Genomic DNA, 72,089 nt, shown 5'->3' on the forward strand with positions numbered 1-72,089 from the left:
GTACTATTTGATGATAAAGGCTCATGGGTCCCCCAAAATAAAGTTTAAAAAATGGCTGTGACTAGATCCACCTCAGCTTTATTAGGGTTTGCCCAGCGCTTGGGAGGTAGGCCTATAGAGCCATTCTTAAGATATATACATGAAAATGTCTGGCCATTGCGGCATATGGTTCTTCCATATGGGGTTTTAAACAACAGTCGAGTGTGCAGATAGCTGAAAACAGATTTCTGCGCAGTCTTCTGTCTGTACCTCAATCAACATCTACCTTTGCTATTCACCAGGTACTGGGGCAGGGTTATGTCTCGGATACCTTGAGTTTAGCTCCTTTATTCTGTTGGCTTAAAACCTGGCTCAATCCAGAATTATCTTTGAGCCATCTGATCTTGCGAGATAGTGTCAAACTGGACAAAGCTAACATCAAGTGGTTGTCATATGTTAATTATATGTTCTTTAAAATAGGCTGACCAGAACTATTTGAAACCCCCAAAAGGATCTGTAAGGAAGATGTGAAATGGGTCAAAATGAATTTCCTGAATACATTAATGATGGAACGGGAAGATAAGGAGCTACAGAAACCTTCAGCTAGGGCCTATTTTTTGTCTAAAACCACCTTGTTAATTGAACCCTATCTGAAAACTGTGACTAAGCCTTTTCATCGCTGGCTCCTGACTAGGTTCCACTTTAATCTGATTCACTTCTCGTTGGGTGATCTTCTGGGGTGGTGTAAACCAGAGGAAGCGGCTCCTTGTCGTTGTGACAATTTTTCTGTACAGGACACTTTACATTTTATGATGTTCTGTGATTATTATAATGATATTCGGAGGAAGTTTTTAATCCCTTTGTTGACTGGAAAGGGCTTTTTACAAGTTAGACTGGCGTTACTTTCTCTTCAAATGCTGAGTAATCCCTGGGAGATTTTCAATGTTGCTTGTTTTCTTGTTGCTGCTGTTCGAATCAAGAAAAAAAGATGTCCTAGCTTAAACAGTGTATACATTTTATTGCTATTGTAATGGAACTGTTTTTATAACTTTGAGATACTCGGCTCTTTTTTTAACAGATTCAAAATCACTGTATTATACAGATCGCCCAATTGTTTTTATGGGATGTGTATTTTGTATTTTGTCTTTTGTACTTTTATGATTTTAAATAATCGAATAAAGTGGATTGATTGATTGATTGATACTGTGTTATGTATTGTACTAAAGATTAATATTAGTTTTGGAGGGTTTTCATTATTATAGAATAGATAAGGTTTTGTTTATTTCACAGTAGGATTGAGGAGTTACTCTTTGAGGATTTCTCATCTGTTTTTGTGTTTGAACCATTCTTCTTTAAATTTGGAATTGTGGGTATTCTACTGGCAATGTGCATGGGGATGTTCTGGTCTAGCTCCCTCAAAACCGAGTAATAGGTTTTATTGAAGGGGGCTGCAGTGTCTTTCTTTGCTGAATACTTTCTCTTTCTTCAATCTCCAATGCAGAGGCAGAGTAGTTTTGTTCTGTGGATTTTTCCACTATCTCAACAAGCGTAACCGTTCTGCCTTTGCATTGGGATGAAAAATATTCAACACACTGCCAAAACCCCTGGGATCAGTTAGCCTATCCTTACAAGAAATGTAGCCTTCATATTTTAAATGTCCATTACCACATTGTGATTTAATAATATTTAGTTGTCTTCCATTTTCCATTTTCAATGCTCTGCAGAAGAAACAGAAAAAAAAATGACTCTGATCTTATAATGTTTAATATTGTTTTCTTCTTTTTGAATGGTCATCCTGAGAAATAAAAAATTTTTAAGGTTAATTGTACTGTTTAAACTGAGGAAAATAAGTCTATGCTAGTTTCCTATTCTCGAAAAAGAATATGGTGAATCTTGTACTTTTATATTATAAGTAAAAAAATTACCTTTTTTATTTGTTCCTTGAAACTTTGTTTAGGGTTGTTGCTTGTTGTGGCACAGGTGTTGATATCTGTTGTGGTCTTTCTTTTTTGTTGTGTATCTAAGATTGAAAAGACTGATTTCCATGTGTTTCTGAATTGTTTTTGATTACTTAATTGTTTTAATTGTTTACCTTCTTTTAGTGCTTTTCTTTTAGTAAAGTTTGATGATTTGAGATTTTTTTTTGGCTTATACAATAGTTCCTCTTTTTGAAGTTTTGTTTTTCTGATCTACAAAAATCTTCCCTGAGGTGGCACTTGACGGGGTTCTAATAGTAAATGTGCCCCACAGCCACTGTTGAGCACCTTCCCTGAGGTAATACTTGCTGGAGTTAGAATAGTAAATATGCCCCCAACCACTATCCAGCATGTTCCCTACGGTAACAATTGGTGGAGTAGGAATGGTAAATCTGGCCCCAGCCACTGTCCAGCACCTTCCCTGAGGTAACAGTGGTATAGGAATAGTATGTCTACATCCTCCAGAAACCCTCCAGCCACTTAAAACTTTATAACCTGGGTTCCAGGTCCACATGCCGCTGGGGCACTCCGGTTTAAGGTGCACATCCATTACAATGTAGAGGACTTTTCTGTTCCAATATGTTATTTTGCCATTGTGCTGTTTGTTCTTTTTTTGCTCCTAGCAGTCAACAATAAAGATTAATGTGCACAGTATGCCGCTTACTTGTCTTGCCTTATATTAGTAAATATTTTGGAACTCAATCGCCATTTGCATTAAAGGAAAGACATTCCAACAAGGAAGAGTTATTTTGTGATATGGCCATATGTCAGTTCTCTGTTAGAGAGCGCAGAAAACTTTGATGTTTTTACAAAACAGAGGGAGACAAAACTATCATAGCAATGGGTTTAGCAGAAATTTATTTTTATTGTTTTAAAATTGGAATTGAAGTTACTGGTCTAAGAAAATGTCAAATAATTGCTTCAAACAACTTCAAAGATTGATCGAAATATCACATTGGTAACTACTTCCAAAACATTGCTAGAGTGTCAGTGAGTTTTATCTTCTCGGTTATAGTTATAAACTGCACATTACCTGAGTATACTACATTTGCACTAACTGGTTCTTGACAACAAGAAACAATATTTTCATCCAAACTCTCTTTTAGAGCCAGCTTTGTCTTTCCATGGAATGTTAAAATAAACTCTGTGATGGACTGTCCCAATCTTTTGCTTTGTCCATAGCACTTGCCTCCTGAATCAAGTCCTTTCTAGGAGCTAGCTGTGGTACACCCGAACTCTTATCAGATATATATATAGGTGTTCTCAAAGTAACATTGCCCGGCGATCCTTATATTCCAAAGCAATGTAGGACCTCGGTTTCACCTCAAGATCCCATAACTCTGCTCTGGTCAATAGCTGCCTGGGATCACTCTTCCCACAGCCAATAGTGTTTGCTTTTATCATCGGAATTATGTGTCCTGCTGCAGCGGCGGATGTGTTAATCCATAATGCTATTAGCACTTATTAGGTACACCTTCTCCATAGTGAGCTTTCTGTCATGAGAATACCTCAGCTGTAGGCTTGTACTGGTAGATAATGACTTGATACGGTAATTCCCACCAGTCTGATTGCTGAACCCACTCTCAGCACTGTATGATGTGCTAATCAATTCCATGTTACTTGTTCCTTTAAACTGCAATCCTATGAACACAGTTGTTGCCCATGGGATTGTAGCTTAAAGGAACAGCAATAGGTTAACCATGTACTGCAAGAGGCAAATCAGAGCAAAACAGAAAGAAACTCTAACAAATGTGAGAAAATAAATAAATAGATAACGAAGATGGCACATAATGGGTCAGAGTAAATAAACAAAATTCATTATATGTAATAATCTGGTAGGATGGCTCACTGAGTTGAACTATCACCATTAACAAATATGCGAATTCCCAGGAAGGCCTTTTAAACTAAGAAACATACATTGTGTAACAGAATCATCCAATAAAGAAGCACAGTAAGAATTGCTAGATATCAATAGGTTACAATTATTATAGAATGATTATTCATACTGGATTCTATTTCACTTTTCAGCAACTGCAGTCACTGTGCAGGCATGCATGCCTTTTAGGGTGCATTTATGAAAAATGAGGTGCCGATTTATGAAAATCAAACACTGATAAAACAAAAACAGTTCATGAGTTATTCGTGTTTTCATTGCACTGATAGATGCTGTCACAGTTGAGCAAAATTGGGGATTAGAACAAAAGCAATGCTGTTTACAGAAAAAAGGGCTGAGCAGCGCCATAGGAACCACCCCTGCAGTGTAATCAATGACCAGCTCTGGAGCATTAGTCAAGAATGGCTAAATTGCTCTAAATGAGGACTATCTGACGTCAAGAGATTGGTTGATTTCTTATTAGCCACACACGATAGTTGCCTGCAGTGACAAAGTAATAACTGATTCTCTTCCCTTTGGGCAGATGCTTTTTTATGTGCGTGTACACCTAATTTATGTTTAGGGCTGACAAATGTCCTTTGAGAATTCTACTGCAATGGTCGATCTGTAGGTCGTTAGCAGCAATAAAGCAGTGAAGAAGGAAACCGTTAACCCTCTACTCAGTTCCTGTTATTTCAGAAGTATGCAACCTTTTTTTTGTACCGCATCATAATGTATTGACAGTGCTTGGATCAGTTTGTGCATTATCAAATGTATGCTAGAAAATGAATGTAAATGCTGATTATTTCGCAAATCCTTTTTTTTCTCTGAAATGAAAAAGTCGTATAATCTAAATCAATGGGCATCAATCATATCAGGGTGGGCGTTTGTAACAAGTACTAACCATTAAATAATAAAGGATCAAAATAACCAGGGGCATATTTACAAGGAGCTATAGCCGAACCAACGTCACTTTATCACAGCCAAAGTCGTGATAAAAATACCTCCCCATTCACAAGCTGGTGTAAACAGCCCACAGCACCAGTTTACCGGCTATAGAAGCCGCAAAAAACATTGCCACAGAGGTCCCAGCAACTATCGCTAATGAGATGCAGAGTTGGCGTTCCCGTGCCAAATGCCGCAACAACATCACACCTCAACATTCTCAATGACCAGACAGAACTGTGATAAAAACACAAAACAGGCGATAAGGCGCGTTAGCACCAGGAAATCTACACCTGCTCTGACCTGGTGTAAATTCGGACGGCAGCCTGCACCACAAAAGGGAGACCAGCCTAGGGCCACATCGGAAGGGAAACAGATGCCATGGAGCCACCAATCATACGGCCCGGACACCCAAGAGGGCCACAACACCCACTGACACCACCCTAGGACCACAACCCACACCCAGAACCCCCCCGGACCACCACAGACGCAGTGCAGACAAAGACAGCGGACCCCCAGGAAGCGTACCTGCCACACAGACCCAACCTATGACAATGTCAGCATCCACCACAGGCTGTAAGGGACAACCACCCCGCGCATCCCGACCACCATTGTCCAACAGGCCTATGGCACCAACACAGTGGACAACCAACAACCCACCCCACACCAAACTGCTGGCTTGGCTGCACCTGTTGGCCCCTGGCACTCCCCAACCAACACCTACCAGAGTCGGAGGAGTCTCACTGCCAGCCACATCCAAGTACCTCACACCTGTCCTGGACATCACCATCACCCTGGTACCCCAGTCCCCATACGTCCGACACAATGCACAGGTCATGCTGGAGACCAAGCAAGGATCATATGCCATAGCAAGATGCACGCACATGTTGGGGGCAATCCACAGCACACATGTCATACCTGTGCCCCATGGTGACACAGCACACAATCACCGCAACAGAAAGCACACATCCCACCCCAATGTGCAGGCAACAACAGAACACCGTGGAACCTCCAACAATGTCGCCTTCAAATACACAGCCAGTGTGCATGATTCCTCCATCCTCCGACAGTCCATCAGCAACCAGACCATGGCAGTGAACACCATTTAAGGCATAGGACAAATCGCTATACTCACTTCGATGTGGTGCCAACAAGTCTGTGCATGGCATCACAGCCACACGTGTCTGTGGCCCTACGCGGAATAATGCCCTCGGCCTACGCTGCGCACGAGTGGGTCACAGATTTGGAACTGAACATTGGTTATTCAAAAGGCAGAATACATGTCATCGCACGCACGGAGAGGCATAAGAGGATGACGTGTTGCACTCTGGAGGGAACAAGATCATCATTACGGAGGTGATCGAACACTACCGACAACAGCCCTTGTGTCATTAACTCTGTGCCTCGCCAGCCAACGACACGTGGCTGTGGGCCACTGCTGACCGCTGCCTCCGGCCTACACTGTGGTCCAGTAGGTCACAGACTCTTCATTTTGCAATGGCTGAGTTCATATCAGCGTACAGGCATCATCGCAGACAGCATCCCCTCTCAGCCCCGGTGCCACTAAGTCTGTTCCCCGACAATCATGGACACTCTCTGGTCGAACTTTGGTGGCGTCTGAGTCTATGGAAGGGTATCGGGGGACAGGGGAAGGTGTCCTCCAGGGCATGACACCGAAAGTTTTGATTTTATCCGGAAGCAGTTTTCATCCTCATGTAGCTGATGCCTAATTGGTGGTGACAACGAGGCTGTGCATTCCACTCCTTCATTTGCTGCTTCCAGATAAAATCAAACCTTTCGGTGTCATGCCCTGGAGGACACCGTCCCCTGTCCCCCGATACCCTCCGCAACATACACCTCGGACATTGATGGTGACCCGCTCAGGTCACATGGCCCATCTGACTGCACCGCAAGTCACCGTCCCGTGGCTGGGTGCCTGTGGCAGCCGCTGTGCATCCGGGGCCACTAACTCTGTGCTGGTCAGGTCTGGGACCCCTTCTTCTGAGATATTGGATGGCCCCTGAAGCATTGGCCTTGGGGTCATCAACGATATTTCTCTGTGGCCCTGCAATGTACGCAGCCTCTGGGCCCAACAGTGTCCCACCAGGGCTCACACACCAAATCGAGTCCTGACTGGCCTGGACGTGGCATCACGCAGGAGGCACACGCCATCACTGCAAGGACCACCTCCAACAGCCATCTGCCACAGTCGACACGGTGGTCCGGACAGACTTACGGAGTTGGCCAAACCTGTTGTGGATGTGATCATCGGTCTGATACTCTGCTCAGCAATCCAGGTGCCAGTGGCTCAGTGCACTGCAAGCCATTGTCCGTTACTGATTGAGTTTTGAGCTGTGGAGAGGTTGCGCAACTATGTCACCTCGAACAGTGTGGGGCCCCTGGGATGTTGATGGGGAAGATGATGCAGGTAGGACACACCCCACTGCATCTGCATCAGGTGTCTCTCGGAGGGACACAATCCAAGACTTTTTCTTCACATGGGCACCCTCATCTCTAGTGTCCCATCCCCAGTGCACTGCAACTCACAGACACTTCTGTTTGCATGTTGGCTGTCCTCTGGACTTTCTCCGGCTTCCTCCATGTTGCTCAGCAGTTGACTCTTTTATGCATGTGTTTTCTGTTTCTGTTGCACTGGTGTCTAATGTTCAAGTGGTTGCCAGCACCAGACATTCTGTGCGGATTGGCTTACACTCACCCCACACACATCCAGAACAGGCATCACTGTAAGTGTGGCCCTGCCAATGAAGGGGCCAGGCGTATGTGCCTGTAGCCAGTTCAATATGATATCTACGTGTGTCCCTGTGGTCTTGTTGTATGCATGAAGGCCCTGGGCCCGACACCATTACATTGTGCTGTGTACATCGGATGCAGATGTGTCACCGCAGGCAGCGGGTTGGAGCTTGAACATGTAGCTTTGTCGTCACCACTCAATTTGTAGGGGAAGTGGCCAGGGCCGTCGTACGCAACTTTATTTTCCAGTCGACTGTAAGTTGTTATTAGCCTAATGTTGGGATCTTTAGTCTCTTTTTCTTTAGTGCTTTGTTGTGTTAAATTCGGCGTGCTGATGGTATCAGCCAACAATGCCCCTCTTGGAATAGCGTTGGCTTTCGCTATCGCCTGTTTGAGTGTTATGTTGTTATAGCCTCTCTTCAGAAATCTTACTCTCATTTCCTGTTGGCATTTTTCTAGATCTTTTTGAGAACTGCATATTCTCCTTAACCGTAAATATTCGCTGTAAGGAATGCTATTAATTAGGTGCTTTGGGTTGAAGCTGTTCGCATGTAACGTTGGGTTTCCTGCAGTACCTTTGCAATGTAGTGTTGTTTCTAGCTTGTGTTCTGCTGTGCACACTTTAACATCAAGGAAGTCAACTGAGTGTTCATGAATGTGTGCTGTAAATTTTAAGTTATATTGGTTTTTATTGATAGCCTCCACAAAACACGCCACACTTTCTTTGGGACCATGCCATACTATAAAATCATTGTCGATGAACCTCATCCACTTAATATTACATGCCTATCAAACATATCGGAGTGTTCCCTCCTGAGAACCTGCTCCTCCCACCAGCCCACATGAAGACATGCACACATGGAGGAGAAGCAGGCTCCCATCGCCACTCCTCTCACCTGTCTGAGAATTTCCTTCCCAAACCACAAGATGTTATTATACAGGCACCACCTGATTAGATCCAATAACATTTGGTTGTGTTTTAACATATCAATAGGTCATTTGTTTAAAAAGTATTCTACTGCATTCAACCCAACTTGATGATCTATACTCGTATAGAGTGATGTTATATCAAACGTGATCAGGATGTACTCAGCAGTCCATTGTATTTCCTGCATTATCATTAAAAAGTCCCAAGTATCTTTAATGAAGGACGGCAGTTTTTGTACGTATTCTACTGCATTCAACCCAACTTGATGATCTATACTCGTATAGAGTGATGTTATATCAAACGTGATCAGGATGTACTCAGCAGTCCATTGTATTTCCTGCATTATCATTAAAAAGTCCCAAGTATCTTTAATGAAGGACGGCAGTTTTTGTACGTATTCCTGCAAGAAAAAATCCACATATTGTGATATAGTCTCAAAAAGACCACTTTTAGCAGAGATAGTCGGTCTTCCTGGTATTGGGACAATACCTTTATGTATTTTAGGTATGAAGTATATGATCAGAAGCACTGGATGTTCATTGTACAGAAACACAAATTCCTCGTTAGTGATCAGGCCTTTTCTTTTCCATTGTAGTAAATCTTTCTTTTGTTGTATTGTAGTGTTTTATGTTTGTACGCTCCTAACATGATATGTTGTCCAACTGCCTGTAAACCTGTGTTGTGTATTGTTGTTTTGGCCAAAACACAATATTTCCGCCTTCATCAGACTTAATTATTACAACATCCTTGTTGTCTTTCAATTTTTTCATTAATTCATCATATTGTTGTTGTCGATATCTTTGTTTTTTAACTAGTTGTTTGTTCTTGAAGTACAATTTTTTTCAAATCGTCTGTGACTAGGCTGTGGAATATATCTATATATCTATATCTAGGCATCATGGGCAGAAAAATAGAGTTTGGTTTAAATGGACTTCTCGCAGCTGCTGATGTGTTGATACCTAGATCCTGCAGTCTTACTTGTGTCGAGTTTGTACTGTTAATATTGTTGGTCTCCTCATTCGCTAATTCATACATTGTCAGTAGAGTATTGGCATCCGATCCTTGTAGATAGTCATGGCTGGAGCCCATACTCTGGGATATTTGCTTTTCTGATGAAGTCCTTCTTCAATTGTGAAATATTTAGTGAGCTTCAATTTTCAGATGAATTTAAAAATGTCCACTCTTGTTTGACCATAATAAAAATTGCTTTCAGGGCAAAAAGATAGTCTTATCGATAGAATCCGGACCTCTGCTTTGCTTAATGTCATAGCAAAACCAAAGGGGATGATGGACGGAGTGTTGAACATTGCAAGTACTCACCCCCAGCTCACTGTGCCACTGGAATCAAGCTATCCTGGCTGAAGAGGGGTGAAACCCCAAAACCGGTCCTAGGATGCTTGTTTCCTGTCCAGAGAGGACCTGGCTTGGCAGTTAGGGCTGGACTGTTCCCATGAGGCACAGGGTCAAAACTAATTTGCATAAGACCAGGTCTAAACTGGGCTGGCATGATGAGCAAAAGAATGATGGATTTAACCCAGATCTCTTGACTGGGGGTGAATGTTTTGATTTGTTCTGCATTCCGTCCATACATTGTGTGTCTTTTGCTTGCTTTATGTCATGTCCTACAGGTTTATGACCCTATTATTGGTCTAAGTTGTTTCTTCTGACATTGTTGCCTTTTGTTTTTTGGCTTTGCTAAGTTTCCTCCTTTCTCTTCTTCTTTCCTTTCTCCTCTTTCTTGTGTTTGCGGATGATTCCGCAGCCTTAGCGTTTGCCTGAGGTCCAAGCTTGAAAAATCGAGCTCTTCAGCCAATGCTAGTCTCCCCTTATCCGTGGCTGCATCTTTTGGCGCTATTCCTCCGTCCTCTGATTCACTCTCACTCACCACGGAACTGAGATCAGAGGTGAATGCTGTCTCATTTGTCTCTTTCATGTTAATACCTCTCACATTTTGACCTGTTGGATTTGCTTTTGTCAATCGTTGACATTTCATATTGTCAAATTTTCTTGAAAATTTAAATATTTGCTCTGTTCCATAATCTGTTTTGTCCCTATTGAATTTAAATGTCTTCCTCATTTTAATAATATCTTCATGTTTTTTCAGTCTTATTTTGATTTAATTTCTCATTTTTGTAATGTAGTCTTTGTTGTCATACTTGTCCAGTTCACCATTTAGTTTTTCGATCTTTTTGAGCAGTTCTTCATGATCTATTGAAGCATATTTTATTAAGATTGTTACTAGCCTCATAAATGTTTCCAAATTGCTTTCTGCTCACTCATTCAGCATTCTGGGGTTGGGATTTTCAAAGCTTGGTGCAAGCATGATATGAAGCCCACGCGGTATTCTCCCCACCTCCTCATACTTCTGTAGTGACTTTTGTTCCCACCACTTCGTAATTTTACTACACATCTTTTTCTCTAAGATTTTGAGTATGGTTTTGATGTCACTATCTTTGTTTGAATTTATGGGGCCTCCACGATTCCTATCTTCCATAAATGTTGGCAAATTGCCAAATAGTTCCTCCGCCGCTGCCTCTCTTTCACGCAGCGTGTCTACTGACATGTTGTAATTTGCGAGCCCACCGGGGGATAATTCCTTGGCCCCCAAACTGGTTTAATCTCATGGCACACCTCCCCACCTGTACAGTGCAAATATTCCTCACTGCTGGCTCTGCTGTATCGAGCGAGTCCTCTGACTCAGCTCTCACTGCCGCTCAGACTGGTTCCTTAATATAGCTTGTGACAGGGGCCTGCTGTGGCCGTCTCCATGCTGAGCACTTCTCTGACAATTACGCTGTAAGCCGCTCAACCTCTTCTGGGGAGGGGGTCCGTGAAACCAGAAGCAGCCTACTTCCATAAATTTTATGCCATGATACTTCCCAATGTAAATCCACTTTCCTTGGACAAATGGGCATGGACTCCAACAGAATATGTGCATAAATTCTTCTTTATCGCCCAAACCAAATAGTAATTACGTGTTTCGCTCACCACACATGACCTTGATCACTTGGTAAACGCGCTGCAAATCACTGTTTTTAAAACCTTATTGTCATAGTGTCACCTGACATGAAATACGTAGCCATAGAGGACAGACTTACAATATAAAAACCGGTTGTGCGATACAGGAATCCATAAATGCCTGCCATGCCTTGCCTTAACAATGATAAATTAAAAGATATATAATAAAGTACATACTAATATCAAATAACCGCATAATGCTTGTATATTATTAATCTCATCTTCAACATGACAGTGCTGTTGCCTTTACATTGGTCAATTATATGTACTTAATCCAACTTTACCTCTGTTTGATCATATGAAAAGTAAAGGTAAGATTTTAGCAGTGCATTGCTCCATATTGCAAATTTCCTTGAGCTTATTGCACACACCTCATTTCTCCTTAAATGCTTTTATATTTGGCAGACGTAGGCTCATATACTGGTTTCAGCGTGATGTGCTTTGCATATATATGTAAACAATCATTAAAGTGCATCGTGCTACCAAAAGTGCTAGGTGCCTAGCAGTTGCCAATAGGTAGTTATAGTTAGGATGCAGTTTCCATACGAAGAGCTTTTTTGATTTGCCAGTAATTTTTGCGTAGTTTGATGAATCTTCATGAAAATGTCTAAACTATCAGGGCAGTCACTTCAGCTGCTGTCTTGAAAATTTAGGGGTGATTCAACAAGCGGGGGACAAGAAAAAGGGGAGGTCCCAAAACACCTTTTCTCCATGTCAATTTCCATAGGAAACTTTAGGCATGGCTAGAGCCCGAACTGTAGAATGGAATTACACCAGATTTTTCAGAAAGGTAGCTCTAGTTAGGGAAAGCACCTTTTGTTAACTGGTGTAAATCCATTCAGTAGTTTCTGAAAAATGTAAGGATTTCTCAGATATATAACTGTGGCCGTGGTGGATCCATGACTCCTCCCGATCTCGTGCCTGTAATCTGATTGGCTGCCAACACTTAAAACCAGGAAGTTTTGGCAGCCATCTTGTGACTCAGTTGAACCGAGTCACAAGAAAAAGATTTTACAAAAAGAATAGGGGGCGGGGTAGAAACACCCTGACCCCCTAGGCATGTTCAGGGAGCCAATAGGACCCCCAGGGCCAAAACAAGCATTAAAAAAAAACAAATGCAGTGTGAATCAGGATGGATTCGAGAATCTGGGTAATTTGTTTTTTTAAAAACAAAGTGCAGGCTCCCGCGCTTCGTTTAATTTAGGCCCCTAAGTGGGCAAGGATCCAAGGGCAATAAAAACCAATGATGGAGGGATGCGTGTAGGTTTTGATCAGCCCCGGGGACCGTCCCCTTCCTGGGGCTGAATCACTGAAATGTGGTTGGCTTCCCACACTGTCCCTGGACCACAATCTCCCTGGGGCTATATTAAATCATAATCCATGGGGGGCAACTGTATACTAAATTAGATATGGGATGTCACTGACCATGTCATGAGTGATGTAATATGTGAGGTCATAGGCAGTGCATTGTGGGGGCGCAAGTTATAGTTAGCTCTGCTAACTGTAACTGCTGAATTTCTCTAGTTTTGTTTGAGTGAAATCTGTCCCTAACGATAACGTTCCTGTATCCTTTGGTTTTTTCAATACATTTTCAAGGTTTTTTTAATTCCATTTGCTAATTATAACGTCCCTGTAACTATTTTTTTTTCAATGAATATATATATATACACATATATATATACACATGTATATATGCGTATGTTAACTACTGGCGGTCGCCAGTAGGTAGTTATAGTTAGGACCTATTATCCATAGGAAATCCGCAACATTCTATTTGGAATAACTTTGGCGCCGGTTGACGAATTGTCGTGAAATTTTCAAAACTGGTGGAGCGCTCCGGTCCGCTCCTATCCTGAAAGTCTCGGGGTGATTCGTCAAGCGGGGGCGGAGAAAAAAGGGGGTCCTAAAACGTGTCTTCCCCATGCAATTTTCCATAGGAAACTTTAATTGCAGCTACAGCCCGAACTGCTGAACGGAATTACACCAAATTTGGCAAAAAGGTAGCCCTTGGTTCAGAGTCATGCCTTTTGGTTAAATGGTGTAAATCCGTTCAGTAGTTCCTGAGAAAATCAAAAGTAAATTCACATATATATCTGGGCGGAGCCTAACCATACATCTCATCGTGAGATCTGATTGGCTGTCAGCACTTCATCCAAGAAGTGTTGGCAGCCATCTTGGGACCAATATACATGATAGCACCTCATTAAAAAGCATTGCAGTTAATAGAAGATTTTAAGACTTTAGTTACATTATAAATCATTTGTTGATGGTACCATACTCATTTTAGGAATTGTGGTGTATTCTAGGGTGATTTTACCATGTGATAAAGCCTTCTGCTGGGATATAATGAATCATGTTTGAGAGAAAACTATTTTCTCATGCTTTCTCACAGAGGTTTGGAATGTGATCTATAAGCTAAACTGAGAGCATATTTTCTGTAAATTCACATTATCGTTCTCAGTCATGTGAGAATGAAGTCTGACATTTTCAGAAAACATGAACATTCAACAAGGGCAGAGACTGTCAGTTGATTCCTTTGTGTTCTAATGCAGCTTCCCAGAGTGTTCTAAAGAACAACTAGAGCGCTAACAGTCCTACTTATGACAAACGTATTGCACACCTGAAGCCATCTTGATTGGAATAAAGTGGTAACTCTTAAAATATTTAATTTAAAAAGGAACAAAATGATGGGTTAATTTTGCCATAGCAAGTATGATTAGTGCTGCAGAATGAAAAATTAGGGCACATTTTGAGTGACTTCTCAAATCCTCTTCTATTTCATTAAAAACTTTTGACATGCAGACTGAAACATGCACTATCAATACCAGCAGCAGACTTCCGTGGTGAGCAGCAGCTTTACTACAGTGATCTAATGAGCAACTAGAGTGCTATCATTCTGAATTTATAGTAAATGTGTGACACATCTGAATGCCTTCTTGATGGAATCAAAGTAAAAAACTGAACGTATTTCCTACTGAGGAGACTGTAGTAAATGAGGAAATTAGGAAACTTCATAACACATAAATCTTCCAAGATGGCCACCAGAGACAAAAGAGCCCAAATGCAGCACAAATATCACCCAGAAGTAGCCCACATGTAGCCCAATGACAGAAGTGTGCAAACACTTTTTATTTTTTGTGTTTTTGCAGTTTTATATAGTGCAGAATTGTCAGGTATTGGAGTGCTTTACATGAGCATTGGTTACATCACACAAGAACAAATTAATTTTCGTTGTAGACATGGGGAGATTAAGTGATTTGACCAGAATCACAGAATGTCGAGCTGAAGCAGAAACTCCAACCTGGTTCCCCAGTTGCAAAGTCTGCAGCTCTGGAAGTAACACCACATCCTCTCCTCTAAGTGCAACATTTAATGAAGTGGTCAACTGGATAAAAAAACATAAAGATAACAAATAATTTAAAAGTGCTTTGTCGCTATTTGAAAACTCAGAAAATATGTCCTCATTTTAGTTTTTTAGAGCACTAACCATAATTTTGATGCAAATAAGACCCTATCATATATGTAATTTCTAAAGGAAATGCTCTAGGTATTACAGTTTTGATTACATCAAGATGACATCAGGCGTTCCACACTTTTGTAATAAATATAGAATGTTAGCAATCTAGTTGTTATAGTATACTGTTGAGAGGCAGAGGCCAGGGGCACGGATTCTGATAATTGAAGGAAGGTAGGAGGGTGCAGAGGCAACAATTTGACCACACTGGGCAGGCAGGAAGGGCAGTGGCAGCACAACAAACTATGGAGGGTAGTAGCAACAAACCAACAATACAGGACTGGCAAGAGAGGCTGTGGCAATATAATAGACAATTGTGGGCAGAAGGAAGAGGCAGGGGTAGTACAAACATACATGCCAACATACCCGATTCAGCCAGGAAACGTCCAATGTTTTTAAGCTCAAATGGGCTTTATTTGATCTGTCTCCTGTCTACAATCTCCTCTTTTTCAATGTAACTCAAAGGGGAAAATCAATACCCCAGTTTTTTTTCTCCCTCTTACCAAGTTCAAAATGTTCGCAAGTATGGTACATTGGATCATGGAAGGCAGGAGGAATTGGGGTAGGGACATGGACTCGGATAACCGAGGAAAGGAAGGACATGGAGAGGTGCACCAAACTCACCCTACATGGCAGGCATCAGGGTTTGCAGCAGCACAATACACCACACAGGGCATGCAGGACGGGAGTGCAGCACAACAATCCATAGAAAGCAAAAGGGAGGGGACAGGACCATGCACATGGACAACAGGGAAAAGAGGGGAAAGAGGCAATGGTAGCTAGCTGACCATAATGGACAGACAGGAGAGAAAGCTATAGCGTAACAGACCATAAAGGGCAGAAGGGACGGATCAGGGCCAGTACAATGGAACAGACAAGCCAGGAGGGAGGGAATTGGTGTCTGCACATGGAAACAGAAGGCTGGGGGCAAGGGGGCAGGGCAGGAACAGTAAGATGACCTTGGAGGTCAGGCAACATGGACACTAGAAGTAAGACACACCATGGAGAGCAACAGTGAGACTGTGATGGCATACACACAGACCATGGAGAGAAGGTGGGAAGGGATCAGGGTCAGCTAGCTGACCACACAGGGAAGGTGGGAGGGGCCGTGGCAGCACAGAAGACCATGCATGGCAAGCGGGAGGGTTAGTGGCAGCACAGGGGCTATGATGGGCAAGAAGGAGGGTGCAGGGGCATGCACAAAGGACCATGGAGGATAGAAGGGAGGGTCAGGACCTGGGCACAGACAAGAGAGTTCAGGGGAAGGGGCCTCACAACAGACCACGCGGGGCAGGCAGGAGGAGCAGTTGCAGCACAACAGACCAGGGAGGGCAGAAGGGTGTGGCAGTAAAATGGACCATGGAGAACAGGAGGAAGGGAGTAGGGGCATGGAATGTGGACAGGCTGGGTGGAGGTGGCAGGGACAGGTTACAGTCATCTGACAATGCTAGGCAGGTGGAAGGGGAGTGGCAGCTCAACAGAACACTCAGAGTAGATAGGAGTGGCAGGTCCATGGAACACGGTGGGCAAAAAGGATGGAGCAGGGGCACGCACAAAGACATTGGAGGGCAGGGGGAAGGAGAATAGGGGCAGCAAGCTAAGCACAGAGGCTAAGCAGGAGGGCAATGATGGGGCATAGAATTGGGCAATGGAGGGCAGGAGGAGTGGACTGGTACATTATGCTACATGGAGGGCAGTGGCAGCACATCTGACCATGCATGGCAGCAGGGAGGAGGCTAGTACATGGATTCAGACAACAGAGGATAGGGAGGAGGTGGATGGGGCAGCAAGCTAACTGTTCAGAGAAGGCGGGTATTAGGAACTTTATTGTTTTTAAAATGTGTGTCTGTGCGAACTACTTAAAATATGAACAAGTATGCAGCATAATCTCACTTTTGTTCAGGAAGAAGAGGACGTTTGTGACTGTGACTCTGGGCTCACTTGGCAGAAACACCTCCTGATCCTACACCCCCCCATCGCAAAATATAATGCCCGTGAAAAGGGTAGGTGAACGCAGTGTTATATAAAATATAGTCCTGAGAGCACGATTGAAAATGAAAACTAGATATACTGTATGGTAGAAAACTATGCACCAAAAAGTGTGATATAAGATGAACCGGGGCGTGAAATATAATATGCAATACATTGTGCGCAATGACAGATTCATTGGAGAGCTGAGATAGCACAAGCACTAGCGCGTGCTATGCGATATGCACCTTGGAGTGTAATATGCACAGGGCAGTGGTGTGTAACCTAACTATTCTCTAAAGTTGTAATATAAAATATGTGCTGGGGAGTGTAACGTTGCATATGCACTGTGACAAAGATATGGATCCCAGATTGTAATATGTGTGGCATAGCGCTGTGCGTTATAACATAGGCAACGAGGAAGGCACGTTAGATGGGGCAATATAACCGTGCGAAGGCAAGTGTGGCATGACATATTCACGGGGTGGTGTTACAGTGCACATGGGCTAGAGAGTGTCATAGCATACGCACTAGCTGCTCGAATACAACACAGAGGCGTGTGGCACTCGGCGGGCAATGCTGGGTGTAACACAGCATTGGGCTCAGATAGGAGCACGCTGTGACTCTCAAGTGAGGTTTTCTTCTTTCCAGAGAGTAAAATAAAAGTATTACACATCCGGCGGTGGATGTGTGTTTTATTAACCATGAGGGGGGTTCTTGCATAGTTTTGGTCAAATTTTTGTCGAATCCCCTTTGAATGGCTTGGTGTGCGTGTGTATTAAATGTGCCCGTCAATAGCTACCCATGTTTGTATAAATAAATGACTAGGGGGTCTACTTGGAGAGTACCCACCGGCGGGGGCACCGGGATTAGGCACGGTAGGGCGTCAGACTCGTCAGAGCTTCACTAGCGGTGTAAATACATTCCACGTGGATTCATTGTATGCTTAGTCACCTTTTAATGAATATCACGCAAATCGTCATGGTGATAGGTACGTACGGTTTGTCAAGCATGTCCAATGTGTTTCTATAAATATATAAAAAAGAACAAACAAAAAAAAAAGGCCGGCCCCAGGGGATGGGGTCCCCGGGGCCATAAGTGGCCTGAGGAGGGGGGCAACGCAGCCCCCCTCCTAAAGAATAAAAAAAAAAGCCATGCCCCGGGGGTTGGGGTCCTCGGGGCCGATTAAGGCCTTGGGAGGGAAGCCACACGGCACCCTTTCAAATTTTTTTTTCTAAAAAAAAAATTAGGAGGCAGGCCCTGGGGATGGGGTCCCCAGGGCCAATAATTTAGAAAAAGGAGGGGGGCCACACAGCCCCCTTCTTTAAAAAAAAAATAGGACTGGAATGGTGCTGGAGGCCACGCCCCCTCCTTGCAGCACTCTGTAAACGTGCCCCCTGGCGAGTTGTAAGTTGGGGAATTAATTCCCCTTCAATACTCAGGGTCCCTGAGGGCCAACTAGCCCAACAGGTATCTCCAGTATGCGCCAGCGAGCTGCGTTGCAGACAGGTGCTCTGAGGCCACATCCCTTTTTACACCTCTCTGCAATGCAGCTCTGTGGCGCTTACTGGAGGTACCTAGTGATCTAGTTTGACCCTAGGGACCCTTAGGATTCAAGGGGACTTAATCTCCCAACTTTGAATGGCCACAGGGTGCGTTTACACAGTGGTGAAGGGAGGGACGGGGCCTGAGGTGACGTGTGCAAACACGCCCTGTGGCACGTTTTAAGTTGAGGAAATAATTCACCTTCAATCCTGAGGGACCCTGAGGGCCAACTAGCCCACCAGGTGCTTCCAGTAAGCGCCACTGAGCAGCGTTGCAGAGAGGTGGTCTAGGCCGTGCCCCTTTTTACATCTCTCTGCAACGCAGCTCTGTGGCGCTTACTGGAGGTACCTAGTGGACCCTAGGGACCTTCAGGATTCAAGGGGACTTAATCTCCCAATTTAAAACGGCCACAGGGCGTGTTTACACAGTGGGGAAGGGAGAGACGGGGCCTGAGGTGACGTGTGCAAAGACGCCCTGTGGCGCATTTTAAGAGGTAATTTTAATCCCCCTGCCCTATTATATACTAGGGGCTTACAGAGGAGGTCATGCTAATCACAGGGGGACCCCAACACATAGTGTTCCCTAGTGTATGTAGGTGTTTTCACTATATTCTAAGTGTCTTTTAACAGAGCACTGGCTCTAGGACTGGTTAGTCAGACTCAATTACCACCAGTATCCATCTGAAAAAGTTGAGGGTACAGGATGATTTTGCAACAAGGCTTCTTTCTGCTCTTCTGTTTTTTCTTTCTGCACGTTATCCTTCTTACTGCACTTTTCTTCGTCTTTGAGGACTTCTGTTGCTTCTTTCTGCATTTCTTTTTTTTCTTTCTGTGCTTTTTTTCTTCTTTCTTCACATGTCCTATCTCTGTAGGCTTAGTTAGATATTAGCATTTAAAAAACCTTTGAAATTCAATGAAAAAACCATAGGTTTCAGGCACGTTATAGTTAGGAATTAGCATTTAAAAAACCTTAGAAATTCACTGAAAAAACCATAGGTTTCTGGGGCATTATAGTTAGCTGGACTTTTCACTCGTACAAAACCATTGAAATTCCCCCGTTATAGTTAGTTCAGGTAACTATAACTCACGCGCCCGCAATGCACTGCTGATGACGTCACATATTACATCACTCATGAGATCACTGATGACATCTCAAATGACATCCCTGATGACATCACTGATGACATCATCCTTGTAATAGAGTGGCAGACCTCCTCTCACCCTAATATAACCTTTGATACACACATTCAAAAATAGAAACTAAAATTTTCAAAACAATGAACATACCAATACCAGTTACAACAACCTATTCAGTAATTCTAAGATCCACATACACATCCACTCATTCACCGACAGTCCTATACAGTCACTCATACATGTACTCACTCATCATATGTACTCATACACCTATACATCCTGTTACACAACGCCACTCATCCATAGAGTTACTCATACACATAGTCACTCATGCTAATAAAGAATCAAACATCCATTTACTTGCATATACAGTTATACACACACCACAACACTTACTTCTACAGAAACTTACACATACTTAGTCTTTTAAACAATCACTTATAGAATCACACACTTATTTATACAGGAACTCTTCCAATCTCTCACTCTCACATATACTCACTTATATACACCAATAGTCACATATACTAGTTTAAAACATATGTAGTTACTCATAAAGACACTATTGAGACAGTCATTCACTCAGTAACACACCCATACACACACTCATTAACCCATACAGTCCTGCACACATGCTGTCTTCAACACATACAAACAATGAGTCACTCATTCATGCATCTATGCACTACATAATTCCCCCCACCGAACCATACAGACACTCAGACACTCATACTGATACTCAAAAAAACAACTAATAACCTATATAGACACTCATGTAGCTACTCACCAACCCATGCAGCCACATATACACAAAGTGAGAGACTGATACAGATATTTACATATTTAAACATTACTCACTAAGCCATGTATTCACTAAGATACACTTAATCAGTCAGTTATACAATAAATTTTTCAAAAAAAATCATCCATTTAGACACTTATATACCCATTTATTCTTCCATCGACCTTGAGATATACATATATAAACCATATATTGATTTTCAGAAAAACACACATTCACTGGATGATGTCATCAGTGATGTCCTCAGTGATGTCATTGGAGATGTCATCAGTGATGTCATGAGTGATGTCACTGACCATGTCATGAGTGATGTAATATGTGACATCATCAGCAGTGCATTGCGGGTGCGCGAGTTATAGTTAGCTGAACTAACTATAACGGGGGAACTTCAATGGTTTTATATGAGTGAAAAGTCCAGCTAACTATAACGCCCCTGAAACCTATGGTTTTTTCAGTGAATATATATATGTATATATATATATATATATATAGATATATATGTATATATATATATATATATATATATATATATATATATATATATATATATATATATATATATATACACATATTACCTAGGTAAGTATGTAGTTATAGTTAGGACCTAGTCTCCATAGGACAGCATTGTTTGACTTTGCTATAACTTTGGCGTAGTTTGACCAATCTGCTTGAAATTTTGCCCAAAAAGTGGCACGATGGATACTGTTAATTGGGAAAGTTTGGGGATGATCTGTGCAGTGGGGACTGAGAATATGGGCCGTGAAGTAAGATTGCATTTGGAATGGTAATTCTCATAGGAACCCTTAGCCACCTCTACAGTCCGAACCGCTGAACAGACTTACACTAAATTTGGCAGGAAGGTAGATGTTGGTTCAAGGAAGTGCCTTTTATGTATTTGTAGTTAATAGTTAATAGTTTTTAAGAAATTTAAGTTAAAAGTATAGTGATATCTCTGGCCGTGGAGATTTCGCAAAAGTTTGGGGATGAATTGCGAATTCACTCGCCAAGGCGAATGCTCTGATTGGCTGGTCGCAACCAGAATAGAAAGCTGCAGCCACCATTTTATCTATCGGGAATGGTACCTGGGGCTAAAAATGTGTGTGATAGTGCACATAAGGGGTCAGGGTGGAGAAACTCTGACCTCGTGGTTGAGAAATGCAGTTGTTAGTTATGTGTTCAAAATAGATTTTTTGAATTCTGGCAATATTCGCGATGACGCTGCGATGGCCAGCATGGCCCCCGTGTACCATTGCGGGGACAACGTGACTATTAGCGTTGTCATGAATACTGGTAAATCATTAATGTACATTCTTATAGAGATATTGAGATTCTAATGTTTTAATAGAGTTATTTATAAAGTGAGTTATCTACTGTGATGGTTAGAATTGATTATATAGTTATAACTATTTAATGTGGTGGTGTCTATTAAAATCTTGCTCTTGCTTCATGATTTCGCAACATACCCGATGGGACCACGATGAGGGAAGTCATCGCGATCTACGCAGTCACTGCCAAAATGGAAAATAGATTTTAGAGATGGTTGTACACTAGAAAAACATGAGCTTGAAGTGTACAGCAATAAACCTCTAGTGTGTAGAATACTGTAATGTGTGTGCATATATGTGTTTTCACTTTAAGAGAAAGACACAATAGTCATGGTTAACGGCGTCATCGCAATGTCCCGGATAACAATAAAAATTAAAAATAGGTCTGAAAGATGTTTTTTAAAGAAACTTAGTACAAAAATATGAGTTTAAACATGCTTTGAAATAAGTATGTACATATTAATGTGTGAAGGGCACTGATCAGAATTAGTTTTTTACATATTAATTTTGGATGTGTTGGTGGCCATTGAATGACTGCTTTTGTTTTCCCCTTTCATGACGTTTCCGCGGGGATCGAGACGTCATCGCAAAGATCTCCAAAAACTAAAGAGAAAAAATACCTTTAGAAAAACACAATATTTTGGGTACTAGGGTTGCTCTGACAAGAGCAGTAGTGTTGGTTGTATATATATATGTCTGCTACACAAAAGACCCGATGCAGAGTTTCAGGTTACTTAGAAACACCCTATTGCCTTTATCTGTAAAGTGCACTCCATTATTTCTATAAATTCCATGCATGTCAAAACGCAGTTTGTTGTTATAGATACAGCCCATGTGATGATCTCTGAGGAATGCATAAACAGTTTTATTATCATGTTTCCTGGCTTTGTCAATCTTTGGACAGAATTCATTTGACCACTTTTCTGTCTTTGGCATATATTAGAGTGCACCATGATAGAGTGAGTGAAAAGCGACATCAGTTCTGCAAAGGTTTCTTTCATTAGGATTTCCAGCCCTATCCCTGTCAATGTGACTAGGACATAGCCTAGGACATAGCCACCACAGTGCACAATCATGAGGTGAGGAGCTTGGGAATCCACAATGGATAAAAGCCAGCAACTGATGAAACTTTAACCTTCTCTCTCAAAACCAAGTAATCTGCACATTTGGCAAACCTTAATACTTGTCAATACCTCTTTAACCCAATAGAGAAGGCGGTGGCCCACAATCCATATTCCAAGAATTTTGAAGTAAAGTAGCAATAGTAATCAGGAGTAGGCTGAAGCTGAATGAGGTAGTTTTCAAAAGGAAAAGCAGTTAAAATTGAGGGTTTTTTTAAAATTAAAAATATATAATTTATTGGATGCTGTCAGCATAAAAGTGAATAGGATTTGCTAGAGTGTTGGATGCCTATGTAAGAAGTCTTATTATTGGCTGTTGATTAAAAAAAAAGAAATGCAATACAGAAATGGATAAACATTTGAATCTGTGGAGTAACCACACCTGCTGTATCTCATTTGGAAGTAGCATGTTCCTTCTAGAATGTGCTGTGAACCTGTGACCTATTTGTTCCACTGGGTTGTTAGGTTCACTGAGCTAAGAGTGCATTGGGGGAAGGGTGTTAAAGAGACTTTTTTTTAAAGTTGAGGCGTGATGACACAAGTTAAGTAAGGCAAACTTTAATTTCCAACTCAGGACTAGATAATAAACTGCTGTGCAGTATTCATTTTTTTTAAGCTAGATATAGGTTTGAATTCCCGTTTTGATCACAATTTCTCTGCAATCATCGCAAATACATTGTGAACACAGATGGATGGGAATCTATTTTTGAAAGGGAGGTTAAGGCATAACAGATACTAACCATTCACAAGTGGATATAGTATAGTCTAAAATAAAAAACATTATTTCATTTGCTACGTTTCTCATGATCACAGAGTGCAAAGTTGAAGAGGTTTCCATTTCATGGTTGCTTTGTGCTTAGTTTTTACAAATCTTAATAGTGTCAAAACTATTCAGAAAGAGATAAAACAACAATATACTACAGAACTATCATCAATCTTTCCCATTGTCCCCTCTCCCTAGTTGAGAAAAAGACATTGTGCCTGGGCTTGTCTTTCCGCCCCGCCGATCACTTTTGCTACCTAAATACCAGAATAGACATTTTCAAATCTATCAGAAAATTAAACTTAAAAAGTGTCATCATCTTAAAGGTAGCAGAGGATTCAAAGCTAATACTACCAATGACCAGTCCTCTCAAGACACCAATAATAGTCCCTTCCTAGCCATTAGGGATATTAACACACTTAGAACACTCCAAGAACTCCTAGTTGAATCCGACATGGTACCTGGAGATACAGATGGAACATTAGTATTCACTACAGATCGATCAGCAGCTACAAATTTCAAACCTAAATCGACCTTCTTACCAAACACGGCACATGACAGTATAGACTCATTTCATGACACTGTTATGAATGACCTAATCCAACTTCTCCTACAGAGAAAAAAGACCAACATACTACAGAACTTCTCGAAAGACCAAAGAAAAGTGATCAATACACTTCCAGAGGATGATAACATTGTGATACGTCAGCGGATAAAGGGGGCAATATCGTACTGTGGGACAGAGAGAAGTACGAAACTGAAGCACTGAGACAGTTGGATGATACGAAATTTTATGTAAAAACGCAGATAAAAGAATGTAATAAAAGTATTATCTGCATATTGAATAAGCTTAGGGGCTGGAAAGATAGCGGAATCCTCCAGTGGGAGGAATACTGCTATTTAAAACGCGACTACTCCAAACTGCCAGTGTTTTATGTTTTGCCTCAGAGATTTTGTCACATCCCTCCCTTCACACATAAGGGATACAAAAGATTTCCTGGGAAAGATGGAGAACATAGAATGGGAGGATGACTACCTATTAATATCCATGGATGTCAACTCCCTATATACTGTAATTGATCACTCTCTGGGGATCCAATCATGCTATCATTTTCTGAAGAACAGAGAAATCTGCTACCAGGACCACACACACATGCTACTAGAAATGATGAGCTTCTGCTTACATAACAATATGTTTGTGTTTGAAGGAATCATCTACAAGCAAATCCTCGGAACTGCCAGGGGGAGATATTTTGCCCCTAGTTTTGCTAATCTTTTTCTAGGAGCATGGGAAGAGGAAATCCTGAAAGATCTAGGAACAGAACACAGAGAAGGGAAAGTGATCAAATGGCTGCACTATATAGACAACATATTCATCATATGGAAAGGAAGTGAGATAAGGGCAGTGGAAACTATGAAGGACCTGAATAGGAATTAATACAACCTCCAGCTGACATACACCATAAGTCAGGAAAGCATTGAATTCCTTGACATTAAAGTCAAGGTGGAGAACAACAAACTCAAAATGACACTACACAGGAAAGCCACAGCTTGTAACAGTCTCCTACATGCTCTCAATAGTCACCCAGAAATCCTGAAATGGAGTATTCCATATGGGGAACTATTGAGGGCAAAGAGAAACTTTAGTACAAAGGAGGATTTTTTGAAAGAACAGGAAAATATGATGAAGAGATTCATGGAACGAGGCTACGCCATGTGGGTTTTAAAGAGAGCTAAAGACAAAGCGAATAGAATCACAAGAGTAGAAACACTGCATGAGAAACAAAAAAACATTGACAAAGAAGCCACACCTAGGGTCATTCTGACCTACAATTTAGAATCTCAGAAGATCGCAAGACTGAAATATTTTGACAAGCGACCCTGTAGTAGGACAAGATCTGCCTAAATGATCAATGATAACATACAGGAAAGGGAGAAATCTCAGAGACATACTGGTCGAAGGAGATATCACCAGGAAACAACACACCACCCAATAGGGGCTATAGGTTTTTTTTCTCCATATGGTCATTGCAAGGCATGCTGGGCAAGCTACATAAAAAAGCATATGAAACACCCATTGGCTGGGTAAATATTAGCCAATCCTTGACCTGTAGCTCAGCTTACGTCATCTATGTACTGGAATGCCTCTTCAGGTTGCAGTACGTAGGGAGCACTATTTCTCCTGCGAAGAAAAGAATGCTGGAGCACATTCGGGCTATAAACAAAAAAGAGCCACACTACCCGATGACCAGGCATTTCACTGAGTATCACTTGTCAAATAGCTTTCTCCTACGGTATTTCATCATAGAGTGGATACACCAGAATTCCAGAGGTGGGAACAGAACCATTCAACTCAGGAAATGAGAATCCTGGCATATTCTTAATCTACAGAGCAGAGTCCCGAAAGGGCATAACACAGATGAGGAATTAGGTATCCACCTACATGAAACCTAGGGGGTTATGATCAGTGTGCAATGAAAGGGCCTCCGTTGTATCCTCTACTAACAATTTCTTAATTTTTAATGATACTGATTGATTTGTCTCTGATGATTTTGTATGTTTGGTATGTTCCCTCTATTGTATCTAAATGCCCTTGATTTTATCAAATGCGTACTACATGTATTGCATATTTTCTTTTCTTTTTACACCACAGGGGAAAGGAAGGGACCACCTCATAGGGATGTGATCATCAGGGGCCCCTAACTTTTTCATTGAACATCACGTCAAAGTGGTGAAGGACACGTCACAGATAAAATTTATTGCTTTTTTAATCAAATTTTTTGATCACTCGTAAGTACTTCACAGCTTTTTATATTCAGTTATCACATGATGTACACCACGAGATTCATATAATATTGTCGTTTGTTAATTTGCAGTTGGTTAGGTTGCTTTTGCAAAGCATCATTATTGCCTCTCTTTCCTCTTAGCAGAAGTGCGGCATCATTGGGTCTTCACATGTTTATGTGTAGGGGGTGTCAGGATGCGTTATGTTCCTCAATTTTATGCCACTATGGCTCACATAGCTATGAGGTAATAAGTGGGCACTATGCCAGGAAATACATTCAGGTTGACACACAGCCATCTATGATGTAATATGGTGGTCAGTATGCCAGGAAACGCATTCAGGTGGTCACGCGGCGCATAGTGGTTAGCACTTTGAAAGATAATTATATTTACACCTATATTCAGCACTATGTAGCTTCAATTACACAGACACCACCACAGTTTCTCCTTTTTTGGGTACTGGAACCTTACGCTTGTTAACGGATTCCATGTACACGTCACTATCTCTGTACTAAGTAAAATATCTCACAATGAGGATAACTTCAGAGGAAAAGACATTCCAAGATGGATGCCATTCTTTTTAGTGACAGAACCACCTTCAGATTGTCTTTACACAGGTAAACCCTTTTGAGAGTAATATTTGAAGGTATTATTGTGATTGCTAACAATGTACTTTATATATTAATGTTTGTGTATAGCATAGAAGTATTATGTTGACTGGTAACTAAGAGTTGGGCACCAAGGCAATATGTATTATTGCATTTCAAAATGGATGCCATTTTTACCTGTAATTTACAGCTCTCTTTTGTCTACCTTCTATTTTGAAGGAAATATATGTATTCTGATGGGTTCCTCACATCCAGTGTGTGAGCATGTTACTGGAGTAAGCAACAACCTTTGGATTGACCCCCTGTCAAATATTTGGATATATATATCCGGCCCCCCAAAAAATGAAGCGCTTTGTTTCTTTGAGCCCCATGGTGAGCCAGGTCCTGGGGGCAATGAGGAAATTATATGCGGGTGCCCCCGCAGCCCCACGGACTGGCACCTCCCTAGGGCTTTATTTATTATGTGGGGGCACAGGGGGCACATGGCCCTCCCGCAGCCCGGGGCCCGCCACCCGTCTGGGGCTTTAATTATTTAGGGGTGGAGGGCCTCGCAAGCCCCCCAAGCCTTGGGGACTGCCACCTCCCTGGGGTTTTACGTAATTTGGGGTGGGGGACTCACAGGCCCCTGAAAAGCCCCGGGGATCGGCACCTCCCTGGGGCTTTCTTTAATTAAGCATGGGGGCACACAGTTCTCCGTAGACCCGGGATCACCACCTCCCCGGGGCTTTGTTTAATTATGGTTGGGGGGCCTCACGGCCCCCCTAAGACTTTGGGGACTGCCGCCTCCTCCGGGCTATTGGAAAAAGTAAGTGTGGGGGGGCTCGAGCCCCTAACACTGCCCTGGGGACTACCACCTCCCTAGGGCACAAATTATTGAAGTGTGGGAGTCCGTTGTTGACCCCCGGCCCCGTGGACCACAAACTTCCTATGGCTATTCACATGTTGGAGCCCTCTATGACCCTGAGGACTGCCACCCACCAGGGCTGTTCCGGCAATGTCCCGGGGTGCCCTGTCACCGCAAACTATGCTTTTCTTCATAGAAGTGATAGCAAAAAACCTGCTCTTGCTTCATGAAGCGATGTAGATTGCTTTTGGACAAGGGGAGCTTCATGTCAGCAGCTCCCCTTGTCCAAAAGCAATGCTGTCTCCCACAGGAGGTGGGGAGCTGGCTGGGACAGCAGGGGCATTGGGCCTTCCTCAGTGATCCCCAAGGTTGAGGCCAGACCTTGGTGGATGGGGTCCCTGGGGCCAGAAGTGGCCCAGAGGGGAGGAGCCACGCGGCCCCCTCCTGTATATATATATATATATATATTTTTTTTTTTTATGAGGCCAGGCCCGGGGGATGGGGTCCCTAGTGCCAAAAGAGGCCAAGGGAAGGGGGCCACGCAGCCCCCCTCCTGTATGTATATATATATATATATATATTTATTTTTTTACACAAGAACAGGTCCCTGGGGGATAGTCTCAGATCCAGTCTGTATGGGCAATAAGGTGGTCGCAATGCAAAAACTTTGTGATGAGATTGCTAAACACTTTAATGAAAAGATCACCAAAATTGTTGGAGGTCTTAACCCAGGTAACATTAGCTGCCAGGATGAACTACCTCAGACGCCAGTCAAATAACCACAGGCAGAAACATCTCTAGAGTGTTTTCAACCTCTTACCAAGGACACCTTTAATAGCCTTGCTCAAAGTGTATCCTCGGGCTCTCCTCTGGACCCTCTTCCACATGGGATTTGGAAGGAGTTTAGGCAAGAATTATTCCCCTAGCTGCTTCAGATCTGCTGCCAATCACTGGAAGAAGAAATGGTTCCAGAGGTGTGGAAGCAGGCAGTGGTGACCCCGCTGCTCAAGAAATCATCCCTGGACCCAACAAATCCAGTGAATTTTAGACCCATCTCTCTCTTGCCATACCCAGTAAAAATCCTGGAGAAGGCAGTTATTAAATCACTGTCCCGATATCTAGAGGAAAATCACCTGTTGTATAGGGACCAGTTTGGGTTCTGACCAGGCCACAGAACTGAGACAGCCTTGGCGACCGTATTGGACAATCTACGAATGCGAGGCGACAATGGTAATCCATCTGTACTAGTGTTACTGGACATGTCGGCCGCATTCGATACGGTGAGTCATTCAATACTGGTGGAAAGACTGGAGAATATAGGTGTGAAAGGACGGGCACTTAAGTGGCTGCAATCATATCTGACGGGTAAACAACAGGATGTGACCATGACACCGTTCACTTCCACTAAGTCCCCGGTGAGCCACGGGTGCCACAGGGCTCTGCACTAAGCCCCATTCTTTTTAACATATACTTGCGCCCTTTGATCCCTATTATCAAGTCTTTTGGAATTGACCTGGTTAACTATGCGGACAATACCCAACTAGTGTTCTCCCTGGGAGGGAATCAAGCAGTAACCATGGACACATTTCAGGAATGTATGCACCAGACCTCTAAACTGGCTCAGGAAAAACTCCCTACAATTTAATGGGGGGAAAACAGAAGTTGTATATTGCTCCACTGCTAAAATGTCTCGCCATTTGCCGTTGGAGTTCATACTTACCCCTAAGGACAAGCCCTTGATTCCAGCCAAAACTGTGCGTAACCTAGGGGTTTTGGTAGATGACAACCTCCAAATGGAGTCACAGGCTAACAGAATGGTTAGCGTCTGTTTCTCCTTGCTAAGAGCACTTCGACAGATTCTTCCGTTACTGCCTTTGTACCTGGGTGCACCACAATTCGTCCTACAGGGGTTGCAGAGAGTCCAGTTTATAGCAGCAAAGTTGGTGTTAAATAGGCAGCGTAGATCCTCTACGGCGTTGGCTCTAAACTTAAAGGATCTTCATTGGCTACCCATCAAGGAGAGAATCTATTTTAACTCACTCTGCATTGTATTCAGAACAGCACATGGTCTTGGTCCAGTGCCCTTGCAGGACAAATTTACCTGGTACAATCCTGGGAGAAATCTTTGCTCTTCCAGTGCAAACCTGGTAATTACCACCAGATTTAAGAAGTCCAGGATGGGAGGCAGAGCATTCGGAATTGCAGCATCACGCCTCTAGAATGATCAGCCCCAGAGTATTAGATAATCTAATTCCCTGCTTTGTTTTAGAAAAAGGTTGAAAACCTGGATGTTTCCAAGGAATGAGTAAAATGAGCTTTCCACTTGCAATTAGGATCGATGCTTGCTGATGCCATCTGTTAAGTCACAGCGCCAGGATACCCGTAGGATGACAGTTTGTGCAATAAAAGTTTATTTAGAATACAATACAATATAAGCCACTCTTGCTTCTTTCTGCACCTCTCTTGCCTCTTTCTGCATTTCTGTTGCTTCTTTCTGAACCTTTCTTTCTTTTTCTGCACTTCTCTTGCCTCTTTCTGCACATCTCTTCTACTTTATGCACCTCTTTTGCCTACTTCTGCACCTCTGGTGCCTCTTTCTGCACCTCTGGTTTCTCTTTCTGCACCTCACGTGATTTGTTGTGCACCCCTCTTGCCTCTTTCAGCATCCCTCTTCTCTCTTTCTGCAGCCCTCCTGTCTCTTTATGTACCTCTGTTCCTTCTTTCTGCACTTCTATTGTTTCTATCTGCACCTGGACATCCCCCGACACAGCCACATCTCCGGACACCTGAGAGACCTGCACTGGCTCCCTGTCAACAAAAGGATCACGTTCCGACTCCTCACCCACGCACACAATGCCCTCCACAACCTGGGCCCCAAGCTCCTCAACAACCGCCTGACCTTTCACAAGCCCACCCGCCAGCTCTGCTCCACCAGCCTCGCCCTCGCCGCCTTTCCACGCATCCACAGAGCCACCGCCGGAGGAAGATCCTTCTCCTACCTGGCAGCCAAGACATGGAACTCCCTCCCCATCCACCTCCGGACAACGCAGGACCACCTCGCCTTCAGGAAGCAACTCAAGACCTGGCTGTTCGAGCAGTAACGTTCCCCCATCCCTAGCGCCTTGAGACCCCTACGGGTGAGTAGTGCGCTATACAAGTGACTCTGATTGATTGATTGATCTCTTGCTTCTTCCTGCACCCCTCTTGCCTCTTTTACCACCCCATTCCCCATTTCTGCATGTCTGTTTTGTTTCTTTCTGCACTTCTCTTGCCTCTTTCTCCACCCCTCTTCCCGCATATGTGTTGCTTCTTTCTGCACTTATCTTGCGTTTTTCTGTACCTCTCTTGCTTCTTTCTGCACCCCTTAAGCTCTTTCAGCAACCCTCTTCTCTTTCTGCACTCCTCTTGCCTGTTTCTGTACCTCTGTTCCTTCTTTGTGCACTTTTTTTGTTACTTTCTACACATCACTTGCTTCTTTCTGCACCCCTCTTGCCTCTTTCTCTACTCCTCTTCCCTCTTTATATACCTCTGTTGCTTTTTTCTGTACCTCTCTTGTCTCTTTCCCCACCCCTCTTCCCTCTTTCTCCACCTCTGTTGTTTCTTTCTGCACCTCTCTTGCTTCTTTCTACACTTCTTTTGTTTCTTTCTACAGCTCTCTTGCTTCTTTCTATACCCCGCCTCTTTCTCCACTCTTTTCCCCTTTCTGCACCCCTGTTGCCTCTTTCTGAACCTCTGTTCCTTCTTTCTGCACTCCTTTTGTTTCTTTCGGCACGTCTCTTGCTTCTTTCTGCACCCCTCATGCCTCTTTCTTCACCCCTCTTGCCTCTTTCTGCACCTCTGTTGCTTCTTTCTGCACTACTCTTGATTCTTTCTGCACCACTTGGGTTTCTTTCTGCACCACTCTTACCTCTTATTGCACTCCTCTTGCCTCTTTCTGCACCTCTGTTCCTTCTTTCTGCACTTCTTTTGTTTCTTTCTGCACCCCTCATCCCTCTTTCTGCACCTCTGTTGCTTCTTTCTGCACTTCTCTTGCTTCTATCTGCATTTCTGTCCCTTCTTTCTGCACCCCTCTTGCCCTTTTTCTACCCTACTTACCTCAATCTGCATCTCTGTTGCTTGTTTCTGCACTTCTCTTGTCTCTTTCTCCACCCCTGTTTCCTCTTTCTGCAACTCTGTTTCTTGATTCTGCACTTTTTTTTGCCTCTTTCGCCGCCCTCTCTCCCTTTTTCTGCACCTCTTGCTTCTTTCTGCACCCCTTATGCCTCTTTCTGCACCCCTCTTGCCTCTTTTTGCACCTCTGTTCCTGCTTTCTGCATTTCTTTTGTTTCTTTCTTCAACTCTCTTGCTTCTTTCTGCACCCCCTTGCCTCTGCTCCACTCCTCGTCTCTCTTTCTGTACCCCTGTTGCCTCTTTCTGAACCACTGTTACTTCTTTCTGTACTTCTTTTGTTTCTTTCTACAGCTCTCTTGCTTATTTCTACACCCCGCCTCTTTCTCCACCCTTCTTCCCTCTTTCTGCACACCTGTTCCTTCTTTCTGCACTTCTTTTGTTTCCTTCTACACCTCTCTTGCTTCTTTCTGCACCACTTGAACTTCTTTCTGCATCCCTCTTACCTCTTTTTGCACCCCTCTTGCCTCTTTCTGCACCTCTGTTCCTTCTTTCTGCACGTCTCTTGCTTCTTTCTGCACTTCTGTCCCTTCTTTCTGCAACCCTTGTGCCTCTTTCGACACCTCTCTTTCCGCACCCCTCTTGCCTCTTTCTGCACCTCTGTTCCTTCTTTCTGTACTTCTTTTTATTTCTTTCTGAACCTCTGTTGCTTCTTTCTGCTTCCCTCTTGCATCTTTGTCCACATCTCTTCCCCCTTTCAGCATCTCTGTTGCTTCTTTTTGCACTTTTCTTATCTCTTTCAGCACCCGTCTTCCCTCTTTATGCACCTATGTGGCTTCTTTCTGCACTGCTCTTGCTTTTCTCTGCAACCCTCATGCCTATTTCTGCACCCCTTGTTTAGTCTTTCTGTGACTTTCTTCCCTCTCTCTGCACCTCTGTTCTTTCTTTCTGCACTTCTTTTGATTCTTTCTTCACCTCTCTTGCTTCTTTCTACATCCCTCTTGCTCTTTCTCTACCCCACTAATCCCTTTCTGTACCTCTGTTGCTTGTTTCTGCACTTTTCTTGCCTCTTTCTCCACCCTCCTTCCCTCTTTCTGCACCTCTGTTGCTACTTTCTGTACTTTTCTTGCTTTTTACTGTACCCCTTGTGCCTCTCTTTGCACCCCTTGTGCCTCTTTCTGCACCCTCCTCCCTCTTTCTGCACCTCTCTTTTCTCTTTGTCCAGTTCTCTTACCTCTTTCTGCATCACTGTTACTTCTTTCTGCAGTTCTCTCACCTCTTTCTATACCCCTTCCCTCTTTCTGCACATCTCTTCCCTCTTTCTGTATATCTCTTTCTCCTATCTGCACTTCTCTCTTTCTGCACCACTCTTGCCTCTGTCTGCACCTCGCGTGCCTCTTTATGCACCTGTCTTGCCTCATTATGCACTTCTCTTCCTTTTTTCTGTGCCTTTCTTGTTTTTTTATGCAATGATCTTGTCTCTTTTATCACTTCTCTTGATTCTTTCCGCACCTCTGTTGCTTTTTTCTGCACACCTCGTGCCTCTTTTCTGCACCCCTTGTGCCTCTTTCTACACCGCTCTTCACTCTTTTGCCTCTTTCTGCAACACTGCTGCTTCTTTCTACACCCCTCTTGCCTCTTTATGTACCACATTTTCATCTTTCTGCACATCTCTTCCCTCTTTCTGTACTTTCCTTCCCCCTTTCTGCACTTCTCTGCTCTCTTTCTGCAGCTCTCCTGCCTCTGTCTGCACCTCACTTTCCTCTTTCTGCACCTCTCCTGCCTCTTTCTGCACCTGTCTTACCTCTTTCTGCACTTTTATTCCTTTTTTATGTACCTTTCTTGTTTCTTTCTGCAACTATCTTGTCTGTTTTATCATTTCTCTTGCTTCTTTCTGAACCTCTGCTGCTTCTTTCAGCACTTCTCTTTCTTCTTTCTGCACTTATTTTGCATGTTTCTGCAACTTTCTTGTCTCTTTCATCACTTCTACTGCTTCTTTCTGTAACTCTGTTGCTTCTTTATGCACCCCTCTCACCTCTTTATTCAACCCTCTTGCCACTTTCTGCATCCCTCTTGCCTCTTTCTATACCCTTCTTCCCTCTTTTTGCACCTCTCTTGCCTCTTTTTGCACCTCTGTTGTGTCATTATGCACTTCTCTTGCCTCTTTCTATACCTCTGTTGCTTCTTTCTGTACTTCTGTTGCCTCTTTCTGCACTTTTGTTGCTTCTTTCTGCACTCCTCTTGCTTCTTTCTGCACCCTTCTTCCCTATTTCTGCACTTCTCTTGCCCCTCTTTCTGTACCCCTGTTCCCTTTTTCAGCACCTCTCATCCCTGTTTCTGTAACACTCTTGCCTCTTTCTGCAGTTCTCTTGTTTCCTTCTGCACTTCTCTTGCCTCTTTCCTCACCCCTCTTGCCTCCTTCTACCTAAGTATAAGTAGGGGACCCCTGTCCTTAGGACTTTAGATTACCCTGGACAAAACTCTGAAGCTGAATCCTGGACCTTCGACGCTCTGCTCAAGACCAGAGGACTTAAGAAATCTCCCTTGGGGTCAAGGAGTGACTCCCCTGCTTGGCAGGCACCAAAGAAGCAACTGACCGGTCTGCATCGCTGAAGCTCCCGCCGGACGCCGGAGTCTTTGCATCACCATAGGTGGATTTCCAGACTTCCCCAAGGCTACCCTGAGTCCACAGCAAAGCTGAGGCCCATGGCTATCGTGGGTGACGTGGAACCGTGACCCCTGGACACCGTCAACTTTTGCAGCAACACTATCTTCCTGGACATCCTCGAAGTTGTGTTTTGGGCTCTGAGTAGCCCCAGCCTTGAGCACCCCCTGCACCACCGATTACTGGCCTCCACTCCACGAGTGACCCGTGGGCCAGTTTCAAGTGCGACCGCTCGAGGCTCCTTCGTGATCGCTAGCCCATTGGCTAGTAGGCCCCCAAACAGGCAACTCCTATTCTGCTTGGGCTTTCCTGGTTGCTCCAGACGTGCCCTGACTTACCCTCGCTGGGTGAGTCCCTCAGACCTTGCTGGTCTGCACCGCAGTCCTTTCTCTGAATTCCTGTGACTTGCTGTTGCCAAGGCTTGTTGGGTCTAATCTGATCACAGTACTCCACAGAGTTCGTGGGACAGTTCGATTCCGGCTCGTGAACTTCATTGACACCTTCTTGACCTCGTGGCTGAAGAGTCAAGACACCCAGCAACTCACCTGAAGCACCCGACATCTGTGGGCATTGGTCAATCCTGCCCTCGGTCACTGGCTAGTGACCCAGACTCTGTCCCCTCTGCTTTCAGGTTCCTTCCATCCCAGATCCAGGCTTGGATCTCTTCGGACACTTCTCGTCTTCAAGGCAGCCGCAGTTCTTTGCAGGCCTCCATTGAAATCGACGACGCGGCCCAACACCAAAAGTCACCTATGCACACGGCTTCCCTGGGTGAGGTAACTCGAGTAACCTGTGCTCCTGTGGGTGCTAGCCCTAGAACTTCTTAAGTCCAAAAGGGTTGGTCCTGACTCGATCCTAAGTGTCCCTAATCTTTAAATTTCCAACCGCGACATTGCCCATAGAAGAGAACGGAAACCCGCGGTTGAGTTCACACACTGCATAAGTCCCCGTGGGTCCCCTGTGTCACTACCTTGGGTGGTTCCTTGGGGTCCCAGTGATTTTACAGGCTCTAGGCCTTGTGTCTAGTTCAGTCGTGGTTCTTATACCACTTTTTTGGTATATGGTTTGGTACGCCCCTAGGGCCCAAATGTGTATTTGTGCTATTACTGATGATTGCTAACTTGTAAACTAAGTACTTTGAACTCCAGTCTCATAAAGAGACTAGAGGGGTGTGTTTGAACCTAAATACATATATTTTGAATATATACCTGGTGTGGTTGTCCTTTCATTTGATAATTCAAGAGATTATAGACTGGTAAAACAAGCTGCTTTACATTCCTTCAAGACTTAGACTGAAGGCTGCTCTCCATAGCTACCACTAGGATAGCTTTCAATAAAGGTTGTCTTTTACCTAACACCATAAGGGGTTGTTTGGACTGATACAAGGTGCCCCCTAGAACTAGTGGACAGCATATATTAGGCCACCTTCTCACATTCATCATTCAACTGTGACAGTACAGCCCCTACCCCCAACTCAGATGCATCTGTTTGGACAATGAACTTTTTGGAGTAGTCAGGACTTTGCAGAATTGGAGCAGTGCACATGGCCTGATTCAGGTCACCAAATGCCTTTTGACAGCTGGCTGTCCACTAAAACGTTTTGGGCATTTTCTTGGAGGTTAAGTCATTCAGGGGTGTCACTATTAATCCATACCCCTTGACAAATCTTCTATAGTACCCAGTCAGGCCTAAGAAGGCTCTCACCTGAGTCTGGGTAGTTGGAGCAACCCAGTCCATTATGGTCTGAAGTTTGCTCTGCAATAGTTGAACCTGGCCTCCACCTACAAGGTGACCCAGGTACACAACCTGACTCTGCCCAATCTGGCACTTAGTAGCCTTGATAGTTAGGCCTGCTTTTTGCAGGGCCTCCAAAACATTCCTCATGTGGACCAGGTGATCCTCCCAGGTGGAGCTAAAGACAGCAATATCATCTAAATATGCTGCACTATAGTCTTCCAGGCCTGTAAGGACTTGATTCACCAGCCTTTGGAAAGTGGCAGGTGCATTCTTCAAACCAAAGGGCATTACCACAAATTGATAGTGCCTACTAGGGGTAGAAAATGCTGTCTTTGGCTTTGCATCATCAGCTAGTCTGATCTGTCAGTAGCCAGCTGTCAGGTCAAATGTGCTTAGAAACTTGGCTGAGGCCAAATTATCTATTAGCTCATCTGCCCTGGGGATGGGATGGGCATCAGTCCTAGTGGCTGCATTGAGACCCCTGTAGTCTACACAAAACCTCATCTCTCTCTTGCCATCTGTGGTGTGAGGTTTTGGTACCAGGACTACTGGACTTGCCCAAGGGCTAACTGAGGGTTCAATAACACCCAAATCCAACATCGTTTGGACTTCTGTCCTTATACAGTCCCTGACATGGTCAGGTTGCCTGTAGATCTTATTCTTCACAGGCAGACTGTCCTCAGTGTTCACTTCATGAGTGCACCGGGTGGTCTGACTTGGAGTCAGAGAAAACATATGTCTGAACTAGCTGATCAGTTTGCTGCTGGACAGTGAGGCTGCCTGCCAAGGCTACACAATCAACTGACCCATCATCAGGGTTCTGAGAAAGCAGGCCAGGGAGTGGGTCACTCTCTTCCTCCTGCCCTTCATCAGTAGCCAGGAGCAAGCCTATGTCTGCCCTGTCAACATATGGTTTTAGTCAGTTGACATGAAGTACACTGTGGGGACTCCTATGGGTTCCTAGGTCTCCTAAGTAGGTGACCTCCCCTTTCTGCTCAACAATTGTATGGGGCCACTCCATTTGTCCAGGAGGGCTGCTGGGGCCACAGGCTCCAACACCCACACTTTCTGTCCTGGCTGGTAGACAGTCAGTACAGCCTTCTGGTCATGCCAGGCTTTTTGTAATTCCTGGCTAGCCTCAAGTTTTTTGGTTGCCTATTTCATATACTCAGCCATCCTGGAGCGGAGACCAAGTACATAGTCCACTATGTCCTGTTTGGGGGGGCCTGAGAGGTAACTCCCATCCTTCCTTAACCAGACACAATGGACCCCTGACAGGGTGACCAAACAAAAGTTCAACAGGGCTGTAGCCAACCCCCTTTTGAGGCACCTCCCTGTATGCAAATAAAAGGCAGGGCAAGAGTATGTCCCATCTTCGCCTTAGCTTTTCTGGGAGTCCTTTAATCATACCCTTTAAGGTTTTGTTGAACTTTTCAACTATACCATTGAATTGTGGGTGACAGGGTGTGGTGAACTTGTAGTTCACTCCACACTCCTTCCACATAGCAGTCAAGTAACTAGAATTGCTTCTGGGCACCTGGTGGCATGGTCCACCACCACCAGTATAAACCTGTGCCCAGATGCTGTTTGAGGATCCAGGGGACCAACAATGTCAATCCCAACCCTCTCAAAGGGAACCCCCACCACAGGTACTGGTATCAGGGGGGCCTTTGTGGTTCCACCTGCCTTGCCACTGGCTTGGCAGGTCACACAGGAGCGACAAAACTCCTTAGTGTCTTCAGACATGTGGGGCCAGAGAAAGTGAGGGACAATTCTTTCCCAAGTCTTGTTCTGGCCCAGGTGTCCTGCTAGGGGAATATCATGGGCTAGTGTCAATAGGAAGCTCCTAAACTTCAGAGGTATAACCAGGCTCCTGGATGCACCTGGCTTGTGGTCTCTACACTCTGAATAAAGGAGTCCATCATCCCAATAAACTTTATGGGTGCCACTAGCATTCCCAGCAGCCTCATCAGCAGCTTGCTTTCTGAGGGGTTCAAGAGAGGGGCAGATTTTCTGCTCCTGGCTCAGATCAGACCTGGAAGGGCCCCCTGTCCGCAAGAGCTCAATCTGGTCAGGTTCAAGCTCCTCTGGAACAGTTCCTTCTTCAGGCTCAAGATCATCTCCCTGAGGACACTGATCAGCATTCTGAGTCAGAGGGGAAGGCACTGCCTTTACCCTACTGCTCCTCCTTTTGGGAGGCACCTGGTCCATTATTCCATAATCTAGGGCCTGTCCAGTTTTAGACATTTTGGCCTGTGACCTAGTCACAGCAAAGACATGAACAGGGATCCCTAACATTTCTGCATGTGTCCTGAGCTCCACTTCAGCCCAAGCTGAAGTCTCTAGATCATTGCCAAGCAAGCACTGTACTGGTAGGTCTGCACTTACCACAACCTTCTTAAGGCCAGTTACCCCTCCCCAGGAGAAGTTAACAAATGCTAGAGAGTGGTCTGTTTTGACATTGCTAGCATTGGTCACTTGGTACATTTCACCAAGTATAAACTGCCCAGGATCCACAAGATCTTTTGTCACCATTGTGACACTTGCTCCTGTGTCCCTGAATGCCCAAGCTTCTACTCCATTTATTAAAGGCTGTTGTCTGTATTTGCCCAGATTACTGGGACTCACAAAGGGGGACATATCCATGCTCCCATCACAGACAAGCACAGCCTGAGTTGGAACTCTGACTAGGCCAGAGTCCATCTTAGAACCCAGGGTCAACCCTACTACACCCTTATTCTGGATATTGCCATCACCTATTGCAGCTGTACTAGGGGGAACAGTTGCCTTAGGGGCAATGGTGGCTGGAGTAGATTCTTTGGACTTGGTGCAGTCACTGGTCCAGTGAGTCTTCTGTTTACAGATTTTGCACCAAGGTTTCTTTTGGCCTTTTCCTTTGTTAGACTGTGAATCCCCATTTGAAGAAGATGTTTGGGGGCCTTGTGAAGACTTCTGTTCTTTACCCTTATTCCCACCCATATCAGAGTTTTTAGGACCTTGCTTCTTGGGTTCACAACTTTTGTTCTGTGCCTTCTGCCTCACCCTGGTTCTGACCCACTTGTCTGCCTTCTTTCCCAATTCTTGGGGAGAGGTCAGATCTGAGTCTACCAGGTACTGGTGCAACAGCTGATTCTGACAATTATTAAGGATCTGCTCCCTCATAATCAAATTGTACAATTCTTGATAGTTGTGAGAAGTTGGCCTGGTATATGCTGGTCACTAGTTAAAGTGGCCACCTTGCATCAGTACAATTCGACTCTTATGGTAGATAGGTTTAAGACAACCTTTTAAAGAAAGCTATCCTAGTGGTAGCTGTGGAGAGCAGCCTTCAGGCTAAGTCTTTAGAGGAATGTAAAGCAGCTTGTTTTACCTTATAATCTCTTGAATCACTAAATGAAAGGACACCACACAGGTATATATATAAAATATATATGTATGTATTACTAGACACACTCTACTAATCTCTTTATGAGATTAGAAGTCAAGGACATATGCACAAATCAACATTTCACAACAAGTTAAGCACTTATATGGCTGAGGCCCTAGGGGCGTACCAGACCATATACTAAAAAAGAGGTATAAGAAGAACGACTTGAGAAGGAAGAAGGCCTAAGGTCTTCAGAAGCGCTGGGGCCTCACCAATCCACCCAAGGCAGGTAAGTAAAGGACCCACGAGAGACGAATGCAGTGTGAGAACACAGCCGTGGATCCCAATAGCCTCTAATGGAGCAAGTCACGGTTGGAATTTTTAAGTTTTAGGATACTTCGGGAGAGTCTACAAGCAAGTCACTTACAGGGTAAGTCGTTCTATAGCCAACACACACAGGAGCACCAGAGTACTCGAGCTACCTCACCTAGGGAAGCCGGGTACATAGGTGTCTTTTAGTGTTGGGTCGCGGCGTCGTTTTCAATGGGAGCCAAAGAAGACTTGCTGCTTGTGAAGACAGGAGAAGTGTCCGGTGGAATCCAAGCCTGGATTCAGAAGAAAGAAGACCTCAAAGCAGAGGAGACAGTGTTCAAAGTCACTTGCCAGTGACCCGGGGCCAGGAAGCTGGATGCCCACAGTATTTGGGTGATTTCAGGTGATCATGGGTGTCTTGACTCTTCAGCCATGAGGTCCAGGAGGCGTCGACGACAACCAGAAGCTGGATTCTAAGTGTGCCACAAAGTCTGCAGCTTACTGATGTGTCGGCAAATGAATTGGAGACAACAAGCCTTGGCAACAGCAAGTCTCGTGGAAAGTGAAGAAAGTCAGCGGTGCAGACCAGCAAGGTCTGAGGGACTCACCCAGCAAGGGTAAGTCAGGGCAGGCCTGGAGCAATCAGGGGAGTCTATTGGTTCTGTAGAAAGGTATTCAGGGGACCCACAAGCCAGCCGGGAAGGGATTGCAAAGACACCTTGGGAGGAGTCACTCACCAGGATTCCACGGTCACTCGGGATGAGGTAGGCCTCTGATCTTCGGAGGAAATCCTGCTGGAGGCTTGGACCACACGTAGTCCAAAGCACAAGTTTGTAGAACATCGTGAAGGGGTTGCACTCGACAATAGTGCATGTTATCTGGGTATTGCTGTTCCTCGTCACTCGTGGGGTCCACTTGCCTCAGCTTCACTGGGGACTCACAATGGCCATAGTGAAGTCAGGAAATCCACTCCCAGGGCTGTAGGGACTTTGGACTCTGGTGGGAGCGGGAAAGTTTGCAACTGCTGATGCAAAGTTTTGGTGCCTGCCAAGCAGTGGAGTCACTCTTTGACTCCAAGGGAGATTCTTCAGTCTTCCAAAGGTAGTGGAACATCAAAGGTCCAGGAATCTTCTTCAGAGCATCATCCAGGGATATCTAGTTTGCAATGGCAAGGGTTCTCTAACTTATACTACAAGGAAGAGAGGGACTACCTCTATGACCACTCCTATGGGAGGGTCAGGGGAGTGGGTGGCTACACCCATTTCCCTTTGCCCAGCTTTGCACCAGAGCAGGGGCTGGTAGCCCCTGAACCAGTTTGAGCTGGCATATGCACAGAGGAGCCTACTGCTTCCCCAGTGCAGGACTTCAAAGCACTCTAGGAGTGCACCCAGCCAGCCCCAATACACTAAATCCTGTCTGGAAGGTGGTTAGACCTCCCTGTGACAGGATGCCTATTGTTGGGCCTCCTCCACTGAGCGTTTCAGTCAGCAGCAGGAGGGCAGCCTACTGTCTGTGCTGGTGGAATACATTTTGTGATGCCAGGGCTCTTCAGGATTCTACCGTGTTTCCACAGTCAGTATATGTCTAGCCCTCTAGAAGGGTGGGATCATACTCCCACACCAGTTACTGGTGTGGGGTTATGATTCCAAAGTGTTTGACACCAAACACGACATGTTTTGATGCAGCCATCCCAAAGTTAGCATTTACAGCTAGGTTATAATGCACTTAAGAGTATATGGTTTAACCGCATCCATAAACTGCCACAGAGAATGGACTCTGAGAGCTGCAGAGGGGCCCTGCTCAGGCAGAGGCGCCCCGTCACATGGAAACTAAGCTCCCTGCCCTCAGGATTGTTAGGGCTGCCTTAGGGGTGACTGATAGGTTTATATGTGTGTGTAAGGTGAGATATAGGGATCCTTTACCTCAGTGAGGAGTGCTAACACTACCTCACCCAGGCTGCAGTAGCAGGCCTGTGGTGTCAGATTTAGTCTGCTTCCCAGGGGTGGCATATTACATGCTTCAGCCCCTGGTAGGCCTGTGAAATACCTATGCCCTTGGTACCTAAAGTACCATATACTAGGGGTTCATAAGGTACCACAGTATCCAATCACAAGTGCATCTAATATGCACTCCAAGTTGTTTAGAGAGAACAGAGAGGCTGGGGCCCTGATTAGCAGGGACCCAGCCAGACTATAGCCAAAAACCAGTGTAAACATCAGATAAAAAGTGGGGGCAACATAAGTGCAGATCCTAGTCTCCTATACTAGTCATGCACTTTACTGCCAAGTAACCAACCTTCCAGAGCCTTAGTAGCACAATCTACAAAGTCTACCTACTCTTGAGTCGCTGCCTTTTGGGTATCCCTGAACTTCAACCTGTATTGCTCAGTGGTTAGGCCAAACCCATCATTTAAGGCACTCTTTAGACTGTTGTAATCATCTGACTCTTCTTCTCTAACAGTGAGGAGTTTATCTCTACCTTTGTCTGCAAAGGAGAGCCATAAGATTGCTGCCCACTGCTCCTGGGGTACCCTTTGTACTTTACAGGCCCTTTCCAGTGCAGTTATCCATTTGTGGACGTCATCCCCACTCTGGTAGGGAGGGACAATCTTATTCAGGTTTCTATGGTCATAAGACCTCTCCCTATCCTAGAGAAGTGGCTGCCACCAAGAGACTCTAGTCCCTCCTTTTTTCTAGCTCTCTAGAGCTCTAGGGCCTCCCTATCTAGGGCTGCCTGCTTTCTTCTGATTTCAAGCTGAGCTTCCTCATACTTAAGCAGTCTCTCCCTTCTCTACTGAGAGCTTTCCCTCCTATGAGAGGAGATTGAGGTCTCTACAGATGAGTTAGAATGGTTAGACTCCACTGAGGGAGATCTTGACCTTCTTGTCCCATCACTAACTCCCCCAGGAGGGACAAAGAGGGGTCCATTTTGGTCCTCTCCATCACTGTCTAGGGGAACTGGATTTTCCAGGTCCAGATTATTATTATCTGCCTGGCCAGCCTCAGAGGTCAGGTCATGGGGAATTTCACCCCTAGGCCTTTCCTCAGGTGCTGTCCCACCCACTCTGCCTAGCCCTTCAGATCTTAAATATCTGCTAAGGTCATCCAGCCTGAGTATCTCTATGAGATGCTGGGTGGTTGGATTTTACCTGTCTTCAGTTTCCAAGTTGTATACAATGCTCTCAATTCCATGAATGGGAGTCTATCATACTGGGAATCTTGAAGCCCATTGGCTACTGGGAAGGACCTATTGGTTCCTGGCCTTGAAGACATTACTAGTGTGGTGTGGTGTATTGCAGTACCTACTCTAGTGTGGCCTACTAAACTCTCTTGAGTTGTAGAAAGGGTTTGCTATCCCTTAACACACAACTCGAAGTTCAGTAGAACATACTGTATTCTAAAGCTTGTGTTATATGTACCTAGGGTACCTTCAGTGGTTTTCAGTTAGCTACTCAATTGAGATTATCTGGTAAAACAATAGCAAGCTGGAATCCCACACGCTGCACACCAATGTGAGAAGTTGGCCTGATATATGCTGTCCAGTAGTTATAGTGGGCACCTTGTATCAGACCAAATAACCCCTTATTGGTTATAGGTTAAAGACAACCTTTATTGAAAGCTATCCTAGTGGTAGCTATGGAGAGCAGCCTTCAGGCTAAGTCTTGAAGGAATGTAAAGCAGCTTATTTTACCAGTCTATAATCTCTTGAGTCACTAAATGAAAGATATCCACACCAGGTATATATATACAATATATGTATTTATTATTAAACACACCCTCCTAGTCTCTTTATGGGACAAGAGGTCAAAACACATAAGTTACACTTCAATAATCACAGTAAAATAGCACAAATACATGTCAGGCCCTAAGGGCGAGCCAAACCATATACTAAAATAGTGGTATAAGAACCACGACTTAACTAGACACAAGGCCTAGAGCCTGTAGAATTGCTGGGACCCCAAGGAACCACCCAAGGTAGTTACACAGGAGACCCACAAGGGCCGTGTGCAGTGTGTGAACACAGCCGCGAGCTCCCGTTTGCTTCTATGGGGAAAGTCGCGGTTAGATTTTTAAAGATTAGGGACACTTAGAAATGAGTCAGGACCAAACCCTTTTGGACTTAGGAAGTTATAGGGCTAACACCCACGGGAGCACCAGAGTACTCGTGTTACCTCACCCAGGGAAGCCAGGTGCATAGGTGTCTTTTGGTGTTGGGTCGCGTCATCGATTTCAATGGGAGCTGGCAAAGAAGTGCTGCTGCCGTGAAGATGCGAAGTGTCTGAAGAGATCCAAGCCTGGATTGAAGATGAGAAGAACCTGAAAGCAGAGGGGACAGAGTCTGGGTCACTTGCCAGTTAACAGGAAGGCGATGAGCAGATGCCCACCGATGTCGGGTGATTTGAGGTGAAGGAGGTAAAGCTTGACTCTTCAGCCACGAGGACCAGGAGGTGTCGAGGACAACCAGGAGCTGGATTAGAGCTGTCCCATGAAGGATGTCGAGTGCTGCTGCGTCGGTACCCGGATTGGACACAACAAGCCTTGGCAACAGAAACCCATGGAGAAACAAGAAAGATGCTTCGGTGCAGACCAGCAAGGTCTGTGGGACTCACCACTTGGATGGAAGTCAGGGCACACTTGGAATAACCAGGAAAGCCCAAGGAAATGCAAAATTACCCCCTTAGGGACCCACCAGTCAATGGACCAGCGATCGCAAAGGGACTTCAAGGCAAAACACAAAATGGCGGCCCACGGGTCACTCGGAATGACTAAACCAACAATCTTCAGTGGATTAAGTGCTTGAGGTGGGGGCTACAAGTCAGCCCAAGCACGACTTCTAGAGACGTCAGGAAGTCAATGCACTTGCAGAAATGCATGGTGACCAGTAGTTCTGGTTCCATGCTACTCACGAGGGCTGCGGATCTCAGCTTTGCTGGAGACTCGGGTCGTCCTCTGAGATGTCTGGAAAACCTCTTCCTGGGCTGAAAATACTTCGGAGTCCGGCGGGAGCTTCGATGAAGCAGACTGGCAAATTGCTTCATTGGTGCCTGCCAAGCAGGGGAGTCACTCCTTGACCCCATGGGAGATTTCTTCTGTCCTCTGGTCTTGAGCAGAGCCTCAAAGGTTCAGGATTCAGCATCAGAGTTTCGTCCAGGGTAATCTAAAGTCCTAAGGACAGGGGTCCCATACTTATAATAAGGTAGGGGGTTGGACATACTCTGGGGACCCACCTATGGGAGGGTTTGGAAAGAGGGGTGGCTACACCCATTTCCTTTGTCCATTTTGACGCCAGAGCAGGGGCTGGAAGCCCCTGAACCGGTTTGAGCTGGACTATGCACAGGGACACCAAGTGTGCTCCCAGTGCAGGACTTCAAAGCACTCAGATAGTGCTCCCACCCAGCCCCAATACACATAAGCCTGTCTGGGAGGTGGTTACACCTCCCTGTGACAGGAAACCTATTGTCTAGCCCTCCCCTGCCGGAGTTTCGGTCAGCGGCAGGAGGCCAGACCCGTTTTGTTTGGCTGCAGCATCCATTTTGTGCTGCCAGGGCTCTATTAATTTTCTACCGGGTATAGCAGTGCTGTCATGTCTCTCCCTCTAGAAGGGTGGGATCATACTCCCACACCAGTTACTGGTGTGTGGGTATGATTCCAAGGTGTTTGACACCAAACACAACATGTTTCTGTGCAGCCAGTCCAAAGTTATCATTAACTGTTTGGTTATAATGCACTTAAGAATATATGGTCAGGCTGCACTACCAACAGCATCAGAGAAGGGTCTCCGAATGCTGCAGAGGGGCTCTGCTCATGCTGGGGCACCCTCTCACATAGGAACCACGCACTCTGCCTTCAGGATTGATAAGGCCTGCCATAGGAGTGTCTTATAGGTTTACATGTGGGTATATGGTGAGATATAGTGAACCTATATTTCAGTAAGGGGTGCTTGCACCACCTTACCCATGCTGCAGCAGACCTGTGGTGTCATTTTGGGTGGCTCTCCAGGGGTGGCATAATACATGCTTCAGCCCCTGGTAGGCCTCTGGGGTACCTATGCCCTGGGTACATATTATACCATGTACTAGGGGCTTACAAGGACACCTCAGCTCCAATCTGAACTGTACCTAAAGTACATGGAATCATTTTAGAGAGGAAGCAGCTAGGCTGGTGCCCTGATTAGCAGGGTCCCAGCCAGACTAAAGTAAAAAAACAGTGAAACACCAGCAAAAAGTGGGGGTAAACATGTGAAGCAGATCCTACTCTCCTACATGTCTTGCCTCTTTCTGCACTGATCTTTTTTCTGTGCCTTTCTTGTTTCTTTCCGCAACTCTCTTGTCTGTTTTATCACTTCTCTTCCTTATTTTTGCACCTCTGCTGCTTCTTTCAGCACTTCTCTTTCCTCTTTCTGCACTTCTTTTGCCTGTTTCTGCAACTTTCTTGTCTCTTTCATCACTTCTCCTGCTTCTTTCTGTACCTCTTTTGCTTCATTATGCACCCCTCTCGCCTCTTTACTGCACCCCTCTTGCTTCTTTCTGCACCCCTCTTGCCTCTTTCTGCACCCTTCTTCACTCTTGCTGCACCTCTCTTGCCTCTTTTTGCACCTCTGTTGTGTCGTTCTTCACTTCCCTTGCCTCTTTCTGCACCCTTCTTGCCTGTTTCTGCATCGCTGTTGCTTCTTATTGCACTTCTCTTGCCTGTTTCTGCAACTCTCTTGCCTCTTTTCACAGTTCTCTAGTCTCCTTCTGAACCTCTGTTGCTTCTTTCTGTACCTCGCTTGCCTCTTTCTGCACCTCTGTTGCTTCTTTCTGCACTTCTCTTGCTTTTTTCTGCACCCCTTGTGCCTTTTCCTGCACCTCTTTTCCCTCTTTCTGCACCTTTCTTGCCTCTCTCTGCACCTCTGTTCTTTCTTTCTGCACTTATTTTGGTTCTTTCTGCACCTCTCTTGCTTTTTTCTGCACCCCTCTTGCTCTTTTTCTGCCCCTTTTACATCTTTCTGCATCTCTGTTGCTTGTTTCTGTACTTCTCTAGTCTCTTTCTCCACCCCTGTTCACTCTTTCTGCACCTCTGTTGCTTCTATCTGCACTTCTCTTGCCTCTTTCACCGCCGTCCTTCCCTCTTTCTGTACCTCTGTTGCTTCTTTCAGCAGTTCTCTTGCTTTCTTCTGTAACCCTCGTGTCTCTTTCTGCACCCCTTATGCCTCTTTCTACACCCTCCTCCCTGTTTCTGCACCTCTCTTGCCTCTTTGTCCAGTTCTCTTGCCTCTTTTTGTACCACTGTTGCTTCTTTCTGCAGTTCTCTTGCCTCTTTCTGTACCCCGTCCCTCTTTCTGTATATCTCTTCCCTCTTTCTGTACTTCTCTTCCTCCTATCTACACTTCTCTTCTCTCTTTCTGCACCCCTCTTTCCACTGTCTGCACATCACTTGCCTCTTTCTGTACTTCTCATTCCTCTTTCTGCATCTGTCTTGCCTCATGCTGCACTTCTCTTCCTTTTTTCAGCGCCTTTCTTGTTTCTTTCTGCAACTCTCTTGTCTGTTTTATCACTTCTCCTGCTTCTTTTAGCACCTCTGTTGCTTCTTTATGCATCGCTCGAGCCCCTTTATGCACCCCTTGTGCCTCATTCTGTACCGCTTGACACTCTTTCTGCACCTCTCTTGCCTCTTTTTCCAGTTCTCTTGCCTCTTTCTGCACCAGTGTTGCTTCTTTCTACATTTGCCTTGCCTCTTGCTGTACCCCCTTTCTTCTTTCTGCACATCTCTTCTCTCTTTCTGTACTTTCCTTCCCCATTTCTGCACTTCTCTTCTCTCTTTCTGCGCCCCTCCTGCTTCTGTCTGCACCTCACTTGCCTCTTTCTGCACCTCTCCTGCCTTTTCTGCTCCTGTCGTGCCTTTTTCTGCACTTCTCTTCCTTTTTTCTGCACCTTTCTTGTTTCTTTCTGCAACTCTCGTCTGTTTTATCACTTCTCTTGCTTCTTTCAGCACCTTTGTTGCTTCTTTCAGTACTTCTCTTTTCTCTTACTGCACTTCTTTTGCCTGTTTCTGCAACTTTCTTATCTCTCTCATCACTTCTCCTGCTTCTTTCTGTACCTCAGTTGCTTCTATATGCACCCCTCTTGCCTCTTTCTGCACCCCTCTGGCCTTTATCTACACCCTTCTTGCTTCTTTCTGCCCCCCTTGCCTATTTCTGCACCCCTCTTTCCTCTTTCTATACCTCTCTTGCCTCTTTTTCCACCTCTGTTGCTTCATGCTGCACTTCTCTTGTCTCTTTCTGCACCCTTCTTGCCTCTTTCTGCACCTCTGTTGCTTCTTTCTGCACTTATCTTGCTTCTTTCTGTACTTCTGTTGCTTCTTTCTGCTCTCCTCTTGCCTCTTTCTGCACCTCTGTTGCTTCTTTCTGCACTTTTCTTGCTTCTTTCTGCACCTCACTTGTTTCCTTCTGCACCCTTATTTCCTTTTGCCCACCTCTCTTGCCTCTTTCTGCAACTCTATTGCCTCTTTCTTCAGTTCTCATTCATCTTTTTCACCTCTTTTGCTTCTTTCTAAACTCCTCTTGCCTCTTTCTGCACCCCTCTTGTCTGTTTTTGTATCTCTGTTGGTTCTCTCTGCACTGCTCTTGCTTCTTTCTGCACCCCTCTTGGGTCTTTCTGCACCTCTCTTCCCTCTTTCAGTACCTCTCTTGCCTCTTGCTGCACCTCTGTTGCTTCTTTCTGCACTTCTCTTGCCTCTTTCTGTATCCCTCTTGCCTCTTTCTGCACTTCTATTGCTTCTTTCTGCACTTCTCTTGTTTCCTTCTGCAGTTCTGTTGCTTCTTTCTGCACCCCTCTTGCCTCTTTCTGCACCCATCCTCCCTCTTTCTCCACCTCTCGTGCCTCTTTCTGCACCACTGTACCCTTTTTCTGCACCTCTCTTGACTATTTCTACAACTCTCTTGCCTCTTTCTGCAGTTCTCTTGTTTCCTTCTATACCTCTGTTGCTTCTTTTTGCATTTCTCTTGCCTCTTTCTGCACCCCTCTTGCCTACTTCTCCACCTCTGTTGCTTCTTTCTGCACTTCTCTTGATAGTTTATGCACCTCTCTTGCAATTTTACACACCCCACGTACCTCTGTGTACACCCCTCTTGCCTCTTGCTGCTCTTCTCTTGCCTCTTTCTGTACCCTTCTTGCCTCTTTCTGCACCACATTTGCTTGTCTCTGCATTTCTATTGACTCTTTCTGCACCCCTCTTGCCTCTATCTGCACCTCTGTGGGTTCATTCTGTACCTCTATTTCCTCTGTTTGCACCCCTGTTTTTCTTTCTGCACCTCTCCTCCCTCTGTTTCCAGTTCTCTTGCCTCTTTCTGTACCACTGTTGCTTTTTTCTACACCCGTCTTGCCTCTTTCTGTATGCCCTTCCCTCTTTCTGCACATCTCTTCCCTCTTTATGTACTTTCCTTCCCCATTTCTGCACTTATCTTCTCTCTTTCTGCACCCTTCTTGCTTCTTTCTGTACTTCTGTTGCTTCTTTCTGTACTACACTTGCTTCTTTCTGCACCCTTCTTGCCTCCTTCTGCACCCCTGTTGCTTCTTTTTGCACTTCTCTTGTTTCTTTCTGTACCTCTCTTGCTTCTTTCTGTACCCCTCTTTCCTCTTTCTGCACCCTTCTTCCCTTTTGTGCCCCTCTCTTGCCTCTTTCTGCAACTCGCTTGCCTCTTTCTTCTGTTATCTTGCCTCCTTTTGCACCTCTGTTGCTTCTTTCTAAACTTCTCTTGCCTCCTTCTGCACCCCTCTTGTCTGTTTCTGCACCTCTGTTGGTTCTTTCTGCACTGCTCTTGCTTCTTTCTGCACCTCTCTTGAAAATGTGGGCACCCTGCTTGCCTCTTTTGGCATCCCTCTAGCCTCCTTCAGCACCTCTGTTGGTTCTTTCTGCACTGCTCTTGCTTCTTTCTGCACCCATCTTGCCTCCTTCTGCACCTCTCTTCCCTCTTTCTGTACCTCTCTTTCCTCTTTCTGTACCTCTGTTGCTTCTTTCTGCACCCCTCTTGCCTCTTTCTGTACCCCTCTTGCCTCTTTCGGCACCTCTGTTGCTTCGTTCTGCACTTCTCTTGCTTCTTTCTGCAGTTCTGTTGCTTCTTTCTGTACCCCTCTTGCCTCCTTCTGTACCCGTCCTCCCTCTTTCAGTACGTCTCGTGCCTTTTTCTGTACCCCTGTTCCCTTTTTCTGCACCTTTCTTGCCTGTTTCTGCAACTATCTTGCCTCTTTCAGCAGTTCTCTTGCCTCCTTCTGCACCTCTTGCTTATTTCTGTACCCCTTTTACCTCTTTATGCACTTCTCTTTCCTACACCTCACTTACCTCTTTTTGCTCCTCTCTTGCATCTTTCTGATACCCTCCTGCCTTTTTCTGCACTTCTCTTGCCTCTTTCTGCACAGTTTTACTCTTTCTGCACCTCTCGTGTTTTTTTCTGCAATTGTCTTGCTCCTTTCTGTACTTCTCTTGCCTGTTTCTATATTCAAATGGGAAGTGCAAGCTGTCAAGTTTAAAGGTCTGAGTGCTCTGACTGAGGTATATGTCTTGTTTCACATGTATTCTCACATGTGATATGCATCTGAAGATGGTAGCTTAAAAAGTGGGTAGCTTTTCTTATATGTGGTCAAATCTTCTTAGTTCTGCTTTGCTCTGTCCTCTCGGTTGCACAGGCAGACATGTCTTATGTATATATGTGTTATGGAACCCCTCAAATATACTATTGAATACCCATGTGCCCTGTATTGTGAGCAGAATGAAATGCATACACCTTTTTTTACACAAATGTACAGAGTATGCTGTTTGAAACACAGGTATTCAAGTGTTTGTATGTTTATTTTCATTTAACATTTCACTAGGTAAAAGCATAGACACACATGCATACCTTCACAAACTTGGTCAGCCTTACACCAGTGATATGCTTAGGATTGCTGTTTTATATGTGGTAGCCGTAACATTCTTAGCAGTAGATTAATAGTGAACCTTCAAGAGAAAAGTGAGGTTTAAGACATCTTCTGAGAAGTATTAGTGACTAGTGTACTTTGTATGAGTCTGTTGTTAGGTACAGTCAAAGTAGGCTTCTTTCTGCAGCCTTCTTGCCTCGTTCTGCACCCCTCTTCCCTCTTTCTGCACCTCTCTTGCCCCTTTATGCACCTCTGTTGCTTCTCTCTGTACTACTCTAGCCTCTTTCTCCACCCTTATTGCTTCTTTCTGCACCTCTGTTGCTTCTTTCTGCACTTCTCTTGCTTCTTTCTGCACCTCTCTTGTTTCCTTCTGCACCCTTCTTCCCTTTTGCCCACATCTCTTGCCCCTTTTTGCACCTCTGTTGCTTCTTTCTGTACTACTCTAGCCTCTTTCTCCACCCTTCTTGCTTCTTTCTGTACCTCTGTTGCTTCTTTCTAAACTTCTCTTGCCTCTTTCTGCACCCCTCTTGTCTGTTTATGTACCTCTGTTGATTCTTTCTGCACTGCTCTTGCTTCTTTCTGCACCTCTCTTGAAAATGTTGGCACCCTGCGTGCCTCTTTTGACATCCCTCTAGCCTCCTTCAGCACCTCTGTTGGTTCTTTCTGCACTGCTCTTGCTTCTTTCTGCACTCCTCTTGCCTCTTTCTGCAACTCTCTTCCTTCTTTCAGTACCTCTCTTGCTTCTATATGCAGTTCTGTTGCTTCTTTCTGCACCCCTCTTTCCTCTTTCTGCACCCGTCCTCCCTCTTTCTCAACCTCTCATGCCTCTTTCTGCAACACTGTTCCCTTTTTCTGCACCTCTCTTGACTATTTCTACAACTCTCTTGCCTCTTTCTGCAGTTCTCTTGTTTCCTTCTGTACCTCTGTTGCTTCTTTTTGCACTTCTCTTGCCTCTTTCTGCACCCCTCTTGTCTCCTTCTGCACCACTGTTGCTTCTTTCTGCACTTCTCTTGATAGTTTATACACCTCTCTTGTGATTTGCCGCACCCCACATACCTCTGTGTGCACCTCTCTTGTCTCTTTCTGCTCTTCTCTTGCCTCTTTCTGCACCCTTCTTGCCTCTTTCTGTACCACATTTGCTTGTCTCTGCATTTCTATTGACTCTTTCTGCACCACTCTTGCCTCTTTCTGCACCACTGTTGGTTCGTTCTGCACCTCTATTTCCTCTGTTTGCACCCCTGTTCTTCTTTCTCACCTCTCTTCCTTCTGTTTCCAGTTTTCTTGCCTCTTTCTGTACCACTGTTGCTTCTTTCTACACCCGTCTTGCCTCTTTCTGTATGCCCTTCCCTCTTTCTGCACATCTCTTCCCTCTTTATGTACTTTCCTTCCCCATTTCTGCACTTCTTTTCTCTCTTTCTGCACCCTTCTTGTCTCTTTCTGTACCTCACTTGCCTCTTTCTGCACCCTTCTTGCCTCTTTCTGCACCTCTGTTGCTTCTTTCTGCACTTCCCTTGTTTTTTTCTGCACCTCTCTTGCTTCTTTCTGTACCCCTTTTTCCTCTTTCTGCACCCTTCTTCCCTTTTGTACACCTCTCTTGCCTCTTTCTGCAACTCGCTTGCCACTTTCTTCAGTTCTCTTGCCTCCTTTTGCACCTCTGTTGCTTCTTTCTAAACTTCTCTTGCCTCTTTCTCCACCCCTCTTGTCTCTTTCTGCTTCTCTGTTGCTTCATTCTGCACTTCTCTTGCTTCTTTCTGCAGTTCTGTTGCTTCTCTCTGTACCCCTCTTTCCTCCTTCTGCACCCGTCCGCCCTCTTTCTGCACATCTTGTGCCTTTTTCTGCACCCCTGTCCCTTTTTCTGCACCTCTCTTGCCTGTTTCTGCAACTCTCTTGCCTCTTTCTGCACTGCTCTTGCTTCTTTCTGCACCTCTCTTGAAAATGTGGGCACCCTGCTTGCCTCTTTTGGCATCCCTCTAGCCTCCTTCAGCACCTCTGTTGGTTCTTTCTGCACTGTTTGTGCTTCTTTCTGTACCCCTCTTGCCTCCTTCAGCACCTCTCTTCCCTCTTTCTGTACCTCTCTTGCCTCTTTCTGCACCTCTGTTGCTTCTTTCTGCACTCCTCTTGGCTCTTTCTGTACCCCTCTTGCCTCTTTCTGCTTCTCTGTTGCTTCGTTCTGCACTTCTCTTGCTTCTTTCTGCAGTTCTGTTGCTTCTTTCTGTACCCCTCTTTCCTCCTTCTGCACCTGTCCGCCCTCTTTCTGCACGTCTTGTGCCTTTTTCTGCACCCCTGTCCCTTTTTCTGCACCTCTCTTGCCTGTTTCTGTAACTCTCTTGCCTCTTTATGCAGTTCTCTTATCTCCTTATGTACCTCTGTTGCTTATTTCTGTACCCCTTTTACCTCTTTATGCATTTCTCTTTCCTACACCTCACTTACCTCTTTTTGTTCCTATCTTGCCTCTTTCTGATACTCTCTTGCCTTTTTCTGCACCTCTCTTGCCTCTTTCTGCACAGTTTTACTCTTTCTGCACCTCTCTTGTTTTTTTCTGCAATTTTCTTGCCCTTTTCTGTACTTCTCTTGCCTGTTTCTATATTCAAATGGGAAGTGCAAACTGTCAAGTTTAAAGGTCTGAGTGCTCTGACTGAGGTATATGTCTAGTTTCACATGTATTCTCACATGTGATATGCATCTGAAGATGCTGGCTTAAAAAGTGGGTAGCTTCTCCTATGTGTGGTCAAATCTTCTTAGTTCTGCTCTGCTCCGTCATTCGGTTGCACAGGCAGACATGTCTTATGTATTTATGTGTTATGGAGCCCCTCAAATATACTATTGAATACCCATGTGCCCTGTATTCTGAGCAGAATGAAATGCATACACCTTTTTTTACACAAATGTACAGAGTATGCTGTTTGAAACACAGGTATTCAAGTGTTTGTATGTTTATTTTCATTTAACATGTCACTAGGTAAAAGCATAGACACACATGCATACCTTCACAAACTTGGTCAGACTTACAACAGTGATATGCTTAGGATTGCTGTTTTATATTTGGTAGCCGTAACATTCTTAGCAGTAGATTAATGGTGAAGTTTCAAGAGAAAAGTGAGGTTTAAGATATCTTCGGAGAAGTATTCTGCACCGCTGTTGTTTTTTTCTGTACATCTCTTGCTTCTTTCTTCACCTTTCTTCCTCTTTCTGGACTTCTGTTGCCTCTTTCTAAATTTCTCTTGCTTCTTTCTGCACCTCTCTTGCCTCTTTCTGCACTTCTCCTGCTTCTTTCGGTGCCTTTCTTCCTCTTTCTGCACATATCCTACCTATGTAGGCATAGTTAGAAATTATCATTTAAAAAACCTTAAAAATTCACCGAAAAAAACATAGGTTTCAGGGACATTATAGTTGGAAATTATCATTTAAAAAAACTTAGAAATTCACTGAAAAAACTATAGGTTTCAGGGACATTATAGTTAGAAATTAGCATTTAAAAAAACCATAGAAATTCACAGAAAAAAACCCATGTTTCAGGGACGTCATAGTTAGTTGGACATTTCACTCGTACAAAACCAGAGAAATTCGGCCGTTATAGATACTTGAGCTAAATATAACTCGTGCCCCCACAATGCGCTGCTGATGACATCACATATTACATCACTCATGACATGGTCAATGTTATCACTTATAACATCACTGATGACATCTCAAATGACATCAATGAATAGTTAAAAAAATATATATATGCCCCTGGAGTAGGAGGAGGCCCTTTCCCATGAGGGTCGATGCCACCCATGACATCCCTGGTGTCTAGTGGCGGTTTTCTGGCTGTGGGACCAGGAAATCCTTTCAGGAATTCCTCTTTTAAAAGGGGAGACTCTCCACTTTCAAACGAGGCCTCCCTTAAAGCTGGGAAGTCCATTTTCAGTCTGTTTTCCCTTTTGGAGTCGAGCGTGGCTTTACCTGCTGCTTTCTTGGCTCTGGTGGAGAATACTGTGACATCGGAGCACCTCATGGCGTGCTGACGTCACAGATGGGTGGGAGTAGGGCAAGGAGAAATGCAGAAAGACTTCCGCATCTCCCCTGGGAAGAAAAAAACAACTCTGGTGTTTTGCCCTGAAGGATTAAAATGGGCCCTCCCTGGTGATCACCAATGGATGTGCGCCATGTAGGGGAGGTAGTGCTTGTGTTGGCCATTGGCCGACGCAAGCACCAAAGGTGTTAAGTCTCTCAAATATTGAATTTCCCTTGGGATGATAGGGGGAGGAATATCTTACTGTCACACCCAAAACTTCCCTTGGCTTGTTTGTAAGCACAAGAGATAAACGCCAGACCTTGGTCAGAATGTAGTGTGCCAATTGTGTATGTCCAGATGAAGAATTGCAAATATTTTATAACAGCTCGGGTGTCATCCGACCACTGTGGCCAAACCTACAGGAATCTGGCGCATGAATACATGTCACCAAGATGTACTTGTAAGCCAGGTCTGAGTGTAAAGGGCCTATAATGATCAAAATAGACAACTACCAGAGGCTTATCTGAGATCAATCGGCGGCAGGTGTCTCTGGAGGATGTCCTATGACGGATACCTTCATCTGCTGGCAGATGTCACATTTAAGGACAAAGTCCATGGTCTGTTTAGTTAGACCAGGCCACCAATAGTGCTGCTTCAATATTAAAATTATAGCAGTGACCCCTGTGCGTGCTGAACCCAGACCCTCATGTGCAGCTAATATTAAGCCCAGTCTGCGATCAGAATTTAGTATAGCTCTATCCCCCACTCCTGGAATCTGAGCATATGGAATGTTTTGTGCATCGAATTTGTGGGAGTACTTGAGTGGAAAGTCCTTCACACAGGTGTGTGCCATTGCGAGCCGCATTGACAGCCACCATGATGTCTCTGTCTAATCTCATATTAGAACGAGTGATTGCAGCAACGGCAGTACTGTTGCCTTAGATGCTTAATCAGCCATGGAATTCCTGCCAATGTGACCGGCAACACGTTGATAACTCAATGTGTGGATAACATGAGCCCTTGGCAGGCATTCTTTCAGCTTTGCCACCTGTTCCCAAAGCAGCTTGTGCTTTATTGAGCAACAATTGGCATCTCGCAATCCAATTTGGCCTCAATAGTAAAGTTATTCATTACAGGACTGAACACAGTAATATGAAACACACACTATAAGTATGGGGAATCCATGATCCATATTTTGTAGTTCCAGTATCAGGGATTGGAGTTATGAAAATTGCGCTGTACAGTCCCCTAGGGACTGCATGTGTGTTTTTTAAGGACAAATCTTTCCATCATGCATGAGCCCCTTTCTGATTGCACATGCCGCGAGGTTGAGCAGACCCATCAGTGTATATAATGTAATTATATCGATCCAGAGGCATTATTTAATTCGGCAGAGGATATTCCTGTTCATACTGCAAAAATGCTTGTGTTTGTAATGTAGAACCAAATCTGTAGTCTACATCTGTTGCAGTGAGTTAGCCCATTATATCCATTGTGGATGTAATGCTTTGGTAACGGCCTCTAAGGTCTGTACTGGGGTAACAACAATTATGCATTTTCCTTTAACGAGTGCTTGCTCTCTCACTACAACAGTCTGTACTGCTGTGAGAATTCTATCAGTGGGTGCTAAACGCATTTCAGGGTTTGTGTACAAATTTGATTTGTGTGCAATAGGTACTGTATCACCTTTGTTGAAAGTGATATAGGTGTACCCAATTGGTCCAGTGACTACGCGGATCATCTGGTTGGTTGTGTTTACAAGTGTGTATCAATGTTTGGAAGCTATCATGTCAGCTTGTAGAGAATGTAAAATGTTTGTATGTTCCTGTGTCCAATGGTTGATTGAAAAATTAGGTCCAATGAAATCGTAAAATGGTTTTACTTGTTCTGCCTAATCCAAAATATATGTTCTGCCAAAATTTAAAAATCCTAAAATTGATTGTGTCTTTCCAGAGTCATTGGTAGTTGGAGCCGCCAGACCTTTGCCTGCACTTCACAACTAGTATCCTAAAAAAGGACATTGAGATGAGCAATTTTTGATTTTTTGAAATTACATTTATATCCCAACTGAATAAACTTCAGAATTATGAGGTCTACTCTGTCCAAGTGTTTCATTAATTCATCATCTATCAGATAGATATCATCTACATAGGACAATGCCTCCTCATCAAAATTTTGAAGTAACTCTGTCACTTTAGCTGAAAACAGACCATGGCTATTTTATACCCTTGATGTAAAAGCCGAAACTGCAGAATTGCCTCTGTGAACCTAGCGCTGGAAATGCTGTAAAATATCTGCTTTCAGGTGCTATATTCTGGCTGACGAATCCATTTGAGATATCTAGGTGCCGATTCCGATCCATTCAAAAAATGTACCGTCCGACTCGTATCCGTATTTTTTTACGTACGAATCGTACAAGTACCGTACAAACTGCGAAGTACGATTCGTACGTGAAAAATACATACGAATTGCGTCGGGAAAATGATCCGAGAGGGTGCCGTAAATTTTTACGTCCCAATAGCGTCGGGAAAAGTGTCCGATAGGGAGCCGGACATTTTTACGTGCAAATCGTAAAACAGAAGTACGAGCGCGCAAGTACGATCCGTACCGCCCATCCAAATACACAACCGCATGTAAAAGGCCCCATACGGAGCGAACGCTGTAGCACACATGTACACGGGTATACTTGTGCCCGGATACGAGTCATACAGCCCCCCCTCACCCCGCACATGTCAGCACCGTACCCCCGTATGTCAGCACCGTACCCCCAACGCATCGCACCCCAACACCGTAACACAGCCCCGCACCTGTACGCGCCGCACCCCAGGCCCGTCCACCAAGCCCCGTACCTGTACGCACCGTACCCCCACACCCCGTGTAGGTACGTGCCGTACCCCCCGTAGGTATGCGCCGTACCCCCCATAGGTACGTGCCATTCCCCCACCCCCATAGGTCCGTGCTGTACCCCCAACCCCCCGCATGTACATGCCATACCCCCACCCCCCGTAGGTACGCGCCGTACCCCCACCCCCCCGTACACACACCCTGTGTAGGTACGTGCTGTCACCCCACCCCGTGTAGGTACGTGCCGCCCCCTCACCCCATGTAGGTAGCGACATACCCCCACCCCCCCGTAGGTATGCACCGTACCTCCACCCCGTGTAGGTACGTGCCGACCCCCCACCCAATAGGTACGCGCCGTACCCTCACCCCCCGTAGGTATGCGCCGTCCCCCCACCCCGTGTAGGTATGCGCCGTCCCCCCACCCCGTGTAGGTACGCGCCGTCCCCCCACCCCATGTAGGTACGTGCCGTACCACCACCCCCCGTACCGACGCGTACCTACACGGGGTGGGGGACGGCACGTACCTACGGGGGTGGGGGTATGGCACGTACCTACGGGGGTGGGGGGACAGCGCGTACCTACATGGGGTGGGGGTACAGCGCGTACCTATGGGGGTGGGGGGACGGCATGTACCTACGGGGGTGGGGGGACGGCATATACCTACGGGGGGGTGGGGGTACGGCGCATACCTACGGGGGTTGGGGGATGGCGCGTACGTACATGGGGTGGGGGTACGGCGCATACCGGGCCCCCTTTTCCTCGTGCATCACGGCGTACTTAGCTTTTCCGGCACTTTGGTATTCAAGTTGTTCCAAGATGTTGCTAACTTGTTTTTTAGCTTTATGTTTTATTGGGTACTGTAGCTGGGTTTGAGGAGTTGTTTTCAACTGGATTTCATGATGAGGTGACTCATCATTCCACCCAACATGATTGCGGTATAATGCAGGAGCATTGGAATATGAATGTTTACCTGATTCTGGGACGATGTTAGAAAAAGCAGGCACAATTACATTTTATCACAGTTTCTAACATTTTATTTATTTTCAGTGGTTTCCTGTTGAGGAGCCCCACCCCTTGACTGTGTTTTTTTTGGTTCATTAGCCCATTTCTTTTTGGAAGAATCGGGTGCTTGCTTAGAGTTATCCTTTTCATAATTACTCTTAAGTTATGGTTTCCCAGGTCTGGCTTACAAATAGTCTCTACCTAGCATAGCATAGGTTCCTTTGAAAATTTTAGGCAATTCCCACTCATGCTGTGCAAGAGTGAGCTCCCTCAGGTGTTAATGTATAGCTAATGCTGCTGCCTCCCCCTTTATGTTACATAACAGGATGGCTGATACTGTGGCAAAATTGCCCATCAGTTTCATTCCCAGGGTAGGTGCGGCCCCGTAATAATCCTGTATCTTTTTCAGTACTTCAGGCAAGACAGCCAGTGAAGGAGTACCATGAGTTCTGGTGTACATGGCAGCAAAGACTATACCCCAAGTGGCACAATCTTCCACCTGGGGAGCCATCTCCACTGGCAAGCAACTAGTCAATATTCAGTGTTTTTCCTGCCGGCCGGTACAGAAAAATACTGCTTCAAGCTTGCTTGTATTTATGCTATCTGGAACAGAATTTCCAATAACAGCATTCAGCATTTGTTTGGCTGATACCCGTGGTAGCCAATTGTGGTTGTGCAGCCTGAGCAGTCTGTGCAGGGTTAACTGTGCATGTTCGCATTATGAACAGCGGTAGCCACCACATATAAAATGTGGTGGGGCAGGGGAAAGGGGCACGGGGGAGCACATGGGAGGGAGTGTGTTGGGGAGTCTAACAATAATTCAAATTTAAAAAAAGTTAAACTTACCTGCTGCCATCCGCATCCTGTGTCATGCTTTGGCATTGGTTGTTGCTTGCCTCAGCAGACACTGGGACTATGTCAAAGACACCCTGTCCAATCCCCATGCTGCTCCCATGCAATAATAGGCATGTGGGGATTGGCTTGAGTGGGCTAAAAAGACGATCTCTCAGGAACTGGAAGTCTGTGCTGTTTCTCTAACCTGACCGTTCAATACATCTATGCTAGAGAAGCCTAATTGCACATGTGTTTTTAGTCGGCTTGAGACGGCCGGCTAAACACACATGCACACTTATAGAGTGCATATAGCACTCCTTCTTCCCCCTCCAATACCCTGTCCCTCCCTGCACACGCTGGCTGAGCCAGCTGCTTAAAAATAAAACGATAATGAAATATTGTTTTATTTTTTAGCTACTGATTCTGAGCCAGTGGGGCTATGCTCCTACGCCATTGCGGAGGAACTGCCCCTGTTTATGAACTGTGTAAGATTTCCGTAAATCTTGGCTAAATCTCTATATAATGTATGCAATTCTACTGCAGTTAAGTTAGCATTGTTAGGATGTGGTGTGTATGCAGCTAAGATTGGCCCTGTCCCTTCTTCTTTACTGAACGGACCAAGCCTCACGTTTTCTGTAGTGTGGGGGAGGGCGCCTTTAAACCAATTTATTTGTTCTTGGTAAGATAATGGAATTTCAATGTCGACATATGGAATGTATTCATCCGGTGTTTCATCTTCAATGTATGTGTGAAACAATTGCAAATTGGAATTTGAAGCTGGGAATTTACCACAGGAATAGAATATCTCTGTTTGGAATGCTTCATTTGCCTCAACTAAGAAGGTAATGGCTCCACCCTTTGCCGGGAGACCATATTGTAATAGTATTATAGTAACCACATGTCTGCAGTTTTCTGGAATGTTTAGAGCTTCTAGTTCTTCTCCATTGTTTTTCCAATGTCAGATATTGTTTGAAGAAAAAGAAATTTAAGTTAAAAGAATTTATGGAGAAAGGGTACGCACAATGCGGGAAGTTTTTATCCTACAAACTTGAAACACCTACAGCCAATACATAAGGTAAACCTAATCTGCTGAGGCAGATTTACCTACCACCGTGGACATCTCTGGTTTAAAGGTTAGAAGGGGTCTCTGAGGAAGCACAACTGAACTACTAAGGTAGACCGTTAAATAAGAACCTAACCAACGTTGGCCACCATGTCATGTAGGTCCCACTAATCCATAGGATTTGGGCATTTATTGGACAACATAAACTGTGGGAGAGGTGCCTAGACTGATTCCAAGCGCCCTGTGGTATATGTTGGCTTAGAGACCAGCTAGCTCACAGTGTCACCATAAGCCCCCCTACCTATCAGCAAGCGAATGGTTTCTGGCAACCACTGAACATGACAACAAAGACCCCTCAGTTCAGAACCTCTAGGTCAGTCACTCGTTCTCTTTTGTTTTCAGAGAAATTTACAGAGAATACACAGTAGGATGTTTTCAATATATTTATTGAACCAACGTTATTCTTGTATAAAATACAATTGTTTCGATAATCAGTAGGCAGAAGCAGATGAAAGTGATTACAAACACCAAAAGAGTAAATGGTAGATATAGCTCTATCATGGTGCTAAAACAGTGTGTATATGTAGGTACTCCTCATGGAGATGTCAGACAGCTGCATGGTGAAGCTGCAGCATGTAGGGACCCTCGGTGTCAGCAGAAGTGCCTCTTCTACTAATCCTATGATATGCTGATTATTTATAAAAAAGCATCCTTGCAATGTACCTGTAGATTAGTGATGTTATTGATATGTAGATAGCCCTGCCACCCGTGGATAAAGATGGAACAACATTTGTGCATAAAGTTCTTGTACTTGGTGTATGAGGCATTGTGATTATGCTTTCCAAAGCCAGATGTATAAACAGAAGAAGTTACAGAGAAACTAAATCAACATTGGCACACATGCGAATATGTGCAAAAGGTCACATCAGTTATGTTACTGTGACAAAGAGGACAATATAAGAAATGAGCAGCTTTGCTACATCGGCCTAACTTGGACATATAACACCAGAGACACCAAACTTGGATTGGTTATATCTCCCATTTGGGAATACACTTATTAAATGTAATAAGGTAATCACAATCTTATCCTATCAGAGATATATGTCTTGCAGAATTGAAAAATTACTTCAAGAGTTCTTCACTACCAAGACAAGTAAAACTAACAATAGCATGTCCTCCTTTTTAAATACATTGCAACCTCAGGGCTGTCCTGGGCCTACCGTAGGGGTGACATATGTATTAACAAGGAGCATTTGGGCCTGGCAAGAGGTTTAACTTGCCAGGTTGACATGGCAGTTTAACACTGCACACAGAGGCTTTATAGTACCAGGCCTGAGACATGTTTAAAGGTTGTATCTATTTTTAACTTGATTGAAACATGCATTTTCAAAGCTACTGGAAACTCAAAATTAAAATGATAGGACATCTGTATTGGGGTGTGCTTTGTTTAATTGGTTAGATAACCAAATTGTTGGGCTCTGAGTGTGGACTGTGGTGGTAAATTCTTCTTTCCATTTCCCTTTGCTTTTCTGATGATAAAGTTATTCTCTGAGTCCACTGATTTATATGTGATGACCTTGGAGTACCTCTGAGTTATCATGTGAGATGTGAGACCTATTTCTAGGTTTGGATGGCATACACTTGAGTTAGTTCACGCTGTAGTACTACTTGAATAGATTTACCTGTAACTTTAATGACCTTCCCTTTTGTAGGTGTGTCCTTGTATTTATTAGTCCCTCCTTGTTTGCTCCTTTCTATCTAGTGCTCTGCAGTATATATTGCCAATTTTGATTCCTTACCCATATTTAATCCTAAGGCGTAGATTTACATGTGCATAGCTCTACTCATTCAAGGCAGAGAATGCCTCACAGGAAAGAGCACAGGAGTAGGAATAGATTTAATGCCATACTAGTGACAATTTGTATTTAAGAGTATGTGAAGTAGTACTACAGTTGTAGATGCCTACGGTAATTTCTCACTGAGATCCTGAATATGAGGTGCATAGTACTGGCAGTATACAAACTTTACACACAAAATTACTGTTAACGTTTAGTAACGCCCTATCCTTACCGTGCAATTTACAAGTTAATTTCTAGAATGGTAACTAATTGTGTGGACCTAGTTTTCCCGGGCAGAATTCTTTACAATGGACCTTGTTCTAGGGCATTAACTCACATTTACTACCTGTATGAGCAGAGATGGTAAATGAGACCCTGGTTCAGGTAATAGGCATGAGTTGAGGGGAGGGGAATGGGAAGGGAAGGATGGGGATGGGAGGTGGAAAACCTGCCCCTGTAGTAGGGAGCATTATATACTTCCCCTTGCTGAAAAAGAATGTTCGAGCTGGGACGAGGACAGAGGCAGTGAAAGATTTTATTAGCTGACTTTTCTGGCAGGTAAAATCAGGCCCAGAAGCCACGAATTCCGGCTGAGGAACAGTTGTGTTTGGGCAGAGCAGCATTTCATACGGGCCTAAAGTGTTTGATCCTATTTTTACCAGTTATGCAGATGATGCTATAAATTAAATAGGACAGGGTCACTCACTATCTAAACACCTGGATACGGATGTGAGGCCTGGTAGATACAAGTAAATGCTTTTGGATTCATGTGCAATTTGATTTTTCACTCTCAATGTCTCCTGACTTCACAATTCAGCTTGTGTTTCTTGGGGGAGAAAATTCCCTCAATTCACTCATTGATACTTATTAAATTTCCTGTAAAAGGAAAGTAGCCCTAGCTTTTTTTTACATGTCATAAATATTCAATATTTAACTAATTAATTAAATTGTGCAGCTTACAAAGTTCCTTTGACCATGAAGATGCTATGATATACACATTGATGTAACCTGTAGTCCTCATTGATTGGCTCATTCTTCAATTGACACTTCTGGGGACAAATGTAGTGCAATGTAATTAAATCTGCTGTGTTTTCCTAACACACTTTCAAATTTTCTTAAATGCAGGTAAATAATGTACAAATGAACCCTCCCCATGAAATCTGTGGACATTTAGACTGCATGACTTCTTTGTTTGACACACTTCCTCTCTTTCATTTTTTCTTAATACGTTAAACTCTCAGTAATATTGTTATCAGCACACTGTCACACTTAAACTCATTTATACACATATCACTTTATTGTACAATCACAATTGTAGTGCACATCAGGGAAATTCAAAGTTTCCTTCATGAAAATAATTTCTCTTCAGTAACTCTGTTAACATCCGTCTGAAGGGACCTGTAGTTCTCTTAATGACCCATTCACTAGGGATGTACTGACTAATCAAAACTTAAGCCACTAATAAGCTGTTTCAGTTTCAAATTCCTTTTATATGAGTCAACTGCTCAGTGCAGCAAAACAAGATGAAAATACAAGAAACACTTTCAATGGAAGGAAACCTGTAGGGCCTGCTACCAAAGCACAGATTATGTATTTTTCAAAAGCAGGATGGCATCCTTAGTCCTTTTAGACTCCCCTTTAACTTTTTAAAGACACAGGCACCTCCATTGCACACAGACTCTGCCAGACCATCAACTGTGCCTTTCAGTCCGCCACCTTCCTGGAAGCATGCAGAGATCAACCCCCTGCTGAAGGAGCCATCTGCCGACCCAACGGACCTCAAGAACTATGGACCCATCTCTCTGCTCCCCTTCCCATCCAGTCATTGAGAAAGCCATTAACGCCCAACTCTTGTAGTTCATTGAAACAAAGCACATCCTAGTTCTCTCCCAATTGGGCTTCAGTAGCAACCACAGAACTGAGCCCACACTCCTTGCCACTACAGATGACATCCGCACCCTCCTCAACTGAGCGGTACAAAAGGGGGTGGTGATGGACGGAGCATCAGAACCAATCAAACACTCACACCCAGTCAACAGATCCGGGTTTGATCCATCACCGTTCTTTAGCCCACTCTGCCACCCCAGTTCAGACATGGCCATATGCAAATCAGTCTGACCCTGTGCCTCATGGGAACAGTCCAGCCCGAACTGCCAAGCCATGCCTTCCCTGGACCGGAAACAAGCTTCCTAGGACCGGTTTCTGGCATTTCAGCCGTCTTCAGCCAGGCTTGCTTGAATCCAGTGGCAAAGTGAGCAAGGGACTCACGTCTGAGCATACCCTGCCAACTTATGGCGAACAAAGCGGTACAAAAGGGGGTGGTGATGGACGGAGAATCAGAACCAATCAAACACTCACACCCAGTCAACAGATCTGGGTTTGATCCATCACCGTTCTTTAGGCCACTCTGCCACCCCAGTTCAGACATGGCCATATGCAAATCAGTCTGACCCTGTGCCTCATGGGAACAGTCCAGCCCGAACTGCCAAGCCATGCCTTCCCTGGACCGGAAACAAGCTTCCTAGGACCGGTTTCTGGCATTTCAGCAGTCCTCAGCCAGGCTTGCTTGAATCCAGTGCCAAAGTGAGCAAGGGACTCATGTCTGAGCATACCGTGCCAACTTATGGCGAACAAAGGGGTACAAAAGGGGGTGGTGATGGACGGAGAATCAGAACCAATCAAACACTCACACCCAGTCAACAGATCTGGGCAAATGCCACTGGATTCAAGCAAACATGGCTGAAGACGGCTGAAATGCCAGAAACCGGTCCTAGGAAGCTTGTTTCCGGTCCAGGGAAGGCATGGCTTGGCAGTTCGGGCTGGACTGTTCCCATGAGGCACAGGGTCAGACTGATTTGCATATGGCCATGTCTGAACTGGGGTGGCAGAGTGGGCTAAAGAACAGTGATGGATCAATCCCGGATCTGTTGACTGGGTGTGAGTGTTTGATTGGTTCTGATGCTCCGTCCATCACCACCCCCTTTTGTACCGTTTTGTTCGCCATAAGTTGGCAGGGTATGCTCAGACGTGAGTCCCTTGCTCACTTTGCCACTGGATTCAAGCAAGCCTGGCTGAAGATGGCTGAAATGCCAGAAACCGGTCCTAGGAAGCTTGTTTCCGGTCCAGGGAAGGCATGGCTTGGCAGTTCGGGCTGGACTGTTCCCATGAGGCACAGGGTCAGACTGATTTGCATATGGCCATGTCTGAACTGGGGTGGCAGAGTGGGCTAAAGAACGGTGATGGATCAAACCCGGATCTGTTGACTGGGTGTGAGTGTTTGATTGGTTCTAATGCTCCGTCCATCACCACCCCCTTTTGTACCGCTTTGTTCGCCATAAGTTGGCAGGGTATGCTCAGACGTGAGTCCCTTGCTCACTTTGCCACTGGATTCAAGCAAGCCTGGCTGAAGACGGCAAAAGGGGGTGGTGATGGACGGAGAATCAGAACCAATCAAACACTCACACCCAGTCAACAGATCTGGGCAAACGCCACTGGATTCAAGCAAGCCTGGCTGAAGACGGCTGAAATGCCAGAAACCGGTCCTAGGAAGCTTGTTTCCGGTCCAGGGAAGGCATGGCTTGGCAGTTCGGGCTGGACTGTTCCCATGAGGCACAGGGTCAGACTGATTTGCATATGGCCATGTCTGAACTGGGGTGGCAGAGTGGGCTAAAGAACGGTGATGGATCAAACCCGGATCTGTTGACTGGATGTGAGTGTTTGATTGGTTCTGATTCTCCGTCCATCACCACCCCCTTTTGTACCGCTTTGTTCACCATAAGTTGGTAGGGTATGCTCAGACGTGAGTCCCTTGCTCACTTTGCCACTGGATTCAAGCAAGCCTGGCTGAAGACGGCTGAAATGCCAGAAACCGGTCCTAGGAAGCTTTTTTCCGGTCCAGGGAAGGCATGGCTTGGCAGTTCGGGCTGGACTGTTCCCATGAGGCACAGGGTCAGACTGATTTGCATATGGCCATGTCTGAACTGGGGTGGCAGAGTGGGCTAAAGAACAGTGATGGATCAATCCCGGATCTGTTTACTGGGTGTGAGTGTTTGATTGGTTCTGATGCTCCGTCCATCACCACCCCCTTTTGTACCGTTTTGTTCGCCATAAGTTGGCAGGGTATGCTCAGACGTGAGTCCCTAGCTCACTTTGCCACTGGATTCAAGCAAGCCTGGCTGCAGACGGCAAAAGGGGGTGGTGATGGACGGAGAATCAGAACCAATCAAACACTCACACCCAGTCAACAGATCTGGGCAAACGCCACTGGATTCAAGCAAGCCTGGCTGAAGACGGCTGAAATGCCAGAAACCGGTCCTAGGAAGCTTGTTTCCGGTCCAGGGAAGGCATGGCTTGGCAGTTCGGGCTGGACTGTTCCCATGAGGCACAGGGTCAGACTGATTTGCATATGGCCATGTCTGAACTGGGGTGGCAGAGTGGGCTAAAGAACGGTGATGGATCAAACCTGGATCTGTTGACTGGATGTGAGTGTTTGATTGGTTCTGATTCTCCGTCCATCACCACCCCCTTTTGTACCGCTTTGTTCGCCATAAGTTGGTAGGGTATGCTCAGACGTGAGTCCCTTGCTCACTTTGCCACTGGATTCAAGCAAGCCTGGCTGAAGACGGCTGAAATGCCAGAAACCGGTCCTAGGAAGCTTTTTTCCGGTCCAGGGAAGGCATGGCTTGGCAGTTCGGGCTGGACTGTTCCCATGAGGCACAGGGTCAGACTGATTTGCATATGGCCATGTCTGAACTGGGGTGGCAGAGTGGGCTAAAGAACAGTGATGGATCAATCCCGGATCTGTTGACTGGGTGTGAGTGTTTGATTGGTTCTGATGCTCCGTCCATCACCACCCCCTTTTGTACCCCTTTGTTCGCCATAAGTTGGCACGGTATGCTCAGACATGAGTCCCTTGCTCACTTTGGCACTGGATTCAAGCAAGCCTGGCTGAAGACGGCTGAAATGCCAGAAACTGGTCCTAGGAAGCTTGTTTCCGGTCCAGGGAAGGCATGGCTTGGCAGTTCGGGCTGGACTGTTCCCATGAGGCACAGGGTCAGACTGATTTGCATATGGCCATGTCTGAACTGGGGTGGCAGAGTGGGCTAAAGAACGGTGATGGATCAAACCCGGATCTGTTGACTGGGTGTGAGTGTTTGATTGGTTCTGATTCTCCGTCCATCACCACCCCCTTTTGTACCGCTTTGTTCGCCATAAGTTGGCAGGGTATGTTCAGACGTGAGTCCCTTGCTCACTTTGCCACTGGATTAAAGCAAGCCTGGCTGAAGACGGCTGAAATGCCAGAAACCGGTCCTTGGAAGCTTGTTTCCGGTCCAGGGAAGGCATGGCTTGGCAGTTCGCGCTGGACTGTTCCCATGAGGCACAGGGTCAGACTGATTTGCATATGGCCATGTCTGAACTGGGGTGGCAGAGTGGGCTAAAGAACGGTGATGGATCAAACCCAGATCTGTTGACTGGGTGTGAGTGTTTGATTGGTTCTGATTCTCCGTCCATCACCACCCCCTTTTGTACCCCTCCTCAACTGAGGCAAAACTGCTGCCCTCATCCTCCTGGACTTCTCAGCCGCCTTCGACACCATCTCCCACCACACCCTCTGGGTGAGACTCCACGACGCCGGCAACATCAACATCTACATGGCCCATTTTGCAACCATCGTCAGAAGGCACAGACTCAACATTGTCTACTACACCGAAGACACCCAGTGGATTCTCTCCATCACAGATGAACCAACAGGCACCAAAAGCAACTTCCACATAGGGATGAAGGCAGTTGCCACCTGGATGAAGGACAGCTGCCTCAGGCTTAACTCAGACAAGACCGAAGTCCTCATTCTGGGTCCCAGCCCCTCCACCTAGGATGACTGCTGTTGGCCTGCAGTGCTCAGAACCCCCCTACACCCATACCCACAGACCCGCACAAAACTTCAGCAGAATGCTGGACTCCTCACTATCAATGAACTGCCAAATCAATGTCATTCTGTCCGCCTGCTGCAACAGGCTCTGCCTGTTTCATAGGATCTTCAAGGGGATCCCCACCGAGTCCAGAAAAACGATCACCCATGAACTAGTCAGCAGCAGACTCGACAATGGCAACACACTTTATGCTGCATCACCCAGAAACTTCAAAAGAAACTGCAGAACATCCAGAATTGTTTCACCAGACTCATCCTGAGCGTTCCATGCAGCAGCCACATCACCGGCCACCAGACAGACCTTCACTGGCTATCTATCAACAAAAGAATGACCTTCAAGCTCCTCACATACTCCTACACAGCTCTTCACAACGCCGTACTAGCACGCCTCAACCCCTGCCTCTCCTTCTTTACTCACAACAGACATCTCTGCTCCACTCAAATGGCCCTGGCCACCATCCTATGGATCAGCAAGACCACGGCGGGAGGAAGATCCTTCTCCTACCTCACTGCGAAGACCTGGAACTCCTTGCATCTGAACCTCAGCAATCATTATCTGGACCTGGCACTTCGACTGAACCGGAGATGCTCCCCATCACAGACCCTTGAGACCCTCACGGATGAGTAGTCGAGCTTCATAAGATCCCTGATTGATTTATTGATTGATTGAATGCTATATTTAACTATATCTAAAGGATGAAGTCACTGACACATCCAGTCGTTGTTAATGTGTCTAAGCTGGACTCAAAGCTTACCCGTCTCTAAATGGAAGGCATCGATCTCACAGCTGGCTATGGAAGTAATTAGTCATGGGAATTTTATAAAATGTGCAAAGAGAGAGAAATAGCCCCAGAATGTTTAAAAATTGGAGACTATAGTATCCACCAATTATTGAATAGTTGAGCCACAGAGTAAGAAACTTTGGAAATCCACCTCCCTTGGATGTTGGCTTCACTTCCTATCTTAGAGCCTACAGAGAAAATACAGCTAGCCCAACGATTCTAAAATGGCTGTCTTTGAACATCCAAGTAGAATACTTTCCAAAAAAAAGAAACATACAGAGGGCTCTGCACACACATCATTAAAATGCCGATTGCTATTATGAAAAGGAACACCTACACTGCATACAAACTTTCCAGAATATTACAGTTTGACACGCACTCCCATGTCAGAATAGCTGAATTAGGGCAGAGTATGTATATAAATAGAAATTCAGCACACAACAAGCCTCTATCAGGCAGCCTTGCTACCTCTGAAAAAAATTAAACCTCAAAGAAGGTGCACAAGGAAAATAAGCAATTCTAATGACTGCAGGATGAATCAAAACTTAAAAAAGGTACAAGGAAAAGAATAAGCAAACTTAATGACTGCAGGGACCCTAATAGACACAGATTACTCCAGCTGCGGGTCCAGACTACTACACGCAGCTCTCCCTGTGGCTTAGGGAGAAGGCCACTTCCTTTGTGTGCCCTGTGAGAGCATATAAGGTGTGGGAGATCCCTGCAGTGCAGGACACGCCTGGGCACGTGCCCGGGCAAAGACCAGGCCAAGAGTTGGCCCGTCTACATCCATCCACGGATGATGAGGCTGGGCTAGGCCACCCTCCTTTCATCTGACTTTTAAGTTAGTAAGTGTACATGCATGTTTGTACATGTTTATTGACTGAATCTTGGGAGGACGTATCCACCTCCACCACTCAGGTTGAGTGGTACCTCTCTACTCCCCTTTTTGTTTTTCTTATGTACATTTTTCCCTCCTGGTTTATAAAATGGGTATGAGGGAAAGGTATATTGAAAGTTGGTGTAAAGGATAACAAAATTGCTACCTTGTATGATGGACAAAGAGATTATCAAAGTGAAAGAAACACTGGAGGCAACTGAGCAGGTGGTCTTTGAGGGCCTAACGACATCGGAAGCTCCCAGGGGTTACCAAACAGTAATATTTCAGACGCTTCCTAAAACTAATACTTGTGTTTCATACCCACCTTTTCTACAAATAAAAATCTCTTTACATCAATGGTGCACCCTACACTTGCCAAAAAGGTATCCAGGCAAATTGAGGATAATATAATGGGGACAGACCTAGTTTCATATGTCCAGTCTATAAGTGATCAGATTAAAAAACATGGAGAACTTGGTAAAGCTGACCCTAGAGGGGGTAACCCACAAACTAACACAGCTCGAAACAGATCGAGCTGTGTTCTGGATCTGGTAGAAAAGCAGATCTGCATCCTAGGTCTGCAAAAGCTTGGACATGAGGATGAAGTTTTGTCCAGATCTATAAGCAGTATGGTAGAGGGTGATCCTGTAGGAGATAACAGCACAAGAGTGAGACTAAGACTAGCCCAGAAAGAGAAAGAACCACTGATTACCAATAGCTGCATATCTGTAGATACCATAAAACAGGATGATGCACCTAACAGTAGTAGGAGAAGGTCTTCCAATGAGGACCTCAACTAATCAGGGGAACAAAGCCAGCAATATTCAAAGGATGTATTTATTACATTTCTCACCTGAGGTCACACCTTATGTTTTGAGCCTAACTGGGGTTCCCGGTTTGAGGCTTACAAGGGATCCTTGGGAGAGCTTAAAAACATAGCTATTCACAGCTGAAGCAAAGGATGCCCAAGGTGAATTTCTTATTCGAAGAAGTCTTGATGGTGAGAAGAGTCAAATGGATAGGAAATCTCAAGAAAACACTGGAGGGCAATTGCATAATCTTGAATTTCAGAGTTACCTATTATTTTGTTGAATTTATTCCTATGACTCTTCAGAATATTGAACTGCAAGGAGCTCATCTGGGGAGTAATATAAAAGCTGTCCTCTCGAGTTTCTTTTATAGACCTGAATATTTATTTTCCCCTTTAAGACATAAATCAAGCAAAGGTCCTAACAAAAATGTAGGCCTAGGTCAGAGCTATCCAGTCTCAACCAGTAATCGATTTGGCCCCCTAAAATGTTTGGATGATTCTGCTTGACTTGCTAAATTGTATAAGACTAATTTTATATACGCCAAGGGGAGACTATCAACTTACAGTGTACCATTGTCAAATAGAGCCCAGGAAGTTAATGGTCAACATAAAACTAATATGTATGGAGACGACCTGTCATAAATATTTATAGGTTCATGGAATGTAGCTGGACTGGCCAATAAGTCCACCTTGGAGGATTGGATAATATATGTCAAAGAAGCACAAACAGTATGTGTTCAAGAAACTACGTTCAATAACTCATTTGATATTGATGGGTTCATATCCTTTTGCACTGCAGCCACCCCATCTAATGTGGGTAGGGCTTCTTGTAATGGTTTCCACCAGGATACCCTTAAAAGTATCAAAAAAGCTTTTATTTTCATCATATTATCAATGTGTATTATTAACCTTGGATGTTAACCCCGATATTTTGATAATTCATTTTTATAACAACTTTTTTAATGCCTTAAGGGTTGAAGTGCTAAAAGCCTTGGAAAATGATTTAGGTATTTTTATTAATTACAATTCAAATGTTGTTTATATGATTTGTGCCAGCAATTTTAATGTTATCAAATGTTCTTTTTCTTCCAAACAACTTGGGGGCCGATTACAATACAGCTCGTAAATCGCATCATAATGGACTGGTTGG

Source organism: Triturus cristatus, chromosome 3_1 (assembly GCF_964204655.1).
Source record: "Triturus cristatus chromosome 3_1, aTriCri1.1, whole genome shotgun sequence".
In the NCBI taxonomy this organism is placed as follows: domain Eukaryota; kingdom Metazoa; phylum Chordata; class Amphibia; order Caudata; family Salamandridae; genus Triturus; species Triturus cristatus.